Source organism: Canis aureus, chromosome 32 (genome assembly GCF_053574225.1).
Source record: "Canis aureus isolate CA01 chromosome 32, VMU_Caureus_v.1.0, whole genome shotgun sequence".
NCBI lineage: Eukaryota > Metazoa > Chordata > Mammalia > Carnivora > Canidae > Canis > Canis aureus.
The window spans coordinates 42612455-42681715 of record NC_135642.1 but is presented as its reverse complement, the minus strand read 5'-3'; the positions used below and the strand labels follow the sequence as shown (position 1 = coordinate 42681715).

The 69261-nt window shown below is 48.2% G+C and overlaps 4 protein-coding genes and 1 pseudogene across 6 annotated transcripts in view; 1 reads left to right on the top strand and 4 right to left on the bottom strand.

Annotated features, from left to right (window-relative positions):
* Nucleotides 1-2392, bottom strand: part of LOC144303543 (cytochrome P450 1A2-like) — a 5747-nt gene extending 3355 nt beyond the window's left edge. Inside the window, exons 1-3 of one of the 2 annotated variants that reach the window (XM_077881913.1) lie at nt 2348-2392; nt 675-1502; nt 30-150 (exon numbers count right to left, since the gene is read on the bottom strand). In XM_077881913.1, the coding sequence (XP_077738039.1) occupies nt 30-150; nt 675-1493 (940 nt within the window). In that variant the 5' untranslated portion in view covers nt 1494-1502; nt 2348-2392. Of the gene's footprint in view, nt 1-29; nt 166-674; nt 1533-2347 lie in introns of those variants that run through there. The other variant, XM_077881912.1, reaches the window with a different exon arrangement.
* A 13521-nt stretch (nt 2393-15913) lies between these two features.
* On the bottom strand, nt 15914-21644 carry LOC144303542 (cytochrome P450 1A2-like). Of its 2 annotated transcripts, XM_077881911.1 has the most exons (7): nt 21600-21644; nt 19927-20754; nt 19282-19402; nt 18776-18865; nt 18395-18518; nt 17413-17499; nt 15914-16315 (listed from the first exon to the last, which is right to left on the bottom strand). In XM_077881911.1, exons 2-7 carry the CDS (start codon nt 20743-20745, stop codon nt 16018-16020), a joined length of 1539 nt encoding a protein of 512 aa, XP_077738037.1. In that variant the 5' UTR covers nt 20746-20754; nt 21600-21644; the 3' UTR covers nt 15914-16017. The 2 variants fall into 2 exon arrangements, with proteins under 2 accessions (XP_077738037.1, XP_077738036.1); XM_077881910.1 differs by lacking the exon at nt 21600-21644 and having other exon boundaries at nt 19282-19417; nt 19927-20784.
* Nucleotides 21645-35143: 13499 nt separating this feature from the next.
* On the bottom strand, nt 35144-40890 carry LOC144303551 (cytochrome P450 1A2-like). The gene is made up of 7 exons (XM_077881938.1): nt 40846-40890; nt 39173-40000; nt 38528-38648; nt 38022-38111; nt 37641-37764; nt 36659-36745; nt 35144-35558 (listed from the first exon to the last, which is right to left on the bottom strand). Exons 2-7 carry the CDS (start codon nt 39989-39991, stop codon nt 35261-35263), a joined length of 1539 nt encoding a protein of 512 aa, XP_077738064.1. The 5' UTR covers nt 39992-40000; nt 40846-40890; the 3' UTR covers nt 35144-35260.
* Nucleotides 40891-54380: 13490 nt separating this feature from the next.
* Nucleotides 54381-60365, bottom strand: LOC144303545 (cytochrome P450 1A2). The gene is made up of 7 exons (XM_077881919.1): nt 60276-60365; nt 58603-59430; nt 57957-58077; nt 57434-57523; nt 57053-57176; nt 56071-56157; nt 54381-54791 (listed from the first exon to the last, which is right to left on the bottom strand). The coding sequence occupies exons 2-7, from the start codon at nt 59419-59421 to the stop codon at nt 54494-54496; spliced, it is 1539 nt and encodes a 512-aa protein (XP_077738045.1). The 5' UTR covers nt 59422-59430; nt 60276-60365; the 3' UTR covers nt 54381-54493.
* Nucleotides 60366-61097: 732 nt separating this feature from the next.
* LOC144303552 (protein lyl-1-like) lies at nt 61098-62278 on the top strand (annotated as a pseudogene).
* The last annotated feature ends 6983 nt before the right edge of the window (nt 62279-69261 follow it).

Genomic DNA, 69261 nt, shown 5'->3' with positions numbered 1-69261 from the left:
GATGGAAGGGACGTGGGTCTGGTTCCTACCGGCCCCAAAAATGTCGTTGATAATGTTGACTATCTTCTCATGGGAGATGTGGCCATCACTAGTCCTGGAGCTCTTCTCACTGTGCTTCAAGAGGGCGCCTGTGATGTCCTGGACACTGTGCTGTGGGGACACAAGCTTAGGGGCACCATGGCGCTTCCAGGTTGGACCTTGCCGTACCCTATATGGCACTGCCACCTGGATTCCAGGCAGTAGGTTGGGCTTACAGGAGGAACTGGTAGCAGCCTGGATACCTTCCCTCCCAATAACCTCAGGGGACCAATTTCAAAGGAAGAGCTTGTGGAGAGTACTGGCAGCCAAGTGCTACCTAGGTGTGGATAAGCCCCCGTCAGGGTTCGGGTTCCTGAAGAACAAAAGCCTTCTCATGGTAACATCCCCCCACATTGTGGAACTTTGCCAGGGCCCCATTCACAGCCAAATATCTCTGGGACTTTGAGCAACCCCAAGACGGAGGCAATTGGATGAGGAATATGAGCCCCAAGAGGGAGAAAGATCGGTCCCAGATGTTCCAGAGGCTTCCTAGGCCTTGGCAGCACATCAGCCGTGTGTGTACCTCAAAGCTGGGTGAGAGGGGCCACACCCATGCTCTGCAGGGTACCCCCTCACCACCAGCACCCTGGGCTCACCTCATCAAAGTCTTGATAGTGTTCCTGGACAATTTTCTGCAGGGACTGCACAAACGTCTGGTTGAAGTTCTTGAATCTCTGCAGGGCTGAGTTGGGCATATATTGGAGAATGGAGAAGAAGTCCACCGGGTTCCCGGAGGAGGCGGTCTCCACAAAATCATTGGAGCTCATTAGGAGGGGGAGCATTTCCTCACTTCTCTGAGAGAAGTGGTGCCCAAAGCACATTGCACCAATGACATTGGCCACTGACAGCAGCACTTGGTTGTAGGGATCAAAGCGCCCAACCTCTGCCATCTGCTCCTGCAGCCTGCTGAGAAGGGCCTCGGCCTCCTTGCTCACATGCTCTTCCAGGTAGCAAGAGCACGAGGAAGCCGGGTCGGAGGCAATGGAGAAGGTGTTGAGCGCGTTCTGAGCCAGGCGCCTGCGCGCAGCCCACACTGGTCCGGAGTCTGGGCTGAAGGTCAGGCTTTGGCCGTCGGTCACCAGAGAGAAGCTGTAGAGGTCGGGCCGGCCCTTGAAATCATCCCCCTGGCGCACCAGGGCCTGCCGGATGGTGTCCAGGCCACTGAGCACCAGCACGGGGGTGGAGCCGATGCGGATCTGCAGCACGTCCCCATAACGCTGGCTCAGCCTGGACAGCGCCAGGTGGGGGCTCTTGCCCAAGGTCAGCACGTTCCCGAGCAGGGGCCAGCCCCAGGGCCCCGGTGGACTCTTCAGGCCTTTGGGAAGCCGAGGCTGCCAGACCTTGACCACCCAGAGTACCAAGCAGAAGATGGTGGAGGCCAGGAGAAGTTCTGTGGCCATCTGGGACAATGCCATCTGTATCAACTACGGGGGAAGAAGAAGGAGGAGCCAAGCCAAGTGTCAAGTTGCAGCCAATCATTCATTCACTCACTCAGTCAATCCACACTGGCACCTGTTCAGTGCTTGGCTCCCCGCTGGACGCCAGAAAGACTAAGATACATCCGCCCTGGGTCCCGTGTGCCCAGAGCTCATCGTTAGAGCATCACAGAATCTCAGGCCTGGAAAGGAGCCTCAAAATTCCCAACCTGAGGGAATCACCTCCCCTGTGCCTCCCCTGTGCCATCACCTCAGTTTCCAATTCTGAGGCTGGAGTGGAGGCAACTGACACTTGAAAACAGGGAAGCCCCCTTACCAGGCCCCAGCTCAAGGTCATGCTGGACATCATGCCAAGCAGTCCCTGTCCATACTGGCTTCCTGCCAATACCTCCTTCTACCCAGGGTACAGGGAGCTGCTCCCCCCCAGCAACACGGAGGGGGCCAACATCCCAGGCTGATGCAAATGACTGGTGATGCCCCTTGCCCGAGGCATTCTTTACGACACCCCAGAAGACACCTCCTCTGAGGATGAGTCCCCATCCCCTCATAATCTCAGAGCCTGAGGTTGGGCTGCAGCCAGAGCCTCGGCTGCCCTCGTCCAGGTGGGGATCCCTCCCCATTTCTCCTTTTGAATCACTCCAAGGGCCCTTAAGATGGTCCAGTCCAAGCCGCTAATTTCAAAATGGAGAAACGGAGGTTTGGAGCTGGGCAGGGAGGCCTTGAACTCAGGCCTCCTACACCTAACCTCAGGTCCTTTCATTCCTCCATCTCCACTGTTCCCAGGATATATGGTAGAGTTTCCAGGGACTGGAAAATGAGCTCAAGAAACATACCTGAAGAGGCAGGAGCTTGAGATCAGTAGGATTGTGGAGGCTGGTACAGAGCTTCTGGCCCCTGGGGGAGGAGGCCTTTTATAAATACCACCCTCTCTCAGATTGGCCCAGCCATCCTGGCCACCTGATATCAGTTACCAAATGAAGCTGGAAGGCTCAGCCCTTGGCCTTGGGCCATGTTCTCTTGGCTCCATCTACTACCCAGGGCAGGTCTTCAGGGAGAGATGCCATGTCGCTAGGGAGGAACATCCAGCTCTTCTCAGGATCCAGGATCAGCCTACTTATTTCTCTCAAGGGCAGGACAAGGTGCTGAAAACAAGTCTCCTGGGTTGTCCCAGGTTCCTTTCTCACTGCACCCATGAGGAGGGACCCTCCTCTGTCCAGGCGGATGTGTTCCTCTTGGGAAGCGTGCTCTGTAGCACCCCTCCAACACCCTGCACAACCAGGTAGGGAATGGGCATGTTCTGGCCATCTCTGAATTTCAGTCCAAGTCCTTAATCTAAAACAAGAGACAGGGACTCCTGGGTGGCTCAGCGGTTGAGCGTCTTCCTCCGGCTCGGGGCCTCATCCTGGGGTCCCTAGATGGAGCCCACATATGGCCTCTTGCGGGGAGCCTGCTTCTACCTCTCCCTGTGTCTCTGCCTCTGGGTGTGTGTGTGTGTCTCTCATGAATAAATACATACAATCTTTTTTAAAAAATAAATAAAAACAAGAGACAATAAAGACCCTGCATTCTAAAGGGCAACTCCTTTGCCCTCCTCTATCCTTGTAAGAGATGATAAAAAACTTAAAATCAAGTGAAGAATATCCATGCTATGGGCTGTTCCTCATGGAAACGGGCTTAAATTCTTCAAAACAGTCAATATAATTTTTTTTTAAAAGGTCCTTTTCAAAAAAAAAAAAAGAAAGAAAAGGTCCTTTTCAACGGCAGCCCTGGTGGCGCAGCAGTTTGGTGCCGCCTTTAGCCTTGGGTGTGATCTTGGAGACCTGGGATTGAGTCCCACATCGGGCTCCCTGCATGGAGCCTACTTCGCCCTCTCCCTCTGTCTGTGTCTCTGCCTCTCTCTCTGTGTCTATGAATAAATAAATAAAATCTTTAAAAAAATAAAATAAAAAATTTAAAAAAAGGTCTTTTTCTAGGTTGAAGAGTGAAGAAACAAAACAACCAAATATTATATGTACAATTTCATGGGACCCTGGACCTAAAAACTGTTTAAAGTTACAAAAGACATTTTTGGGACAATTGGGGGTACATAAGCATGGACAGGAGATTAGAAAATATTATGGAATTAATGTGAGGTTTCTTTTTTTTTAAGATTTTATTTATTTGAGAGCAAGCTCGCAAGGTCATAAGTGGGGGGAGGGGCGGATGGAGAGGGAGAAGCAGACTCCTGCTGACTGTGGGGGGCAAGTGGGGGCGGAAGGCAGACTGGGCCTCCAGGTGCCCCTAATGTGAATTTTCTTAGTCATGAACATAGCACTGCAATTATGTGGGAGGATATTGTAGGAAATCCTAGGCGACTAAGATTGAGCATTCAGGGGTGAGGTGCCACGATTTCTGCAACTTACTGCTAAATGATTCTATTTAGTGATGGAATTAGAGGGACACTTGGGTGGCTTGGCAGGTGAGCACCTGCTTTCAGCTCAGGGCATGATCCTGGAGCCCCAGGTTCAAGTCCCACGTCGGGCTCCCTGCATGGAGCCTGCTTCTCCCTTGGCCTGAGTCTCTGCCTCTCTCTTTGTGTGTCTGTCATGAATAAATAAATAAGATCTTGAAGAAGAGGAAGAAGAAGAAGAAGAAGAAGAAGGAGAAGGAGAAGGAGAAGGAGAAGGAGAAGGAGAAGGAGAAGGAGAAGGAGAAGAAGGAGAAGGAGAAGGAGAAGGAGAAGGAGAAGAAGAAGGCTGTCCCCTGGACCAGCACACTGTGTACCTGCTTGAAATGTATCCCTGGATTGGGGGGGGAGCAGCTGTGATGGTGGGGGCAGCAGAGGGCAGCCTGCATGACAGAGTGGGGTGCAATACGAGGATATGAGTCTCCCGAGAGCCAGGTAGGCATCCTGAAGGCGCTGGACTCAAGCTGCATGCATGGGGGCTCACTGCAGAGGAGACCCTAGAAGCCACAGGGTGGGGGTGAGCTGGGGGGGCAGGAGGTCAGCCAGAGTCCAGGAGCCACTTAGGAACTCTGTGATGTGCAGGACAGCGGGGACCCTAAGGCACTTGATGAAAAGCCCGCAGGGGAACACCTGCTCCATAAGGGCACCCTTCACCCAGGGAGAAGATACACAGCACCAGCCGGATAGAGATTGGTGTCTCCTCCAGCACCCTCCCCCTGCACCCATCCAGGTGGAGAGGCCTGCAAGGTGGGGGGCCGGGGGAGGAAGGAGCACAGAAACAGAGCAGACTTCTCCCCTCCCCGTGGGGTCTCGTCGGGTCCGCAGAAGGCTGAGAACACGCCCCAGACTGGATGTGAGGAGCAAATTTAGATTTAGTCGGGACTGGGCTCTCTCATTCCTGGAAACGAGAAAGCTGTGTGCTCAATCTGGGCCGCAGTCACGGCCACGGCTGGGGAGTCTGGAGGAGCCGCCGAGCAGGTGTGAGGACCGCGGCTGAGAGAAAGGACGACAGTCTTCAGTCTGTGTCTCTACTAGGTTCCGCTCACGCAATAAAAAGATCAGGGTCTGAGCCGAGGCTGAGTTTTAGGGAACACCGCTCTCGGTCTGCCTGCGTCTCCCTCCCCACCTCCCTCCCTGCCTCCCTCCCTCCCTCACCCCGTCTCCCTCTCCCTCTCCCCCTCTCTGGCGCTCACTCCTTAATGAACTAAAGTCGTGCTTTATTCAATCTCCTTAGTTTTAGCCTGATGTCCTCTCCTGTTCCAGGATCCCATCGAGGAAGACACCACATTATACTGAGTGACCATGTGTCGTTAAGCTCCCCTTGGCTGTGACGTTTCTGACTATCTTTGTTTTTGATGACCTTGAGAGTTTTCAGGAATACTGGCCTGGTATTCCACAGGAGGCCCAGTACTGGAAACTGTCTGCTTCTCTCACGTTGAGGCTGGGGTTATGGGTTATTGGCAGGAGGACCATAGAAGTAAAGTGCCATCTTACTCACATCATGTCAAGGCTAGATATTGTCAGCCTGACTCAGGATGGTTGATGTTGGCCTTAATCAACCTGTTGAAGTAGTGTTTGTCAAGTTTCTTCGTGGTGAGTCATTCTTTCCACTCCTTACCATACTGATCTCCTTGGAAGAAGTCACTGTGAATGGCCCACACCTATGGAGAGGGGACTCCTGCTCCTCTTCCTTGAGGACGGAGTATCTACGTAAAGTATTTGAACTTCTACTTATCTTTTTATTTTTAATAAAAATCTTAAAACGTTTATTCAATGCTAAGGACCATGCAGAAAAGCACAGCTGTCATGTACAACTTGAATTTTTACAGATTTAACAAAGCCACATAACCAGCCCTCAGATCAAGAGAAAGAACATGACCAGCACCCCAGAACCCCCTTGGGTAACCCCTAGTTACCCAAGGGTAACTACAACCCCAAGTTCTAATAGTGTACATTACTTGGGTCTGTTTTTGTTCTTTCTATAAATGAAATCATGCTGTGTGTACTCTTTTTTTGGTCACGGAATATTTTGTTAATTAACAGATTTTATTTTTTATTTATTACTTAAAAGATTGTATTTATTTGAGATAGAAAGAGAGAGGAAGAGCAGACCAGCAGGGGGAGAGGCAGAGGGGAGGGAGAAGCAGGCTCCCCGCTGAGCAGAGAGTCCAGAGCCTGGCTGCATCTAGGACCCTGGGATCATGACCTGAGCTGAAGGCAGATGCCTAACCGACTGAGCCACCAAGGGACCCCCAGATTTGATTTGATTTGATTTTTAAAAAATATTTTATTTATTTATTCATGAGAGAGAGAGAGAGAGGCAGAGACACAGGCGGAAGGAGAAGCAGGCTCCACGCAGGGAGCCCGATGTGGGACTCGATCCCTAGTCTCCAGATCACGCCCTGGGCTGAAGGCGGAGCCAAACCGCTGCGCCACCAGGGCTGCCCCAGGTTTTATTTTTAACAATAGTCTTAGCTTTATAGAAAAATCAAGTGGAAAAAAGAAAAATAAAAAGAAAAATTGAGTGGAAAGTACAGAAAACTGCGACATATTCCCTACACCCATGCACACTTTCATGGGGTTGATACTCACATTTGTATCACTTGATGCAACTGGTGTATGAATATTGAAACATTAGTAATAACTAAAGTCTGCAGTTTACATTAAAGTACACACTAAATCAAAGTACACCCTATATTGCAGGGCTCTCTGAATTTTTTTAAATTTTATTTATTTTTTCATGAGAGACACACTGAGAGAGGCAGAAACATTGGCAGAGGGAAAAGCAGGCTCCGCGCAGGGAGCCCGATGTGGGACTCGATCCCGGGACCACAGGATCACACCCTGGGCCAAAGGCAGGCACTTAACCGCCAAGTCACCGAGGCGATCCCAGGCTCTATAATTTGTTTTCACTTTCTTATGAGTCAACTATAAAAGATAAATTTAACATTTCAGCCACTTTTTAAAAAAAAATTTTTTTAATTTATTTATGATTGGCACACAGTGAGAGAGAGAGAGGCAGAGACACAGGCAGAGGGAGAAGCAGGCTCCATGCACCAGGAGCCCGACGTGGGATTCAATCCCGCGTCTCCAGGATCGTGCCCTGGGCCAAAGGCAGGCGCCAAACCACTGCGCCACCCAGGGATCCCCCATTTCAGCCACTTTTAAAAAGATTTTATTTATTCATGAAACACAGAGGGAGACAGAGAGAGAGAGAGACAGAGAGAGAGAGATGCAGAGAAGCAGGCTCCATGCAAGGAGCCGGATGTGGGACTCCATCCCAGGAATCTGGGTCAAGCCTGGGACTGAAGGCGAAGGCGGTGCTAAACCGCTGGGCCACCAGGGCTGCCCTTGTTTTGCTTTCTTTAAGAGAAAGCTTTTCTTTCCTTTTTTTTTTTTTGTTTTGTTTTTGTTTTGTTTTAAAGATTTCATTTGTTTGAGAGAGAGAAAGAGAACACACACAAGAGAGGGGAGGGGCAGAGGGAGAAGTAGATTCCCCGCTGAGCAGGGAGCCCATCTTAGAGCTCCATTCCTGGACCCTAGGTCACAACTTGAGCTAAAGTCAGGTGCTTAACCGGCTAAACCACCCAGGCCCCCCTTGCACATGTTTTTGTATGTATTTCTGTCACGTATAGACCCATGAGTAGACATGCTAGGTCATAGACTAGACATATGTCCGATGCTAGTAGATTCTACAGAAACAGAACAATTTTTCAGAGTACTTGCGCCAATAGGCATGCCCACCAGCTTGCTCACTACCATGGAATATTTTTAATATTTTTCATTTTATCCATTCTGGAGTGCATATTGACCGCTTCACTTTTTAAAATCCCTCAGTGCTTCCCAGAGATTTCAAGCTAAAAACCAAACTCCTTCGCTTAGTACCCAAAGGCTTCAGCAGGCGCTCTTGCTCACCTCTCTGGATCTGTTTGCCCCCATGACCCCTCCAGCCCCACCACCATCGTCTTTCTCCTTAGGTTTATCCCTTTTCTTGAAACTCATGCCTCACCCTGCATTCTCTGGCCAGCTCCTGCTCATCGTTCTATACCCTGCTCAGCTGTCACCACACTGCTCCGCTCTGAGTTCCCACAGGCCCCATACTGCCCTCCTCTAAGGCACCCTTCATGCTGCCTCCCCTTTGGACTGTGAGCTTCAAGGTCGAGGTAGCCTCTGCTTCTCTTCTTATCTCTAGTTCCTAGCACGGGGACGGGCACGCATGTATTCAGAACAAGATTTGCTGAATCAGTTAGTGTTCACAAGTAAGAATGCTAACCGGCACGGAGCTTTGTGAAGACTCTGCTTTGGGCCTTTCCTGCATTGCTTTTATGGAACTTGCAAGTAATAATCCTTACGGTTAAAATTTATGGAGCACCTGCTATGCCTTAACCTCTGTGCTGCATGTTGAGGTCGGCCGTCTCTGTTTTAGCTTCATAGCAATCCTATCCTGAGGAGAGGATCTCAGGGAAACACAGGACGTGGCTAAGGTTAAGGTGAGGGGAAGGTTAAGAGCACCCCTGGGTCACTCGACAAATTTATTCTGTGCATTCATCAGGATGGCTGGGGGTCAGGACTCAGGAATTGACAGCTCCTGTCTTGCTCGTTGTTTTTGCCTCTTACTTCCATTCTCACTATGCCACGGCTCTGGCCACAGGAAGCCGTGGCTTCTGGCTGGTCCATGGTCTAAGCCAAATTCCAGCCAACTGTGGGCCTCTGAAGGCAGGGGCTGAGCCCCATTTGTCTCTGTTTCCAGACCTGGCAGAGAAGGAGAACCCTGGTGGACACAGGTGAGTCATAAATGCAGGTGGACTGGAATCTATGAGATATGGACCCGGAGCTTCCATCCTGGACGCCCAGTCACCCGCTGTGAGTGTGCACCCAGAGGCCCCCTCCCACAGCACCCGCATATGCCCAAATGAGGCCTGTCATTCCCTGTGCACACGCTGCCCCTCTGATCTCACCCCAGCCAGAAGCCGGGAATCCTGGAGGTCTCTCTCTGTCATTCCCCACCAGCCGGGTTCTCAGGATTCTACATATATTAGTTTCAGTGCACAACGTGATTCAATGTTTGTATATGTTGCAAAATGGTCACCACAATAAGTCTAGTTAACACCCATCACCAAACACAGTCACATTTTTTCTCTGATGAGAACTTTTAGGTTTCCTCTTTTAGCAACTTTCAAATATATGATACAGTATATAATTATGGTCACCATGCTGTACATTATATCCCAGTAATTTATCTATTCTAATAGATGGAACTTTGTACTTTTTAAAAAAAGAGTTTTATTTATTTGAGAGAGAGAGAGAGAGCATGAGAGTGAGTGGGGGGAGGAGCAGATGTAACAGGGGAGAGAGAAAGAGAGAGAGAGAGAGACAGAGAGAGAGAGAGAGAGAGAGAATCTCCAGCAGACTTCTCGCTGAGCCCAGAGCCCGTGACCTCAAGATCATGACCTGAGGTGAAGTCAAGAGTCAGATACTTCATTGACTGAGTCATCCAGATGCCCCAGAAGTTTGAGCTTTTAACCCTCTTCTTCCATTTTATTCTCCCTCTACCCTCTCCCTCTGGAAACCATCAATCTGGTCTCCGTATCTATGAGCTCAGTTTGTTTGTTGTTTGTTTTTTAGATTTCACATATAGAAGCGATCTGACTTATTTTACTTAGCATATGACCTCAAGATTCATCCATATTGTCACAAATGGCAAGATTTCCTTCTTTTTCATGGCTGAATGATATTCCTGTGTGTGTATGTACCACATTTTCTTTTTTTTGTACATTTTTTTTAAAGATTTTATTTATTTATTCATGATAGTCACACAGAGAGAGAGAGAGAGAGAGGCAGAGACACAGGCAGAGGGAGAAGCAGGCCCCATGCAGGGAACCCGACGTGGGACTCGATCCCGGGTCCCCAGGATCGCGCCCTGGGCCAAAGGCAGGCGCCAAACCAATGCGCCACCCAGGGATCCCCTTTAAAATATTTTATTGATTTATTCATGAGAGAGAGAGGCCAAGACATAGACAGAGGGAGAAGTAGGGTCCCTGCGAGGAGTCTGATGCAGGACTCAAACCCTGGACCCCAGGATCACGACCTGAGCCAAAGGCAGACGCTCAACTCCTGAGCTCACCAGGCGTCCCTGAATCATATTTTCTTTATCCATCCTTTGTTGACAGACACTTAAGTTGCTACATATCTTGGATGCTGTAAATAATGTTGCAATGACTATGAGAGTACATACCTCTTTTCAGGTTAGTGGGTTGTTGTTGTTGTTGTTGTTGTTGTTGTTGTTTTGTTTTGTTTTAGTGTCTTTGTTGGAAAAATACCTGGAAGTGGAATTGCTGGATTATATAGTAGTTCTATTTTTGAGTTTTTGAGGAACCCCTTACTGTTTTCCATAGTGGCCTTACCACGTTACATATGCACCAACTGGACACAAGAGTTCCCTTTTCTCCACATCCTCATGGACATTTGTTATTTCCTGTCCTTTTGACAATAGCCATTCTGACAGGTGCAAGGTGGCTCATTGTGGTTTGATTTGCATTTCCCTGATGATCATGTTGCTCAGCACCTTTTCATGTGCTTTTTGGCCATTTGTATGTCTTCTTTGGAAAAAAGGAGGAGGGGCTGAGGGAGAAGCAGGCTCCCCACTGAGCAGGGAGCCTGATATGGAGCTCGATCCCAGGACCCAAGGATCATGATCTGAGCTGAAGACAGATGCTTAACTGACTGAGACACCTAGGTGCCTCAGGTCTTTTTCAAATTTTTTTTTTTTTATCAATGTCTTACAGTTTCCAGTGGATGTGTCTTTCATCTTCTTGATTAAATTTATTCCTAGGTATTTTATTGTTTTTGTTTATTTACGTAAGCTCTACACCCAACATGGTGCTCAAACTCAACAACCCCGAGATCAAAGGTCACTTGCTCTACAAACTGAGCCAGCCAAGAACACTCCCATTATTGTTTTTGAAGCAATGGTAAATGAGATTGAGTTCTTAATTTCTCACTCTTTTTAAAATTTTTTAAAGATTTTATTTATTTATTAATGAGACAGAGAGAGAGAGAGAGAGAGAGAAGGGGCAGAGACACAGGCAGAGGGAGAAGCAGGCCCCATGCAGGAAGCCGGATATAGAACTTGATCCCAGGTCTCCAGGATCAGGCCCTGAGCTGAAGGTGATGCTAAACCGCTTAGCCACCTGGGCCGCCCTCTCTTTTTTTTTGAGAGAGAGAAAGAGAGCACATGCATGTGGGTGGGTGGGAGAGGGGCAGAGGGAAAGGGAGAGAGAGAATCTTAAGCAGGCTCCATGTCTAGTGTGGAGCCCAATAAGGCTTCACCTCACAACCCCATGATCATGATCTGAACTGAAATCAAGAGCCAGATGCTTAACCAACTGAGCCACCCAGGCACCCCTTAATTTCTCTTTCTCCTACTTCATTATTAGTATATAGAAATGCAACAGATTTCTGTATATTAATTTTATATTCTGCAACTTTATCAAATTATTGATCAGTTTTAATAAGTTTTTGTTTTTTGGTGGAGTCTTTAGGGTTTTATGTATTTAATATCACATCATCTGCAAATAGTGACAGTATTACTATGCCCTTTTCTTTCCTTCTTTTTTAAGATTTTATTTCTTTATTCATGAGAGACACAGAAAGAGAGGCAGAGACACAGGCAGAGGGAGAAGCAGGCTCCATGCAGGGAGCCCGATGTGGGACTCGATCTCGGGACTCCGGGATCACGCCCTGAGCCAAAGGCAGATACTCAACCACTGAGCCACCCGGGTGTCCCTACGGAGAAGTTTTTGATTACTGATTTAATCTGTAATCAGCCTCTTCAGACTTTTTTATTTCTTCATGATTAAGTCTTAGTAGGTTACATGTTTCTAGGAACCTATTCATTTCTTCCAGGTTGTCTGATTTGTTGGCATATTTTTGTCCATAGTCATCTCATGATCCTTTGTATTTCTGTGGTATCAGTTGTAAGTCTCCTCTTTCATTTTTTTTAAAGATTTTATTTATTTACTCATGAGACAGACAGAGAGAGAGAGAGGGAGAGAGAGGCAGAGACACAGGCAGAGGGAGGAGCAGGCTCCATGCAGGGAGCATGACTCGGGACTCGATCCCGGGTCTCCAGGATCAGGCCCTGGGCCAAAGGTGGCACTAAACTGCTGAACCACATGGGCTGCCCTCCTCTTTCATTTATGATTCTATTGATTTGAGTCTCTTATTTTCTCGTGAGTTTTTTCGTGAGTCTAGCTAAAGGCATGTCAGTTTTGTTCATCTTTACACTGATCTTTTCCATTGTCTTTTTACTCCCTATTTCATTTATTTCCACTCTTACCTTCATTATTTCCTTTCTTCTACTAACATAGGGCTCCATTTGTTCTTATTTTTCTAGTTCCTTGTGGTGTAAAGTTAGATTGTTTATTTGATATTTTCTTGTTTCTTGAGGTATGCCTTTATTGCTATGAACTTCCCTCTTAGAACTGTTTCTGCTACAGTTTTGGTATATTATGTTTCCATTTTTATTTCTCTCAAGGTATTTTTAAAAAGGATTTATTTATTTGAGAGAGAGAAAAGATATATGGGGAGAGGGCGGAGGGAGAGGGAGAGGGAGAGAGAAATCCAAGCAGACACTGTGCTAAGCATGGAGCCCCACGCAGGGCTGGATCATGACCCTGAGATCACAATCTGAGCCAAAACCAAGAGTCAGATGCTTAACCAACTGTGTCACTCAGAAACCCTTCAAAGTAATTTTTTCTTTCTCTGTTGATTTCTTCTTTGACTCATTGGTTGTTCGGTAGCGTGCTGTTGAACCTCCGTGTGTTTGTTGATTTCTAGATTCATACCATTGTGAAAACACGCTTCATAGGAGTTCAGTCTTTTCAAGTTTATTAAGACTCGTTTGTGCCAACCATGTGGTCTATCATAGAGTGCTCTGGGGTACCTGGGTGGTTCAGATGGTTAAGCATATGACCTCAGCTCAGGTTATGATCTTAGGGTTCTGGGAGTGCGCCCCAAGTCAGCCTCCTTGCTCAGTAGGGACTCTGCATGTCCCTCTCCCTCTACCCTTCCCCCTACTCATGCTCTCTCTCTCTCTTAAATAAATAAAATCTTTTTTAAAAAAGAATATTCTGGGCAGCCCAGGTGGCTCAGCTGTTTAGCGCTGCCTTCATCTCAGGGCGTGATTCTGGAGACATGGGATCGAGTCCCACGTCGGGCTCCCTGCATGGAGCCTACTTCTCCCTCTGCCTGTGTCATTGCCTCTTTGTGTGTGTGTCTCATGAGTAAATAAATAAAATATTTTAAAAAAATAAATAAAATCTTTTAAAGTATATATTCTATGTATAGTTGAGAAGAATGTACAATCTCTTGCTTTTAGATGGAATGTTCTTTATATATCTGTTAACTCCACCTAGTCTAAATGTCATTAAAAGCCAATGCTTCCTTATTGATTTTCTATCTGGATGATCTGTCCTTAATGAAAGTGGGGTATTGGGCAGCCCGGGTGGCTCAGAGGTTTAGCACCGCCTTCAGCCCAGGGCGCGATCCGAGAGACCCAGGATCGAGTCCCACGTTGGGCTCCCGGCATGGAGTCTGCTTCTCCCTCTGCCTGTATCTCTGCCTCTCTCTCTGTGTCTCTTATGAATAAATAATAAAATCTTTAAATTATATATATATATATATACGTATATATATAACAAGTTATATTTATAGCCATCTAGATTTTAAATTATTATTATAACCATTCTAGCATGTATGAAGTGGTATCTCACTGTGGTTTTGACTTGCATTTCCCTAATAACTAATGATGTTTGGCAACTTTTCATGTACTTGTTGTCCTCTTGCATATCTTCTTTAGAGAAGTCTATTCAAGTCTTTGACTCATTTTTTTTTTTTTTTTAATTTAGATAGTCACACAGAGAGAGAGAGAGAGGCAGAGGGAGAAGCAGGCTCCATGCACCGGGAGCCCGACGTGGGACTCGATCCCGGGTCTCCAGGATCGCGCCCTAGGCCAAAGGCAGGCGCCAAACCGCTGCGCCACCCAGGGATCCGCCTCTTTGACCCATTTTTTAATTGAGTTGTTTGTTTTCTTATTGTCACTTTGTAGGATTTCTTTGTATATTCTGGATATTAATCCCTTATCAGATATATGATTTGCAAATATTTTCTCCTATTCTGTGGCTTATGTTTTCATTCTTTTGATAATGCCTTTTGGTGAGACCTGGGCCTTTTTCAGGTAACCCAAGTGCTTCTGGGGAGCTTATCCTCCCTTCACTGTGCATGAAGAAATCAAGGCCTTGTGAGAAGTCAGATGTTTTGAAGATGGGACATGACGGACTCTCTATTTAGCCATCGGGGTTTGGCCCACAAGGGTTGGTCCCTTCCTTCATGTTCCCCTCAAGTGTTCAAAGACTTGGGTCAAACAGGAAAGGAGAGAAAAGAGAGCAGTGAATAATGTGCCCACCAATGATTGAGGAAACAAACCTGGACCTACTCTTACAACTCAAGAAACCAGGGCTTCCTGATGTACACTGCAACATAGATGAAGCTTGAAAACATTACACTAAGTGAAGAAGCTGGTAACAAAAGACCACTAGTTATATAATTGCATGTTTGAAATGTCCACAGTAGGCAAATCTATAGAGACAAAAAGTAGATTAGTAGTTGCCTAGAACCGGAGGGACATGGAGGTGAGTTAGGGGAAATGGGGAGGGACTGCTAACAGGAATGGGATTGCTTTTCCAGTTGATGAGAAGGTTCTTCTTTTTTTATGAGAAGGTTCTAAAATTGATTACGGTGTGGTAGTACAACTCTATTGTGATATTGTGATTTATAAGAAATGTAGGGTTGAAAAAAAAAAAAAAGGAAATGTAGGGTTGGTCACTCAGATGACCAAAATATATTTCTTATATATATTTGGTCTTTGTCCACAGATCCTGGCTCAGAGCTCCCCAAACCCTTGGAATTCCCTAAGTGTTGAGATTAATGAAGGTGCCTTTTGTTATATTCACATGGATAACTTTTTTTTTTAATTTAATTTATTTATGATAGTCACACACAGAGAGATAGGCAGAGACACAGGCAGAGGGAGAAGCAGGCTCCATGCACTGGGAGCCAGACGTGGGATTCGATCCTGGGTCTCAAGGATCACGCCCTGGGCCAAAGGCAGGCGCCAAACCGCTGCGCCACCCAGGGATCCCTCACATAGATAACTTTTGAACTGCACTCAAGGGTGGGAACTGGTTGCCAGGAGATCCAACCATGTGATTAGAACGTTAGATCAGTCCTACTCCCTGACTTCCAAGGAGGGGTAAAGGTCTGGAGGATCAATCAGCCAATGGCCAAAGACAGTCCTGAGTATGCAATGAAGCCTCCATAAAATCCCAAAAGGGTTGGGGTTGAGAGCTTCCAGGTTGGTGAACACGCGGAGAATGGCAAGAGTGATGTGCTTGGAGAGGGCACGGAAGCTCTGTGCCTTCTTCCCCATGTCTCGCCCTGTGTATCTCTTTATCTGGCTGTTGACTCATATCATTTGTCATATCCTTTAATAAACTGGTAAACAAAAGTGTTTCCTTGAGTTCTGTGAGCCACTCTAGCAAATTAAAGAATGTAAGAAGGAGTCCGTTGGAACCTCCAATCTGAAGTTGATTGGTCAGAAGCGCAGCTGATAACAGCCTGGGGCTTGTGACTGGCAACTGAAGTCAGGGGTGGGGGGTAGTCTTGTAGGTTTGAGCCCTTAACCTGTGAAGTGTAAGCTTGCTATCTCTGGGTAGATAGTGTCAGAATCGAGTTGAATTCTTGGACACCCTGTTGGTGTCTGAGAATTGTTTGGTGGTGTGGGGAAGAGGGACCCACATGTTGAAACTGGGGCCAGGAACCCCCAAAGATCTGTGAACAGACTAAAAGCCATTGGACTGTATACATTAAGAAGATGAGGTGTATGGTGTGTGTATTATACCTCAATGAAACTTTTATTTAAGAAGAAGGAAAAAAAAACAAGGGTTGAGGCCCCATGGGTGATCCTTCCCCTCCCTCTGCTTTGGCATGCTGGTGCCTTCACTTGATGGAGAAGCGTGGCCGTGCCTGGACATGCTCACAGCGGGTGTGCTTCATGGTCAGCCCATAGATGGGGGTTAGGTCTACTTTCACACCTGCTGGCACGCTGAACTCCAGCCGCTGCAGCAAGATGGCTAGGAAGAGGAAGATCTCCCACTTGGCCAGGACCTCTCCTATGCACCGGCGCTTGCCCATGCCAAAGAGCATCACCTTCTCACTCAAGGTCTTGTTGATGGCGGTGCCATCTGCAGTGAGGAATCGCTCTGGCCGGAATGCAAATGGATCCCCCCACACCTGTCTGCAAGAGGAACAGAGGAGTCGGGATTTCTGGGCTAGGGAGACCCTAGGAAGAAAAGCCTGAGCAAGACTTCTGTTGATAGCACAAGGGTTAGAATAGATCAAGAGTAATGAGAAGAGAGTGGAGAGAGGAACCGAGATATACTTTCAAACTTATTTCTTTTACAAAGCTGTCTCTAAAACGACCCTGTTAATGGTGCTTTATCATAGTGTTATTTTAAAGAAATAATGGTTCAACTATAAGAAATTAAAAGAAGGAAAACATGGGATGCCTGGTGGCTCAGCGGTTGGGTGTCTGCCTTTGGCTCGGGGCATGACCACAGGATCTGGGATCGAGTCCCACATCAGGCTCCCTGTGGGGAGCCTGCTTCTCCCTCTGCTTATGTCTCTGCCCCTTCTGTGTGTCTCTCATGAATAAATAAATAAGTAAATAAATAAATAAATAAAAATCTTAAAAAAAAAAAAAGAAGGAAAACATTATCTCCATCCTACTGAACACAAGGAGTATCAGCTGTACCTCCTGGTTTATGCTTTATTGTTTTGGAATAACTGTTGACAGCATCCCTTTTCCTCAGAAGTACCTCAATTTGGATGGTAAATTATATGGTCCCCCTACCTGTAGGCTAGAGTGGGATTTTCCAAAGAGAGGTCGGTAGACCATTGACATACAATCACCTGAGATGTTCCACTTTACTTACCGAAGTGGAATCTTAGGGGATAGGCACCCTAACCTAACCAACCTCTGGTCATTTCCTATGTACACTAGTGTTTGAGAAATATGGACCTCAATTTTGTTACTTAGAACACATTACATAGGGCACCTGCCTGCAGCTCAGGTCATGATCCCAGGGTCCTGAGATTGAGCCCGCATCAGCGAGCAGTCTGCTTCTCTCTCTACCTCTCCTTGCTTGTGATCTCTCTCTCTCATGCTTTGTCTCAAATAAATAAACAAAATCTTTTTTTTTTTTAAAAAAAAGAACATACTATATATATAACCATTGAGGCCCCATTCCTGTATTATACCCAGTTCCCAGGGGGACAAATAGCCTTCCTGACTGCTGAGCCTCATATATTTTTCAATGGGGGAGGTATACTCACTGGTCATGATTGACCTGCCACTGGTTTATGAAGACACAGCATTCCTTGGGGATGTAGAAGCCCTTTAACGTTGTGTCCTTTGTTGTGCTGAGGAGGGAAGAGGGCTCTGTCAGGCTCAGGGCAGGAACACTGGGGTGTGTCTCTGGGATCTACTTACTCCTTCTTCCACCCCAATAGCTTGTCCCCCACAGTCTCTATGTCCTACACTGGGAGGGACTATCAGGAGCACAGAAGGGGTGAAACTATCCTTCCTCTTCCTCAGCTTCTGTTCTTCAACTTCAGCAAGTGTTCACTAAACCTTTGTTTGTGTCCAGCTGTGCACTTGGCCATCCTCTGAAGCCAAGAAACTGGCAGTCTGGAGTATCCCTGGGTAGTTCCCAGCCTGACTGAGGAGTCAGACCTTCTACTCTGGGAATAAATAGACCAACATATGGGTAAGAGTAAATGTTCACTAAGTCTCTTGATGTTGTTAAAATCCCAGGACATAATCAAGGACAAATGGCTGAAAGTCCTACAATATATCAGAGAATGAAGCTGTGCCAGCTGGAAGAGTCAAGAAAGCCTGATAGTGAAGGGGAAATTTGTGTCAGGATTGACCTTGGGCAAGGGTAAGATCAGGTGGTGGGAGAAGAGGTTAAAAGGCATTCCAGGCAGAAGGTCCAGCATAAGCAAAATTGGAGGTTGACCGCATCATGCTGGGGAGGTACAGCGAGTCCAGCCCGGGTGGATTGAGAGTACTTGCAGGAAAGGAATGTGAGCAGAGGTGAATGAGAGCTGAGATCAGCAGTGTGACTTTCTCCTGAAAGCTGGGTAGTTTGATCATGGTTGGATTGGTTGTCGGCAGCCAAGAGGCTGAGGGGAACTTGGTGACGTGGCCAGAAGTGAGAGGCCGAGGTCTGAGCCAGATCCAGGGCTGAGAAGATGGGAGGAAGAAACATGGTGAAGGCTACAAAGGTGGCAAGGCAGAAGAAGCAGGCCTTACCTGTGGGGGATGGTGAAGGGGACAAAGGAGGTGTGTCGGAAGATCTCCAGGATGAAGGCCTCCATTAAGGGCAGCTGGGGCCTGTCAGAGAGGCGAGGCTGCCGTGCCCTGCCAATCACCGTGTCTGCAGAACACAGAAGACCAAACCGGGCTTAGGGCTGCCCCGACTGCTTCATGGTATCTAAGTCCCCTATTACATAGTACTGTCTGTTATATATCTAAGGCCCAGTAACCACCCTACCCCCAGCATGTTCTAGGCAAGGGTGGGCACCAGTGTATGCCCAGGGCTTACACATGGTAGGCACACAACAGCTATATGTCATTGAACAAAGAACCTGGGGATCTCAAGCTTCTCTTAGCTTGTGCATCTCTACCGCATACCCAACTCCTTCTGGATCTTTCTCTGTATCTCAGGGTTTGCCACAAGGTACATAAGACTCCAGGAAATGGCCGTTGTGACAGTGTCAAATCCTAGGCAGCATGATGCAAGGTGAGGAAGGGGGAAGACAAGAACAAGAAACCAACATTTACTAAGCATCCAACACTTACGTACCAAGCATTGCTTTCTCTGTCTCCACCCCCCATGATTTTCCGGAGAGTAGAGACTGGGTCTCCTAGTTTTATAATTAGCTGCTAGAATTACATGAGCACCCATTATTGTTCACGTGGGGAAACTGAGGCCCAGAAACAGACAGGGACTTAGTTGAATTTCCACTGGGAATTGTTGGCATGACCTGGACTCAGAACCCTGAACATGGGCCAGATGTCTGTGTCCTGCACTATCTGGTGTATAGTTGGCAAATTATCTGATGGACTCAGGGGCTGGACAAGTCTGTGGTCGAACAACAGGCATGGATGGATGGAAGGGACGTGGGTCTGGTTCCTACCGGCCCCAAAAATGTCGTTGATAATGTTGACTATCTTCTCATGGGAGATGTGGCCATCACTAGTCCTGGAGCTCTTCTCACTGTGCTTCAAGAGGGCGCCTGTGATGTCCTGGACACTGTGCTGTGGGGACACAAGCTTAGGGGCACCATGGCGCTTCCAGGTTGGACCTTGCCGTACCCTATATGGCACTGCCACCTGGATTCCAGGCAGTAGGTTGGGCTTACAGGAGGAGCTGGTAGCAGCCTGGATACCTTCCCTCCCAATAACCTCAGGGGACCAATTTCAAAGGAAGAGCTTGTGGAGAGTACTGGCAGCCAAGTGCTACCTAGGTGTGGATAAGCCCCCGTCAGGGTTCGGGTTCCTGAAGAACAAAAGCCTTCTCATGGTAACATCCCCCCACATTGTGGAACTTTGCCAGGGCCCCATTCACAGCCAAATATCTCTGGGACTTTGAGCAACCCCAAGACGGAGGCAATTGGATGAGGAATATGAGCCCCAAGAGGGAGAAAGATCGGTCCCAGATGTTCCAGAGGCTTCCTAGGCCTTGGCAGCACATCAGCCGTGTGTGTACCTCAAAGCTGGGTGAGAGGGGCCACACCCATGCTCTGCAGGGTACCCCCTCACCACCAGCACCCTGGGCTCACCTCATCAAAGTCTTGATAGTGTTCCTGGACAATTTTCTGCAGGGACTGCACAAACGTCTGGTTGAAGTTCTTGAATCTCTGCAGGGCTGAGTTGGGCATATATTGGAGAATGGAGAAGAAGTCCACCGGGTTCCCGGAGGAGGCGGTCTCCACAAAATCATTGGAGCTCATTAGGAGGGGGAGCATTTCCTCACTTCTCTGAGAGAAGTGGTGCCCAAAGCACATTGCACCAATGACATTGGCCACTGACAGCAGCACTTGGTTGTAGGGATCAAAGCGCCCAACCTCTGCCATCTGCTCCTGCAGCCTGCTGAGAAGGGCCTCGGCCTCCTTGCTCACATGCTCTTCCAGGTAGCAAGAGCACGAGGAAGCCGGGTCGGAGGCAATGGAGAAGGTGTTGAGCGCGTTCTGAGCCAGGCGCCTGCGCGCAGCCCACACTGGTCCGGAGTCTGGGCTGAAGGTCAGGCTTTGGCCGTCGGTCACCAGAGAGAAGCTGTAGAGGTCGGGCCGGCCCTTGAAATCATCCCCCTGGCGCACCAGGGCCTGCCGGATGGTGTCCAGGCCACTGAGCACCAGCACGGGGGTGGAGCCGATGCGGATCTGCAGCACGTCCCCATAACGCTGGCTCAGCCTGGACAGCGCCAGGTGGGGGCTCTTGCCCAAGGTCAGCACGTTCCCGAGCAGGGGCCAGCCCCAGGGCCCCGGTGGACTCTTCAGGCCTTTGGGAAGCCGAGGCTGCCAGACCTTGACCACCCAGAGTACCAAGCAGAAGATGGTGGAGGCCAGGAGAAGTTCTGTGGCCATCTGGGACAATGCCATCTGTATCAACTACGGGGGAAGAAGAAGGAGGAGCCAAGCCAAGTGTCAAGTTGCAGCCAATCATTCATTCACTCACTCAGTCAATCCACACTGGCACCTGTTCAGTGCTTGGCTCCCCGCTGGACGCCAGAAAGACTAAGATACATCCGCCCTGGGTCCCGTGTGCCCAGAGCTCATCGTTAGAGCATCACAGAATCTCAGGCCTGGAAAGGAGCCTCAAAATTCCCAACCTGAGGGAATCACCTCCCCTGTGCCTCCCCTGTGCCATCACCTCAGTTTCCAATTCTGAGGCTGGAGTGGAGGCAACTGACACTTGAAAACAGGGAAGCCCCCTTACCAGGCCCCAGCTCAAGGTCATGCTGGACATCATGCCAAGCAGTCCCTGTCCATACTGGCTTCCTGCCAATACCTCCTTCTACCCAGGGTACAGGGAGCTGCTCCCCCCCAGCAACACGGAGGGGGCCAACATCCCAGGCTGATGCAAATGACTGGTGATGCCCCTTGCCCGAGGCATTCTTTACGACACCCCAGAAGACACCTCCTCTGAGGATGAGTCCCCATCCCCTCATAATCTCAGAGCCTGAGGTTGGGCTGCAGCCAGAGCCTCGGCTGCCCTCGTCCAGGTGGGGATCCCTCCCCATTTCTCCTTTTGAATCACTCCAAGGGCCCTTAAGATGGTCCAGTCCAAGCCGCTAATTTCAAAATGGAGAAACGGAGGTTTGGAGCTGGGCAGGGAGGCCTTGAACTCAGGCCTCCTACACCTAACCTCAGGTCCTTTCATTCCTCCATCTCCACTGTTCCCAGGATATATGGTAGAGTTTCCAGGGACTGGAAAATGAGCTCAAGAAACATACCTGAAGAGGCAGGAGCTTGAGATCAGTAGGATTGTGGAGGCTGGTACAGAGCTTCTGGCCCCTGGGGGAGGAGGCCTTTTATAAATACCACCCTCTCTCAGATTGGCCCAGCCATCCTGGCCACCTGATATCAGTTACCAAATGAAGCTGGAAGGCTCAGCCCTTGGCCTTGGGCCATGTTCTCTTGGCTCCATCTACTACCCAGGGCAGGTCTTCAGGGAGAGATGCCATGTCGCTAGGGAGGAACATCCAGCTCTTCTCAGGATCCAGGATCAGCCTACTTATTTCTCTCAAGGGCAGGACAAGGTGCTGAAAACAAGTCTCCTGGGTTGTCCCAGGTTCCTTTCTCACTGCACCCATGAGGAGGGACCCTCCTCTGTCCAGGCGGATGTGTTCCTCTTGGGAAGCGTGCTCTGTAGCACCCCTCCAACACCCTGCACAACCAGGTAGGGAATGGGCATGTTCTGGCCATCTCTGAATTTCAGTCCAAGTCCTTAATCTAAAACAAGAGACAGGGACTCCTGGGTGGCTCAGCGGTTGAGCGTCTTCCTCCGGCTCGGGGCCTCATCCTGGGGTCCCTAGATGGAGCCCACATATGGCCTCTTGCGGGGAGCCTGCTTCTACCTCTCCCTGTGTCTCTGCCTCTGGGTGTGTGTGTGTGTCTCTCATGAATAAATACATACAATCTTTTTTAAAAAATAAATAAAAACAAGAGACAATAAAGACCCTGCATTCTAAAGGGCAACTCCTTTGCCCTCCTCTATCCTTGTAAGAGATGATAAAAAACTTAAAATCAAGTGAAGAATATCCATGCTATGGGCTGTTCCTCATGGAAACGGGCTTAAATTCTTCAAAACAGTCAATATAATTTTTTTTTAAAAGGTCCTTTTCAAAAAAAAAAAAAGAAAGAAAAGGTCCTTTTCAACGGCAGCCCTGGTGGCGCAGCAGTTTGGTGCCGCCTTTAGCCTTGGGTGTGATCTTGGAGACCTGGGATTGAGTCCCACATCGGGCTCCCTGCATGGAGCCTACTTCGCCCTCTCCCTCTGTCTGTGTCTCTGCCTCTCTCTCTGTGTCTATGAATAAATAAATAAAATCTTTAAAAAAATAAAATAAAAAATTTAAAAAAAGGTCTTTTTCTAGGTTGAAGAGTGAAGAAACAAAACAACCAAATATTATATGTACAATTTCATGGGACCCTGGACCTAAAAACTGTTTAAAGTTACAAAAGACATTTTTGGGACAATTGGGGGTACATAAGCATGGACAGGAGATTAGAAAATATTATGGAATTAATGTGAGGTTTCTTTTTTTTTAAGATTTTATTTATTTGAGAGCAAGCTCGCAAGGTCATAAGTGGGGGGAGGGGCGGATGGAGAGGGAGAAGCAGACTCCTGCTGACTGTGGGGGGCAAGTGGGGGCGGAAGGCAGACTGGGCCTCCAGGTGCCCCTAATGTGAATTTTCTTAGTCATGAACATAGCACTGCAATTATGTGGGAGGATATTGTAGGAAATCCTAGGCGACTAAGATTGAGCATTCAGGGGTGAGGTGCCACGATTTCTGCAACTTACTGCTAAATGATTCTATTTAGTGATGGAATTAGAGGGACACTTGGGTGGCTTGGCAGGTGAGCACCTGCTTTCAGCTCAGGGCATGATCCTGGAGCCCCAGGTTCAAGTCCCACGTCGGGCTCCCTGCATGGAGCCTGCTTCTCCCTTGGCCTGAGTCTCTGCCTCTCTCTTTGTGTGTCTGTCATGAATAAATAAATAAGATCTTGAAGAAGAGGAAGAAGAAGAAGAAGAAGAAGAAGGAGAAGGAGAAGGAGAAGGAGAAGGAGAAGGAGAAGGAGAAGGAGAAGAAGGAGAAGGAGAAGGAGAAGGAGAAGGAGAAGAAGAAGGCTGTCCCCTGGACCAGCACACTGTGTACCTGCTTGAAATGTATCCCTGGATTGGGGGGGGAGCAGCTGTGATGGTGGGGGCAGCAGAGGGCAGCCTGCATGACAGAGTGGGGTGCAATACGAGGATATGAGTCTCCCGAGAGCCAGGTAGGCATCCTGAAGGCGCTGGACTCAAGCTGCATGCATGGGGGCTCACTGCAGAGGAGACCCTAGAAGCCACAGGGTGGGGGTGAGCTGGGGGGGCAGGAGGTCAGCCAGAGTCCAGGAGCCACTTAGGAACTCTGTGATGTGCAGGACAGCGGGGACCCTAAGGCACTTGATGAAAAGCCCGCAGGGGAACACCTGCTCCATAAGGGCACCCTTCACCCAGGGAGAAGATACACAGCACCAGCCGGATAGAGATTGGTGTCTCCTCCAGCACCCTCCCCCTGCACCCATCCAGGTGGAGAGGCCTGCAAGGTGGGGGGCCGGGGGAGGAAGGAGCACAGAAACAGAGCAGACTTCTCCCCTCCCCGTGGGGTCTCGTCGGGTCCGCAGAAGGCTGAGAACACGCCCCAGACTGGATGTGAGGAGCAAATTTAGATTTAGTCGGGACTGGGCTCTCTCATTCCTGGAAACGAGAAAGCTGTGTGCTCAATCTGGGCCGCAGTCACGGCCACGGCTGGGGAGTCTGGAGGAGCCGCCGAGCAGGTGTGAGGACCGCGGCTGAGAGAAAGGACGACAGTCTTCAGTCTGTGTCTCTACTAGGTTCCGCTCACGCAATAAAAAGATCAGGGTCTGAGCCGAGGCTGAGTTTTAGGGAACACCGCTCTCGGTCTGCCTGCGTCTCCCTCCCCACCTCCCTCCCTGCCTCCCTCCCTCCCTCACCCCGTCTCCCTCTCCCTCTCCCCCTCTCTGGCGCTCACTCCTTAATGAACTAAAGTCGTGCTTTATTCAATCTCCTTAGTTTTAGCCTGATGTCCTCTCCTGTTCCAGGATCCCATCGAGGAAGACACCACATTATACTGAGTGACCATGTGTCGTTAAGCTCCCCTTGGCTGTGACGTTTCTGACTATCTTTGTTTTTGATGACCTTGAGAGTTTTCAGGAATACTGGCCTGGTATTCCACAGGAGGCCCAGTACTGGAAACTGTCTGCTTCTCTCACGTTGAGGCTGGGGTTATGGGTTATTGGCAGGAGGACCATAGAAGTAAAGTGCCATCTTACTCACATCATGTCAAGGCTAGATATTGTCAGCCTGACTCAGGATGGTTGATGTTGGCCTTAATCAACCTGTTGAAGTAGTGTTTGTCAAGTTTCTTCGTGGTGAGTCATTCTTTCCACTCCTTACCATACTGATCTCCTTGGAAGAAGTCACTGTGAATGGCCCACACCTATGGAGAGGGGACTCCTGCTCCTCTTCCTTGAGGACGGAGTATCTACGTAAAGTATTTGAACTTCTACTTATCTTTTTATTTTTAATAAAAATCTTAAAACGTTTATTCAATGCTAAGGACCATGCAGAAAAGCACAGCTGTCATGTACAACTTGAATTTTTACAGATTTAACAAAGCCACATAACCAGCCCTCAGATCAAGAGAAAGAACATGACCAGCACCCCAGAACCCCCTTGGGTAACCCCTAGTTACCCAAGGGTAACTACAACCCCAAGTTCTAATAGTGTACATTACTTGGGTCTGTTTTTGTTCTTTCTATAAATGAAATCATGCTGTGTGTACTCTTTTTTTGGTCACGGAATATTTTGTTAATTAACAGATTTTATTTTTTATTTATTACTTAAAAGATTGTATTTATTTGAGATAGAAAGAGAGAGGAAGAGCAGACCAGCAGGGGGAGAGGCAGAGGGGAGGGAGAAGCAGGCTCCCCGCTGAGCAGAGAGTCCAGAGCCTGGCTGCATCTAGGACCCTGGGATCATGACCTGAGCTGAAGGCAGATGCCTAACCGACTGAGCCACCAAGGGACCCCCAGATTTGATTTGATTTGATTTTTAAAAAATATTTTATTTATTTATTCATGAGAGAGAGAGAGAGAGGCAGAGACACAGGCGGAAGGAGAAGCAGGCTCCACGCAGGGAGCCCGATGTGGGACTCGATCCCTAGTCTCCAGATCACGCCCTGGGCTGAAGGCGGAGCCAAACCGCTGCGCCACCAGGGCTGCCCCAGGTTTTATTTTTAACAATAGTCTTAGCTTTATAGAAAAATCAAGTGGAAAAAAGAAAAATAAAAAGAAAAATTGAGTGGAAAGTACAGAAAACTGCGACATATTCCCTACACCCATGCACACTTTCATGGGGTTGATACTCACATTTGTATCACTTGATGCAACTGGTGTATGAATATTGAAACATTAGTAATAACTAAAGTCTGCAGTTTACATTAAAGTACACACTAAATCAAAGTACACCCTATATTGCAGGGCTCTCTGAATTTTTTTAAATTTTATTTATTTTTTCATGAGAGACACACTGAGAGAGGCAGAAACATTGGCAGAGGGAAAAGCAGGCTCCGCGCAGGGAGCCCGATGTGGGACTCGATCCCGGGACCACAGGATCACACCCTGGGCCAAAGGCAGGCACTTAACCGCCAAGTCACCGAGGCGATCCCAGGCTCTATAATTTGTTTTCACTTTCTTATGAGTCAACTATAAAAGATAAATTTAACATTTCAGCCACTTTTTAAAAAAAATTTTTTTTAATTTATTTATGATTGGCACACAGTGAGAGAGAGAGAGGCAGAGACACAGGCAGAGGGAGAAGCAGGCTCCATGCACCAGGAGCCCGACGTGGGATTCAATCCCGCGTCTCCAGGATCGTGCCCTGGGCCAAAGGCAGGCGCCAAACCACTGCGCCACCCAGGGATCCCCCATTTCAGCCACTTTTAAAAAGATTTTATTTATTCATGAAACACAGAGGGAGACAGAGAGAGAGAGAGACAGAGAGAGAGAGATGCAGAGAAGCAGGCTCCATGCAAGGAGCCGGATGTGGGACTCCATCCCAGGAATCTGGGTCAAGCCTGGGACTGAAGGCGAAGGCGGTGCTAAACCGCTGGGCCACCAGGGCTGCCCTTGTTTTGCTTTCTTTAAGAGAAAGCTTTTCTTTCCTTTTTTTTTTTTTGTTTTGTTTTTGTTTTGTTTTAAAGATTTCATTTGTTTGAGAGAGAGAAAGAGAACACACACAAGAGAGGGGAGGGGCAGAGGGAGAAGTAGATTCCCCGCTGAGCAGGGAGCCCATCTTAGAGCTCCATTCCTGGACCCTAGGTCACAACTTGAGCTAAAGTCAGGTGCTTAACCGGCTAAACCACCCAGGCCCCCCTTGCACATGTTTTTGTATGTATTTCTGTCACGTATAGACCCATGAGTAGACATGCTAGGTCATAGACTAGACATATGTCCGATGCTAGTAGATTCTACAGAAACAGAACAATTTTTCAGAGTACTTGCGCCAATAGGCATGCCCACCAGCTTGCTCACTACCATGGAATATTTTTAATATTTTTCATTTTATCCATTCTGGAGTGCATATTGACCGCTTCACTTTTTAAAATCCCTCAGTGCTTCCCAGAGATTTCAAGCTAAAAACCAAACTCCTTCGCTTAGTACCCAAAGGCTTCAGCAGGCGCTCTTGCTCACCTCTCTGGATCTGTTTGCCCCCATGACCCCTCCAGCCCCACCACCATCGTCTTTCTCCTTAGGTTTATCCCTTTTCTTGAAACTCATGCCTCACCCTGCATTCTCTGGCCAGCTCCTGCTCATCGTTCTATACCCTGCTCAGCTGTCACCACACTGCTCCGCTCTGAGTTCCCACAGGCCCCATACTGCCCTCCTCTAAGGCACCCTTCATGCTGCCTCCCCTTTGGACTGTGAGCTTCAAGGTCGAGGTAGCCTCTGCTTCTCTTCTTATCTCTAGTTCCTAGCACGGGGACGGGCACGCATGTATTCAGAACAAGATTTGCTGAATCAGTTAGTGTTCACAAGTAAGAATGCTAACTGGCACGGAGCTTTGTGAAGACTCTGCTTTGGGCCTTTCCTGCATTGCTTTTATGGAACTTGCAAGTAATAATCCTTACGGTTAAAATTTATGGAGCACCTGCTATGCCTTAACCTCTGTGCTGCATGTTGAGGTCGGCCGTCTCTGTTTTAGCTTCATAGCAATCCTATCCTGAGGAGAGGATCTCAGGGAAACACAGGACGTGGCTAAGGTTAAGGTGAGGGGAAGGTTAAGAGCACCCCTGGGTCACTCGACAAATTTATTCTGTGCATTCATCAGGATGGCTGGGGGTCAGGACTCAGGAATTGACAGCTCCTGTCTTGCTCGTTGTTTTTGCCTCTTACTTCCATTCTCACTATGCCACGGCTCTGGCCACAGGAAGCCGTGGCTTCTGGCTGGTCCATGGTCTAAGCCAAATTCCAGCCAACTGTGGGCCTCTGAAGGCAGGGGCTGAGCCCCATTTGTCTCTGTTTCCAGACCTGGCAGAGAAGGAGAACCCTGGTGGACACAGGTGAGTCATAAATGCAGGTGGACTGGAATCTATGAGATATGGACCCGGAGCTTCCATCCTGGACGCCCAGTCACCCGCTGTGAGTGTGCACCCAGAGGCCCCCTCCCACAGCACCCGCATATGCCCAAATGAGGCCTGTCATTCCCTGTGCACACGCTGCCCCTCTGATCTCACCCCAGCCAGAAGCCGGGAATCCTGGAGGTCTCTCTCTGTCATTCCCCACCAGCCGGGTTCTCAGGATTCTACATATATTAGTTTCAGTGCACAACGTGATTCAATGTTTGTATATGTTGCAAAATGGTCACCACAATAAGTCTAGTTAACACCCATCACCAAACACAGTCACATTTTTTCTCTGATGAGAACTTTTAGGTTTCCTCTTTTAGCAACTTTCAAATATATGATACAGTATATAATTATGGTCACCATGCTGTACATTATATCCCAGTAATTTATCTATTCTAATAGATGGAACTTTGTACTTTTTAAAAAAAGAGTTTTATTTATTTGAGAGAGAGAGAGAGAGCATGAGAGTGAGTGGGGGGAGGAGCAGATGTAACAGGGGAGAGAGAAAGAGAGAGAGAGAGAGACAGAGAGAGAGAGAGAGAGAGAGAATCTCCAGCAGACTTCTCGCTGAGCCCAGAGCCCGTGACCTCAAGATCATGACCTGAGGTGAAGTCAAGAGTCAGATACTTCATTGACTGAGTCATCCAGATGCCCCAGAAGTTTGAGCTTTTAACCCTCTTCTTCCATTTTATTCTCCCTCTACCCTCTCCCTCTGGAAACCATCAATCTGGTCTCCGTATCTATGAGCTCAGTTTGTTTGTTGTTTGTTTTTTAGATTTCACATATAGAAGCGATCTGACTTATTTTACTTAGCATATGACCTCAAGATTCATCCATATTGTCACAAATGGCAAGATTTCCTTCTTTTTCATGGCTGAATGATATTCCTGTGTGTGTATGTACCACATTTTCTTTTTTTTGTACATTTTTTTTAAAGATTTTATTTATTTATTCATGATAGTCACACAGAGAGAGAGAGAGAGAGAGGCAGAGACACAGGCAGAGGGAGAAGCAGGCCCCATGCAGGGAACCCGACGTGGGACTCGATCCCGGGTCCCCAGGATCGCGCCCTGGGCCAAAGGCAGGCGCCAAACCAATGCGCCACCCAGGGATCCCCTTTAAAATATTTTATTGATTTATTCATGAGAGAGAGAGGCCAAGACATAGACAGAGGGAGAAGTAGGGTCCCTGCGAGGAGTCTGATGCAGGACTCAAACCCTGGACCCCAGGATCACGACCTGAGCCAAAGGCAGACGCTCAACTCCTGAGCTCACCAGGCGTCCCTGAATCATATTTTCTTTATCCATCCTTTGTTGACAGACACTTAAGTTGCTACATATCTTGGATGCTGTAAATAATGTTGCAATGACTATGAGAGTACATACCTCTTTTCAGGTTAGTGGGTTGTTGTTGTTGTTGTTGTTGTTGTTGTTTTGTTTTGTTTTAGTGTCTTTGTTGGAAAAATACCTGGAAGTGGAATTGCTGGATTATATAGTAGTTCTATTTTTGAGTTTTTGAGGAACCCCTTACTGTTTTCCATAGTGGCCTTACCACGTTACATATGCACCAACTGGACACAAGAGTTCCCTTTTCTCCACATCCTCATGGACATTTGTTATTTCCTGTCCTTTTGACAATAGCCATTCTGACAGGTGCAAGGTGGCTCATTGTGGTTTGATTTGCATTTCCCTGATGATCATGTTGCTCAGCACCTTTTCATGTGCTTTTTGGCCATTTGTATGTCTTCTTTGGAAAAAAGGAGGAGGGGCTGAGGGAGAAGCAGGCTCCCCACTGAGCAGGGAGCCTGATATGGAGCTCGATCCCAGGACCCAAGGATCATGATCTGAGCTGAAGACAGATGCTTAACTGACTGAGACACCTAGGTGCCTCAGGTCTTTTTCAAATTTTTTTTTTTTTATCAATGTCTTACAGTTTCCAGTGGATGTGTCTTTCATCTTCTTGATTAAATTTATTCCTAGGTATTTTATTGTTTTTGTTTATTTACGTAAGCTCTACACCCAACATGGTGCTCAAACTCAACAACCCCGAGATCAAAGGTCACTTGCTCTACAAACTGAGCCAGCCAAGAACACTCCCATTATTGTTTTTGAAGCAATGGTAAATGAGATTGAGTTCTTAATTTCTCACTCTTTTTAAAATTTTTTAAAGATTTTATTTATTTATTAATGAGACAGAGAGAGAGAGAGAGAGAGAGAAGGGGCAGAGACACAGGCAGAGGGAGAAGCAGGCCCCATGCAGGAAGCCGGATATAGAACTTGATCCCAGGTCTCCAGGATCAGGCCCTGAGCTGAAGGTGATGCTAAACCGCTTAGCCACCTGGGCCGCCCTCTCTTTTTTTTTGAGAGAGAGAAAGAGAGCACATGCATGTGGGTGGGTGGGAGAGGGGCAGAGGGAAAGGGAGAGAGAGAATCTTAAGCAGGCTCCATGTCTAGTGTGGAGCCCAATAAGGCTTCACCTCACAACCCCATGATCATGATCTGAACTGAAATCAAGAGCCAGATGCTTAACCAACTGAGCCACCCAGGCACCCCTTAATTTCTCTTTCTCCTACTTCATTATTAGTATATAGAAATGCAACAGATTTCTGTATATTAATTTTATATTCTGCAACTTTATCAAATTATTGATCAGTTTTAATAAGTTTTTGTTTTTTGGTGGAGTCTTTAGGGTTTTATGTATTTAATATCACATCATCTGCAAATAGTGACAGTATTACTATGCCCTTTTCTTTCCTTCTTTTTTAAGATTTTATTTCTTTATTCATGAGAGACACAGAAAGAGAGGCAGAGACACAGGCAGAGGGAGAAGCAGGCTCCATGCAGGGAGCCCGATGTGGGACTCGATCTCGGGACTCCGGGATCACGCCCTGAGCCAAAGGCAGATACTCAACCACTGAGCCACCCGGGTGTCCCTACGGAGAAGTTTTTGATTACTGATTTAATCTGTAATCAGCCTCTTCAGACTTTTTTATTTCTTCATGATTAAGTCTTAGTAGGTTACATGTTTCTAGGAACCTATTCATTTCTTCCAGGTTGTCTGATTTGTTGGCATATTTTTGTCCATAGTCATCTCATGATCCTTTGTATTTCTGTGGTATCAGTTGTAAGTCTCCTCTTTCATTTTTTTTAAAGATTTTATTTATTTACTCATGAGACAGACAGAGAGAGAGAGAGGGAGAGAGAGGCAGAGACACAGGCAGAGGGAGGAGCAGGCTCCATGCAGGGAGCATGACTCGGGACTCGATCCCGGGTCTCCAGGATCAGGCCCTGGGCCAAAGGTGGCACTAAACTGCTGAACCACATGGGCTGCCCTCCTCTTTCATTTATGATTCTATTGATTTGAGTCTCTTATTTTCTCGTGAGTTTTTTCGTGAGTCTAGCTAAAGGCATGTCAGTTTTGTTCATCTTTACACTGATCTTTTCCATTGTCTTTTTACTCCCTATTTCATTTATTTCCACTCTTACCTTCATTATTTCCTTTCTTCTACTAACATAGGGCTCCATTTGTTCTTATTTTTCTAGTTCCTTGTGGTGTAAAGTTAGATTGTTTATTTGATATTTTCTTGTTTCTTGAGGTATGCCTTTATTGCTATGAACTTCCCTCTTAGAACTGTTTCTGCTACAGTTTTGGTATATTATGTTTCCATTTTTATTTCTCTCAAGGTATTTTTAAAAAGGATTTATTTATTTGAGAGAGAGAAAAGATATATGGGGAGAGGGCGGAGGGAGAGGGAGAGGGAGAGAGAAATCCAAGCAGACACTGTGCTAAGCATGGAGCCCCACGCAGGGCTGGATCATGACCCTGAGATCACAATCTGAGCCAAAACCAAGAGTCAGATGCTTAACCAACTGTGTCACTCAGAAACCCTTCAAAGTAATTTTTTCTTTCTCTGTTGATTTCTTCTTTGACTCATTGGTTGTTCGGTAGCGTGCTGTTGAACCTCCGTGTGTTTGTTGATTTCTAGATTCATACCATTGTGAAAACACGCTTCATAGGAGTTCAGTCTTTTCAAGTTTATTAAGACTCGTTTGTGCCAACCATGTGGTCTATCATAGAGTGCTCTGGGGTACCTGGGTGGTTCAGATGGTTAAGCATATGACCTCAGCTCAGGTTATGATCTTAGGGTTCTGGGAGTGCGCCCCAAGTCAGCCTCCTTGCTCAGTAGGGACTCTGCATGTCCCTCTCCCTCTACCCTTCCCCCTACTCATGCTCTCTCTCTCTCTTAAATAAATAAAATCTTTTTTAAAAAAGAATATTCTGGGCAGCCCAGGTGGCTCAGCTGTTTAGCGCTGCCTTCATCTCAGGGCGTGATTCTGGAGACATGGGATCGAGTCCCACGTCGGGCTCCCTGCATGGAGCCTACTTCTCCCTCTGCCTGTGTCATTGCCTCTTTGTGTGTGTGTCTCATGAGTAAATAAATAAAATATTTTAAAAAAATAAATAAAATCTTTTAAAGTATATATTCTATGTATAGTTGAGAAGAATGTACAATCTCTTGCTTTTAGATGGAATGTTCTTTATATATCTGTTAACTCCACCTAGTCTAAATGTCATTAAAAGCCAATGCTTCCTTATTGATTTTCTATCTGGATGATCTGTCCTTAATGAAAGTGGGGTATTGGGCAGCCCGGGTGGCTCAGAGGTTTAGCACCGCCTTCAGCCCAGGGCGCGATCCGAGAGACCCAGGATCGAGTCCCACGTTGGGCTCCCGGCATGGAGTCTGCTTCTCCCTCTGCCTGTATCTCTGCCTCTCTCTCTGTGTCTCTTATGAATAAATAATAAAATCTTTAAATTATATATATATATATATACGTATATATATAACAAGTTATATTTATAGCCATCTAGATTTTAAATTATTATTATAACCATTCTAGCATGTATGAAGTGGTATCTCACTGTGGTTTTGACTTGCATTTCCCTAATAACTAATGATGTTTGGCAACTTTTCATGTACTTGTTGTCCTCTTGCATATCTTCTTTAGAGAAGTCTATTCAAGTCTTTGACTCATTTTTTTTTTTTTTTTAATTTAGATAGTCACACAGAGAGAGAGAGAGAGGCAGAGGGAGAAGCAGGCTCCATGCACCGGGAGCCCGACGTGGGACTCGATCCCGGGTCTCCAGGATCGCGCCCTAGGCCAAAGGCAGGCGCCAAACCGCTGCGCCACCCAGGGATCCGCCTCTTTGACCCATTTTTTAATTGAGTTGTTTGTTTTCTTATTGTCACTTTGTAGGATTTCTTTGTATATTCTGGATATTAATCCCTTATCAGATATATGATTTGCAAATATTTTCTCCTATTCTGTGGCTTATGTTTTCATTCTTTTGATAATGCCTTTTGGTGAGACCTGGGCCTTTTTCAGGTAACCCAAGTGCTTCTGGGGAGCTTATCCTCCCTTCACTGTGCATGAAGAAATCAAGGCCTTGTGAGAAGTCAGATGTTTTGAAGATGGGACATGACGGACTCTCTATTTAGCCATCGGGGTTTGGCCCACAAGGGTTGGTCCCTTCCTTCATGTTCCCCTCAAGTGTTCAAAGACTTGGGTCAAACAGGAAAGGAGAGAAAAGAGAGCAGTGAATAATGTGCCCACCAATGATTGAGGAAACAAACCTGGACCTACTCTTACAACTCAAGAAACCAGGGCTTCCTGATGTACACTGCAACATAGATGAAGCTTGAAAACATTACACTAAGTGAAGAAGCTGGTAACAAAAGACCACTAGTTATATAATTGCATGTTTGAAATGTCCACAGTAGGCAAATCTATAGAGACAAAAAGTAGATTAGTAGTTGCCTAGAACCGGAGGGACATGGAGGTGAGTTAGGGGAAATGGGGAGGGACTGCTAACAGGAATGGGATTGCTTTTCCAGTTGATGAGAAGGTTCTTCTTTTTTTATGAGAAGGTTCTAAAATTGATTACGGTGTGGTAGTACAACTCTATTGTGATATTGTGATTTATAAGAAATGTAGGGTTGAAAAAAAAAAAAAAGGAAATGTAGGGTTGGTCACTCAGATGACCAAAATATATTTCTTATATATATTTGGTCTTTGTCCACAGATCCTGGCTCAGAGCTCCCCAAACCCTTGGAATTCCCTAAGTGTTGAGATTAATGAAGGTGCCTTTTGTTATATTCACATGGATAACTTTTTTTTTTAATTTAATTTATTTATGATAGTCACACACAGAGAGATAGGCAGAGACACAGGCAGAGGGAGAAGCAGGCTCCATGCACTGGGAGCCAGACGTGGGATTCGATCCTGGGTCTCAAGGATCACGCCCTGGGCCAAAGGCAGGCGCCAAACCGCTGCGCCACCCAGGGATCCCTCACATAGATAACTTTTGAACTGCACTCAAGGGTGGGAACTGGTTGCCAGGAGATCCAACCATGTGATTAGAACGTTAGATCAGTCCTACTCCCTGACTTCCAAGGAGGGGTAAAGGTCTGGAGGATCAATCAGCCAATGGCCAAAGACAGTCCTGAGTATGCAATGAAGCCTCCATAAAATCCCAAAAGGGTTGGGGTTGAGAGCTTCCAGGTTGGTGAACACGCGGAGAATGGCAAGAGTGATGTGCTTGGAGAGGGCACGGAAGCTCTGTGCCTTCTTCCCCATGTCTCGCCCTGTGTATCTCTTTATCTGGCTGTTGACTCATATCATTTGTCATATCCTTTAATAAACTGGTAAACAAAAGTGTTTCCTTGAGTTCTGTGAGCCACTCTAGCAAATTAAAGAATGTAAGAAGGAGTCCGTTGGAACCTCCAATCTGAAGTTGATTGGTCAGAAGCGCAGCTGATAACAGCCTGGGGCTTGTGACTGGCAACTGAAGTCAGGGGTGGGGGGTAGTCTTGTAGGTTTGAGCCCTTAACCTGTGAAGTGTAAGCTTGCTATCTCTGGGTAGATAGTGTCAGAATCGAGTTGAATTCTTGGACACCCTGTTGGTGTCTGAGAATTGTTTGGTGGTGTGGGGAAGAGGGACCCACATGTTGAAACTGGGGCCAGGAACCCCCAAAGATCTGTGAACAGACTAAAAGCCATTGGACTGTATACATTAAGAAGATGAGGTGTATGGTGTGTGTATTATACCTCAATGAAACTTTTATTTAAGAAGAAGGAAAAAAAAACAAGGGTTGAGGCCCCATGGGTGATCCTTCCCCTCCCTCTGCTTTGGCATGCTGGTGCCTTCACTTGATGGAGAAGCGTGGCCGTGCCTGGACATGCTCACAGCGGGTGTGCTTCATGGTCAGCCCATAGATGGGGGTTAGGTCTACTTTCACACCTGCTGGCACGCTGAACTCCAGCCGCTGCAGCAAGATGGCTAGGAAGAGGAAGATCTCCCACTTGGCCAGGACCTCTCCTATGCACCGGCGCTTGCCCATGCCAAAGAGCATCACCTTCTCACTCAAGGTCTTGTTGATGGCGGTGCCATCTGCAGTGAGGAATCGCTCTGGCCGGAATGCAAATGGATCCCCCCACACCTGTCTGCAAGAGGAACAGAGGAGTCGGGATTTCTGGGCTAGGGAGACCCTAGGAAGAAAAGCCTGAGCAAGACTTCTGTTGATAGCACAAGGGTTAGAATAGATCAAGAGTAATGAGAAGAGAGTGGAGAGAGGAACCGAGATATACTTTCAAACTTATTTCTTTTACAAAGCTGTCTCTAAAACGACCCTGTTAATGGTGCTTTATCATAGTGTTATTTTAAAGAAATAATGGTTCAACTATAAGAAATTAAAAGAAGGAAAACATGGGATGCCTGGTGGCTCAGCGGTTGGGTGTCTGCCTTTGGCTCGGGGCATGACCACAGGATCTGGGATCGAGTCCCACATCAGACTCCCTGTGGGGAGCCTGCTTCTCCCTCTGCTTATGTCTCTGCCCCTTCTGTGTGTCTCTCATGAATAAATAAATAAGTAAATAAATAAATAAATAAATAAATCTTAAAAAAAAAAAAAGAAGGAAAACATTATCTCCATCCTACTGAACACAAGGAGTATCAGCTGTACCTCCTGGTTTATGCTTTATTGTTTTGGAATAACTGTTGACAGCATCCCTTTTCCTCAGAAGTACCTCAATTTGGATGGTAAATTATATGGTCCCCCTACCTGTAGGCTAGAGTGGGATTTTCCAAAGAGAGGTCGGTAGACCATTGACATACAATCACCTGAGATGTTCCACTTTACTTACCGAAGTGGAATCTTAGGGGATAGGCACCCTAACCTAACCAACCTCTGGTCATTTCCTATGTACACTAGTGTTTGAGAAATATGGACCTCAATTTTGTTACTTAGAACACATTACATAGGGCACCTGCCTGCAGCTCAGGTCATGATCCCAGGGTCCTGAGATTGAGCCCGCATCAGCGAGCAGTCTGCTTCTCTCTCTACCTCTCCTTGCTTGTGATCTCTCTCTCTCATGCTTTGTCTCAAATAAATAAACAAAATCTTTTTTTTTTTTTTAAAAAAAGAACATACTATATATATAACCATTGAGGCCCCATTCCTGTATTATACCCAGTTCCCAGGGGGACAAATAGCCTTCCTGACTGCTGAGCCTCATATATTTTTCAATGGGGGAGGTATACTCACTGGTCATGATTGACCTGCCACTGGTTTATGAAGACACAGCATTCCTTGGGAATGTAGAAGCCCTTTAACGTTGTGTCCTTTGTTGTGCTGAGGAGGGAAGAGGGCTCTGTCAGGCTCAGGGCAGGAACACTGGGGTGTGTCTCTGGGATCTACTTACTCCTTCTTCCACCCCAATAGCTTGTCCCCCACAGTCTCTATGTCCTACACTGGGAGGGACTATCAGGAGCACAGAAGGGGTGAAACTATCCTTCCTCTTCCTCAGCTTCTGTTCTTCAACTTCAGCAAGTGTTCACTAAACCTTTGTTTGTGTCCAGCTGTGCACTTGGCCATCCTCTGAAGCCAAGAAACTGGCAGTCTGGAGTATCCCTGGGTAGTTCCCAGCCTGACTGAGGAGTCAGACCTTCTACTCTGGGAATAAATAGACCAACATATGGGTAAGAGTAAATGTTCACTAAGTCTCTTGATGTTGTTAAAATCCCAGGACATAATCAAGGACAAATGGCTGAAAGTCCTACAATATATCAGAGAATGAAGCTGTGCCAGCTGGAAGAGTCAAGAAAGCCTGATAGTGAAGGGGAAATTTGTGTCAGGATTGACCTTGGGCAAGGGTAAGATCAGGTGGTGGGAGAAGAGGTTAAAAGGCATTCCAGGCAGAAGGTCCAGCATAAGCAAAATTGGAGGTTGACCGCATCATGCTGGGGAGGTACAGCGAGTCCAGCCCGGGTGGATTGAGAGTACTTGCAGGAAAGGAATGTGAGCAGAGGTGAATGAGAGCTGAGATCAGCAGTGTGACTTTCTCCTGAAAGCTGGGTAGTTTGATCATGGTTGGATTGGTTGTCGGCAGCCAAGAGGCTGAGGGGAACTTGGTGACGTGGCCAGAAGTGAGAGGCCGAGGTCTGAGCCAGATCCAGGGCTGAGAAGATGGGAGGAAGAAACATGGTGAAGGCTACAAAGGTGGCAAGGCAGAAGAAGCAGGCCTTACCTGTGGGGGATGGTGAAGGGGACAAAGGAGGTGTGTCGGAAGATCTCCAGGATGAAGGCCTCCATTAAGGGCAGCTGGGGCCTGTCAGAGAGGCGAGGCTGCCGTGCCCTGCCAATCACCGTGTCTGCAGAACACAGAAGACCAAACCGGGCTTAGGGCTGCCCCGACTGCTTCATGGTATCTAAGTCCCCTATTACATAGTACTGTCTGTTATATATCTAAGGCCCAGTAACCACCCTACCCCCAGCATGTTCTAGGCAAGGGTGGGCACCAGTGTATGCCCAGGGCTTACACATGGTAGGCACACAACAGCTATATGTCATTGAACAAAGAACCTGGGGATCTCAAGCTTCTCTTAGCTTGTGCATCTCTACCGCATACCCAACTCCTTCTGGATCTTTCTCTGTATCTCAGGGTTTGCCACAAGGTACATAAGACTCCAGGAAATGGCCGTTGTGACAGTGTCAAATCCTAGGCAGCATGATGCAAGGTGAGGAAGGGGGAAGACAAGAACAAGAAACCAACATTTACTAAGCATCCAACACTTACGTACCAAGCATTGCTTTCTCTGTCTCCACCCCCCATGATTTTCCGGAGAGTAGAGACTGGGTCTCCTAGTTTTATAATTAGCTGCTAGAATTACATGAGCACCCATTATTGTTCACGTGGGGAAACTGAGGCCCAGAAACAGACAGGGACTTAGTTGAATTTCCACTGGGAATTGTTGGCATGACCTGGACTCAGAACCCTGAACATGGGCCAGATGTCTGTGTCCTGCACTATCTGGTGTATAGTTGGCAAATTATCTGATGGACTCAGGGGCTGGACAAGTCTGTGGTCGAACAACAGGCATGGATGGATGGAAGGGACGTGGGTCTGGTTCCTACCGGCCCCAAAAATGTCGTTGATAATGTTGACTATCTTCTCATGGGAGATGTGGCCATCACTAGTCCTGGAGCTCTTCTCACTGTGCTTCAAGAGGGCGCCTGTGATGTCCTGGACACTGTGCTGTGGGGACACAAGCTTAGGGGCACCATGGCGCTTCCAGGTTGGACCTTGCCGTACCCTATATGGCACTGCCACCTGGATTCCAGGCAGTAGGTTGGGCTTACAGGAGGAGCTGGTAGCAGCCTGGATACCTTCCCTCCCAATAACCTCAGGGGACCAATTTCAAAGGAAGAGCTTGTGGAGAGTACTGGCAGCCAAGTGCTACCTAGGTGTGGATAAGCCCCCGTCAGGGTTCGGGTTCCTGAAGAACAAAAGCCTTCTCATGGTAACATCCCCCCACATTGTGGAACTTTGCCAGGGCCCCATTCACAGCCAAATATCTCTGGGACTTTGAGCAACCCCAAGACGGAGGCAATTGGATGAGGAATATGAGCCCCAAGAGGGAGAAAGATCGGTCCCAGATGTTCCAGAGGCTTCCTAGGCCTTGGCAGCACATCAGCCGTGTGTGTACCTCAAAGCTGGGTGAGAGGGGCCACACCCATGCTCTGCAGGGTACCCCCTCACCACCAGCACCCTGGGCTCACCTCATCAAAGTCTTGATAGTGTTCCTGGACAATTTTCTGCAGGGACTGCACAAACGTCTGGTTGAAGTTCTTGAATCTCTGCAGGGCTGAGTTGGGCATATATTGGAGAATGGAGAAGAAGTCCACCGGGTTCCCGGAGGAGGCGGTCTCCACAAAATCATTGGAGCTCATTAGGAGGGGGAGCATTTCCTCACTTCTCTGAGAGAAGTGGTGCCCAAAGCACATTGCACCAATGACATTGGCCACTGACAGCAGCACTTGGTTGTAGGGATCAAAGCGCCCAACCTCTGCCATCTGCTCCTGCAGCCTGCTGAGAAGGGCCTCGGCCTCCTTGCTCACATGCTCTTCCAGGTAGCAAGAGCACGAGGAAGCCGGGTCGGAGGCAATGGAGAAGGTGTTGAGCGCGTTCTGAGCCAGGCGCCTGCGCGCAGCCCACACTGGTCCGGAGTCTGGGCTGAAGGTCAGGCTTTGGCCGTCGGTCACCAGAGAGAAGCTGTAGAGGTCGGGCCGGCCCTTGAAATCATCCCCCTGGCGCACCAGGGCCTGCCGGATGGTGTCCAGGCCACTGAGCACCAGCACGGGGGTGGAGCCGATGCGGATCTGCAGCACGTCCCCATAACGCTGGCTCAGCCTGGACAGCGCCAGGTGGGGGCTCTTGCCCAAGGTCAGCACGTTCCCGAGCAGGGGCCAGCCCCAGGGCCCCGGTGGACTCTTCAGGCCTTTGGGAAGCCGAGGCTGCCAGACCTTGACCACCCAGAGTACCAAGCAGAAGATGGTGGAGGCCAGGAGAAGTTCTGTGGCCATCTGGGACAATGCCATCTGTATCAACTACGGGGGAAGAAGAAGGAGGAGCCAAGCCAAGTGTCAAGTTGCAGCCAATCATTCATTCACTCACTCAGTCAATCCACACTGGCACCTGTTCAGTGCTTGGCTCCCCGCTGGACGCCAGAAAGACTAAGATACATCCGCCCTGGGTCCCGTGTGCCCAGAGCTCATCGTTAGAGCATCACAGAATCTCAGGCCTGGAAAGGAGCCTCAAAATTCCCAACCTGAGGGAATCACCTCCCCTGTGCCTCCCCTGTGCCATCACCTCAGTTTCCAATTCTGAGGCTGGAGTGGAGGCAACTGACACTTGAAAACAGGGAAGCCCCCTTACCAGGCCCCAGCTCAAGGTCATGCTGGACATCATGCCAAGCAGTCCCTGTCCATACTGGCTTCCTGCCAATACCTCCTTCTACCCAGGGTACAGGGAGCTGCTCCCCCCCAGCAACACGGAGGGGGCCAACATCCCAGGCTGATGCAAATGACTGGTGATGCCCCTTGCCCGAGGCATTCTTTACGACACCCCAGAAGACACCTCCTCTGAGGATGAGTCCCCATCCCCTCATAATCTCAGAGCCTGAGGTTGGGCTGCAGCCAGAGCCTCGGCTGCCCTCGTCCAGGTGGGGATCCCTCCCCATTTCTCCTTTTGAATCACTCCAAGGGCCCTTAAGATGGTCCAGTCCAAGCCGCTAATTTCAAAATGGAGAAACGGAGGTTTGGAGCTGGGCAGGGAGGCCTTGAACTCAGGCCTCCTACACCTAACCTCAGGTCCTTTCATTCCTCCATCTCCACTGTTCCCAGGATATATGGTAGAGTTTCCAGGGACTGGAAAATGAGCTCAAGAAACATACCTGAAGAGGCAGGAGCTTGAGATCAGTAGGATTGTGGAGGCTGGTACAGAGCTTCTGGCCCCTGGGGGAGGAGGCCTTTTATAAATACCACCCTCTCTCAGATTGGCCCAGCCATCCTGGCCACCTGATATCAGTTACCAAATGAAGCTGGAAGGCTCAGCCCTTGGCCTTGGGCCATGTTCTCTTGGCTCCATCTACTACCCAGGGCAGGTCTTCAGGGAGAGATGCCATGTCGCTAGGGAGGAACATCCAGCTCTTCTCAGGATCCAGGATCAGCCTACTTATTTCTCTCAAGGGCAGGACAAGGTGCTGAAAACAAGTCTCCTGGGTTGTCCCAGGTTCCTTTCTCACTGCACCCATGAGGAGGGACCCTCCTCTGTCCAGGCGGATGTGTTCCTCTTGGGAAGCGTGCTCTGTAGCACCCCTCCAACACCCTGCACAACCAGGTAGGGAATGGGCATGTTCTGGCCATCTCTGAATTTCAGTCCAAGTCCTTAATCTAAAACAAGAGACAGGGACTCCTGGGTGGCTCAGCGGTTGAGCGTCTTCCTCCGGCTCGGGGCCTCATCCTGGGGTCCCTAGATGGAGCCCACATATGGCCTCTTGCGGGGAGCCTGCTTCTACCTCTCCCTGTGTCTCTGCCTCTGGGTGTGTGTGTGTGTCTCTCATGAATAAATACATACAATCTTTTTTAAAAAATAAATAAAAACAAGAGACAATAAAGACCCTGCATTCTAAAGGGCAACTCCTTTGCCCTCCTCTATCCTTGTAAGAGATGATAAAAAACTTAAAATCAAGTGAAGAATATCCATGCTATGGGCTGTTCCTCATGGAAACGGGCTTAAATTCTTCAAAACAGTCAATATAATTTTTTTTTAAAAGGTCCTTTTCAAAAAAAAAAAAAGAAAGAAAAGGTCCTTTTCAACGGCAGCCCTGGTGGCGCAGCAGTTTGGTGCCGCCTTTAGCCTTGGGTGTGATCTTGGAGACCTGGGATTGAGTCCCACATCGGGCTCCCTGCATGGAGCCTACTTCGCCCTCTCCCTCTGTCTGTGTCTCTGCCTCTCTCTCTGTGTCTATGAATAAATAAATAAAATCTTTAAAAAAATAAAATAAAAAATTTAAAAAAAGGTCTTTTTCTAGGTTGAAGAGTGAAGAAACAAAACAACCAAATATTATATGTACAATTTCATGGGACCCTGGACCTAAAAACTGTTTAAAGTTACAAAAGACATTTTTGGGACAATTGGGGGTACATAAGCATGGACAGGAGATTAGAAAATATTATGGAATTAATGTGAGGTTTCTTTTTTTTTAAGATTTTATTTATTTGAGAGCAAGCTCGCAAGGTCATAAGTGGGGGGAGGGGCGGATGGAGAGGGAGAAGCAGACTCCTGCTGACTGTGGGGGGCAAGTGGGGGCGGAAGGCAGACTGGGCCTCCAGGTGCCCCTAATGTGAATTTTCTTAGTCATGAACATAGCACTGCAATTATGTGGGAGGATATTGTAGGAAATCCTAGGCGACTAAGATTGAGCATTCAGGGGTGAGGTGCCACGATTTCTGCAACTTACTGCTAAATGATTCTATTTAGTGATGGAATTAGAGGGACACTTGGGTGGCTTGGCAGGTGAGCACCTGCTTTCAGCTCAGGGCATGATCCTGGAGCCCCAGGTTCAAGTCCCACGTCGGGCTCCCTGCATGGAGCCTGCTTCTCCCTTGGCCTGAGTCTCTGCCTCTCTCTTTGTGTGTCTGTCATGAATAAATAAATAAGATCTTGAAGAAGAGGAAGAAGAAGAAGAAGAAGAAGAAGGAGAAGGAGAAGGAGAAGGAGAAGGAGAAGGAGAAGGAGAAGGAGAAGGAGAAGAAGGAGAAGGAGAAGGAGAAGGAGAAGGAGAAGAAGAAGGCTGTCCCCTGGACCAGCACACTGTGTACCTGCTTGAAATGTATCCCTGGATTGGGGGGGGAGCAGCTGTGATGGTGGGGGCAGCAGAGGGCAGCCTGCATGACAGAGTGGGGTGCAATACGAGGATATGAGTCTCCCGAGAGCCAGGTAGGCATCCTGAAGGCGCTGGACTCAAGCTGCATGCATGGGGGCTCACTGCAGAGGAGACCCTAGAAGCCACAGGGTGGGGGTGAGCTGGGGGGGCAGGAGGTCAGCCAGAGTCCAGGAGCCACTTAGGAACTCTGTGATGTGCAGGACAGCGGGGACCCTAAGGCACTTGATGAAAAGCCCGCAGGGGAACACCTGCTCCATAAGGGCACCCTTCACCCAGGGAGAAGATACACAGCACCAGCCGGATAGAGATTGGTGTCTCCTCCAGCACCCTCCCCCTGCACCCATCCAGGTGGAGAGGCCTGCAAGGTGGGGGGCCGGGGGAGGAAGGAGCACAGAAACAGAGCAGACTTCTCCCCTCCCCGTGGGGTCTCGTCGGGTCCGCAGAAGGCTGAGAACACGCCCCAGACTGGATGTGAGGAGCAAATTTAGATTTAGTCGGGACTGGGCTCTCTCATTCCTGGAAACGAGAAAGCTGTGTGCTCAATCTGGGCCGCAGTCACGGCCACGGCTGGGGAGTCTGGAGGAGCCGCCGAGCAGGTGTGAGGACCGCGGCTGAGAGAAAGGACGACAGTCTTCAGTCTGTGTCTCTACTAGGTTCCGCTCACGCAATAAAAAGATCAGGGTCTGAGCCGAGGCTGAGTTTTAGGGAACACCGCTCTCGGTCTGCCTGCGTCTCCCTCCCCACCTCCCTCCCTGCCTCCCTCCCTCCCTCACCCCGTCTCCCTCTCCCTCTCCCCCTCTCTGGCGCTCACTCCTTAATGAACTAAAGTCGTGCTTTATTCAATCTCCTTAGTTTTAGCCTGATGTCCTCTCCTGTTCCAGGATCCCATCGAGGAAGACACCACATTATACTGAGTGACCATGTGTCGTTAAGCTCCCCTTGGCTGTGACGTTTCTGACTATCTTTGTTTTTGATGACCTTGAGAGTTTTCAGGAATACTGGCCTGGTATTCCACAGGAGGCCCAGTACTGGAAACTGTCTGCTTCTCTCACGTTGAGGCTGGGGTTATGGGTTATTGGCAGGAGGACCATAGAAGTAAAGTGCCATCTTACTCACATCATGTCAAGGCTAGATATTGTCAGCCTGACTCAGGATGGTTGATGTTGGCCTTAATCAACCTGTTGAAGTAGTGTTTGTCAAGTTTCTTCGTGGTGAGTCATTCTTTCCACTCCTTACCATACTGATCTCCTTGGAAGAAGTCACTGTGAATGGCCCACACCTATGGAGAGGGGACTCCTGCTCCTCTTCCTTGAGGACGGAGTATCTACGTAAAGTATTTGAACTTCTACTTATCTTTTTATTTTTAATAAAAATCTTAAAACGTTTATTCAATGCTAAGGACCATGCAGAAAAGCACAGCTGTCATGTACAACTTGAATTTTTACAGATTTAACAAAGCCACATAACCAGCCCTCAGATCAAGAGAAAGAACATGACCAGCACCCCAGAACCCCCTTGGGTAACCCCTAGTTACCCAAGGGTAACTACAACCCCAAGTTCTAATAGTGTACATTACTTGGGTCTGTTTTTGTTCTTTCTATAAATGAAATCATGCTGTGTGTACTCTTTTTTTGGTCACGGAATATTTTGTTAATTAACAGATTTTATTTTTTATTTATTACTTAAAAGATTGTATTTATTTGAGATAGAAAGAGAGAGGAAGAGCAGACCAGCAGGGGGAGAGGCAGAGGGGAGGGAGAAGCAGGCTGCCCGCTGAGCAGAGAGTCCAGAGCCTGGCTGCATCTAGGACCCTGGGATCATGACCTGAGCTGAAGGCAGATGCCTAACCGACTGAGCCACCAAGGGACCCCCAGATTTGATTTGATTTGATTTTTAAAAAATATTTTATTTATTTATTCATGAGAGAGAGAGAGAGAGGCAGAGACACAGGCGGAAGGAGAAGCAGGCTCCACGCAGGGAGCCCGATGTGGGACTCGATCCCTAGTCTCCAGATCACGCCCTGGGCTGAAGGCGGAGCCAAACCGCTGCGCCACCAGGGCTGCCCCAGATTTTATTTTTAACAATAGTCTTAGCTTTATAGAAAAATCAAGTGGAAAAAAGAAAAATAAAAAGAAAAATTGAGTGGAAAGTACAGAAAACTGCGACATATTCCCTACACCCATGCACACTTTCATGGGGTTGATACTCACATTTGTATCACTTGATGCAACTGGTGTATGAATATTGAAACATTAGTAATAACTAAAGTCTGCAGTTTACATTAAAGTACACACTAAATCAAAGTACACCCTATATTGCAGGGCTCTCTGAATTTTTTTAAATTTTATTTATTTTTTCATGAGAGACACACTGAGAGAGGCAGAAACATTGGCAGAGGGAAAAGCAGGCTCCGCGCAGGGAGCCCGATGTGGGACTCGATCCCGGGACCACAGGATCACACCCTGGGCCAAAGGCAGGCACTTAACCGCCAAGTCACCGAGGCGATCCCAGGCTCTATAATTTGTTTTCACTTTCTTATGAGTCAACTATAAAAGATAAATTTAACATTTCAGCCACTTTAAAAAAAAATTTTTTTTTTAATTTATTTATGATTGGCACACAGTGAGAGAGAGAGAGGCAGAGACACAGGCAGAGGGAGAAGCAGGCTCCATGCACCAGGAGCCCGACGTGGGATTCAATCCCGCGTCTCCAGGATCGTGCCCTGGGCCAAAGGCAGGAGCCAAACCACTGTGCCACCCAGGGATCCCCCATTTCAGCCACTTTTAAAAAGATTTTATTTATTCATGAAACACAGAGGGAGACAGAGAGAGAGAGAGACAGAGAGAGAGAGATGCAGAGAAGCAGGCTCCATGCAAGGAGCCGGATGTGGGACTCCATCCCAGGAATCTGGGTCAAGCCTGGGACTGAAGGCGAAGGCGGTGCTAAACCGCTGGGCCACCAGGGCTGCCCTTGTTTTGCTTTCTTTAAGAGAAAGCTTTTCTTTCCTTTTTTTTTTTTTTTTTTGGTTTTGTTTTTGTTTTGTTTTAAAGATTTCATTTGTTTGAGAGAGAGAAAGAGAACACACACAAGAGAGGGGAGGGGCAGAGGGAGAAGTAGATTCCCCGCTGAGCAGGGAGCCCATCTTGGAGCTCCATTCCTGGACCCTGAGGTCACAACTTGAGCTAAAGTCAGGTGCTTAACCGGCTAAACCACCCAGGCCCCCCTTGCACATGTTTTTGTATGTATTTCTGTCACGTATAGACCCATGAGTAGACATGCTAGGTCATAGACTAGACATATGTCCGATGCTAGTAGATTCTACAGAAACAGAACAATTTTTCAGAGTACTTGAACCAATAGGCATGCCCACCAGCTTGCTCACTACCATGGAATATTTTTAATATTTTTCATTTTATCCATTCTGGAGTGCATATTGACCGCTTCACTTTTTAAAATCCCTCAGTGCTTCCCAGAGATTTCAAGCTAAAAACCAAACTCCTTCGCTTAGTACCCAAAGGCTTCAGCAGGAGCTCTTGCTCACCTCTCTGGATCTGTTTGCCCCCATGACCCCTCCAGCCCCACCACCATCGTCCTTCTCCTTAGGTTTATCCCTTTTCTTGAAACTCATGCCTCACCCTGCATTCTCTGGCCAGCTCCTGCTCATCATTCTATACCCTGCTCAGCTTCACCACACTGCTCCGCTCTGAGTTCCCACAGGCCCCATACTGCCCTCCTCTAAGGCACCCTTCATGCTGCCTCCCCTTTGGACTGTGAGCTTCAAGGTCGAGGTAGCCTCTGCTTCTCTTCTTATCTCTAGTTCCTAGCACGGGGACGGGCACGCATGTATTCAGAACAAGATTTGCTGAATCAGTTAGTGTTCACAAGTAAGAATGCTAACCGGCACGGAGCTTTGTGAAGACTCTGCTTTGGGCCTTTCCTGCATTGCTTTTATGGAACTTGCAAGTAATAATCCTTACGGTTAAAATTTATGGAGCACCTGCTATGCCTTAACCTCTGTGCTGCATGTTGAGGTCGGCCGTCTCTGTTTTAGCTTCATAGCAATCCTATCCTGAGGAGAGGATCTCAGGGAAACACAGGACGTGGCTAAGGTTAAGGTGAGGGGAAGGTTAAGAGCACCCCTGGGTCACTCGACAAATTTATTCTGTGCATTCATCAGGATGGCTGGGGGTCAGGACTCAGGAATTGACAGCTCCTGTCTTGCTCGTTGTTTTTGCCTCTTACTTCCATTCTCACTATGCCACGGCTCTGGCCACAGGAAGCCGTGGCTTCTGGCTGGTCCATGGCCTAAGCCAAATTCCAGCCAACTGTGGGCCTCTGAAGGCAGGGGCTGAGCCCCATTTGTCTCTGTTTCCAGACCTGGCAGAGAAGGAGAACCCTGGTGGACACAGGTGAGTCATAAATGCAGGTGGACTGGAATCTATGAGATATGGACCCGGAGCTTCCATCCTGGACGCCCAGTCACCCGCTGTGAGTGTGCACCCAGAGGCCCCCTCCCACAGCACCCGCATATGCCCAAATGAGGCCTGTCATTCCCTGTGCACACGCTGCCCCTCTGATCTCACCCCAGCCAGAAGCCGGGAATCCTGGAGGTCTCTCTCTGTCATTCCCCACCAGCCGGGTTCTCAGGATTCTACATATATTAGTTTCAGTGCACAACGTGATTCAATGTTTGTATATGTTGCAAAATGGTCACCACAATAAGTCTAGTTAACACCCATCACCAAACACAGTCACATTTTTTCTCTGATGAGAACTTTTAGGTTTCCTCTTTTAGCAACTTTCAAATATATGATACAGTATATAATTATGGTCACCATGCTGTACATTATATCCCAGTAATTTATCTATTCTAATAGATGGAACTTTGTACTTTTTAAAAAAAGAGTTTTATTTATTTGAGAGAGAGAGAGAGAGAGCATGAGAGTGAGTGGGGGGAGGAGCAGATGCAACAGGGGAGAGAGAAAGAGAGAGAGAGAGACAGAGAGAGAGAGAGAGAGAGAGAGAATCTCCAGCAGACTTCTCGCTGAGCCCAGAGCCCGTGACCTCAAGATCATGACCTGAGGTGAAGTCAAGAGTCAGATACTTCATTGACTGAGTCATCCAGATGCCCCAGAAGTTTGAGCTTTTAACCCTCTTCTTCCATTTTATTCTCCCTCTACCCTCTCCCTCTGGAAACCATCAATCTGGTCTCCGTATCTATGAGCTCAGTTTGTTTGTTGTTTGTTTTTTAGATTTCACATATAGAAGCGATCTGACTTATTTTACTTAGCATATGACCTCAAGATTCATCCATATTGTCACAAATGGCAAGATTTCCTTCTTTTTCATGGCTGAATGATATTCCTGTGTGTGTATGTACCACATTTTCTTTTTTTTGTACATTTTTTTTAAAGATTTTATTTATTTATTCATGATAGTCACACAGAGAGAGAGAGAGAGAGAGGCAGAGACACAGGCAGAGGGAGAAGCAGGCCCCATGCAGGGAACCCGACGTGGGACTCGATCCCGGGTCCCCAGGATCGCGCCCTGGGCCAAAGGCAGGCGCCAAACCAATGCGCCACCCAGGGATCCCCTTTAAAATATTTTATTAATTTATTCATGAGAGAGAGAGGCCAAGACATAGACAGAGGGAGAAGTAGGGTCCCTGCGAGGAGTCTGATGCAGGACTCAAACCCTGGACCCCAGGATCACGACCTGAGCCAAAGGCAGACGCTCAACTCCTGAGCTCACCAGGCGTCCCTGAATCATATTTTCTTTATCCATCCTTTGTTGACAGACACTTAAGTTGCTACATATCTTGGATGCTGTAAATAATGTTGCAATGACTATGAGAGTACATACCTCTTTTCAGGTTAGTGGGTTGTTGTTGTTGTTGTTGTTTTGTTTTGTTTTAGTGTCTTTGTTGGAAAAATACCTGGAAGTGGAATTGCTGGATTATATAGTAGTTCTATTTTTGAGTTTTTGAGGAACCCCTTACTGTTTTCCATAGTGGCCTTACCACGTTACATATGCACCAACTGGACACAAGAGTTCCCTTTTCTCCACATCCTCATGGACATTTGTTATTTCCTGTCCTTTTGACAATAGCCATTCTGACAGGTGCAAGGTGGCTCATTGTGGTTTGATTTGCATTTCCCTGATGATCATGTTGCTCAGCACCTTTTCATGTGCTTTTTGGCCATTTGTATGTCTTCTTTGGAAAAAAGGAGGAGGGGCTGAGGGAGAAGCAGGCTCCCCACTGAGCAGGGAGCCTGATATGGAGCTCGATCCCAGGACCCAAGGATCATGATCTGAGCTGAAGACAGATGCTTAACTGACTGAGACACCTAGGTGCCTCAGGTCTTTTTCAATTATTTTTTTTTTAATCGAAGTCTTACAGTTTCCAGGGGACGTGTCTTTCATCTTCTTGATTAAATTTATTCCTAGGTATTTTATTGTTTTTGTTTATTTACGTAAGCTCTACACCCAACATGGTGCTCAAACTCAACAACCCCGAGATCAAAGGTCACTTGCTCTACAAACTGAGCCAGCCAAGAACACTCCCATTATTGTTTTTGAAGCAATGGTAAATGAGATTGAGTTCTTAATTTCTCACTCTTTTTAAAATTTTTTAAAGATTTTATTTATTTATTAATGAGACAGAGAGAGAGAGAGAGAGAGAAGGGGCAGAGACACAGGCAGAGGGAGAAGCAGGCCCCATGCAGGGAGCCGGATATAGAACTTGATCCCAGGTCTCCAGGATCAGGCCCTGGGCTGAAGGTGGTGCTAAACCGCTTAGCCACCTGGGCCGCCCTCTCTTTTTTTGAGAGAGAGAGAAAGAGAGCACATGCATGTGGGTGGGTGGGAGAGGGGCAGAGGGAAAGGGAGAGAGAGAATCTTAAGCAGGCTCCATGTCTAGTGTGGAGCCCAATAAGGCTTCACCTCACAACCCCATGATCATGATCTGAACTGAAATCAAGAGCCAGATGCTTAACCAACTGAGCCACCCAGGCACCCCTTAATTTCTCTTTCTCCTACTTCATTATTAGTATATAGAAATGCAACAGATTTCTGTATATTAATTTTATATTCTGCAACTTTATCAAATTATTGATCAGTTTTAATAAGTTTTTGTTTTTTGGTGGAGTCTTTAGGGTTTTATGTATTTAATATCACATCATCTGCAAATAGTGACAGTATTACTATGCCCTTTTCTTTCCTTCTTTTTTAAGATTTTATTTCTTTATTCATGAGAGACACAGAAAGAGAGGCAGAGACACAGGCAGAGGGAGAAGCAGGCTCCATGCAGGGAGCCCGATGTGGGACTCGATCTCGGGACTCCGGGATCACGCCCTGAGCCAAAGGCAGATGCTCAACCACTGAGCCACCCGGGTGTCCCTACGGAGAAGTTTTTGATTACTGATTTAATCTGTAATCAGCCTCTTCAGACTTTTTTATTTCTTCATGATTCAGTCTTAGTAGGTTACATGTTTCTAGGAACCTATTCATTTCTTCCAGGTTGTCTGATTTGTTGGCATATATTTGTCCATAGTCATCTCATGATCCTTTGTATTTCTGTGGTATCAGTTGTAAGACTCCTCTTTCATTTTTTTTTAAAGATTTTATTTACTTACTCATGAGACACAGAGAGAGAGAGAGGCAGAGACACAGACAGAGGGAGGAGCAGGCTCCATGCAGGGAGCATGACTCGGGACTCGATCCCGGGTCTCCAGGATCAGGCCCTGGGCCAAAGGTGGCACTAAACTGCTGAACCACATGGGCTGCCCTCCTCTTTCATTTATGATTCTATTGATTTGAGTCTCTTATTTTCTCGTGAGTTTTTTCGTGAGTCTAGCTAAAGGCATGTCAGTTTTGTTCATCTATACACTGATCTTTTCCATTGTCTTTTTACTCCCTATTTCATTTATTTCCACTCTTACCTTCATTATTTCCTTTCTTCTACTAACATAGGGCTCCATTTGTTCTTATTTTTCTAGTTCCTTGTGGTGTAAAGTTAGATTGTTTATTTGATATTTTCTTGTTTCTTGAGGTATGCCTTTATTGCTATGAACTTCCCTCTTAGAACTGTTTCTGCTACAGTTTTGGTATATTATGTTTCCATTTTTATTTCTCTCAAGGTATTTTTAAAAAGGATTTATTTATTTGAGAGAGAGAAAAGATATATGGGGGGAGGGCGGAGGGAGAGGGAGAGAGAAATCCAAGCAGATACTGTGCTAAGCATGGAGCCCCACGCAGGGCTGGATCATGACCCTGAGATCACAATCTGAGCCAAAACCAAGAGTCAGATGCTTAACCAACTGTGTCACTCAGAAACCCTTCAAAGTAATTTTTTCTTTCTCTGTTGATTTCTTCTTTGACTCATTGGTTGTTCGGTAGCGTGCTGTTGAACCTCCGTGTGTTTGTTGATTTCTAGATTCATACCATTGTGAAAACACGCTTCATAGGAGTTCAGTCTTTTCAAGTTTATTAAGACTCGTTTGTGCCAACCATGTGGTCTATCATAGAGTGCTCTGGGGTACCTGGGTGGTTCAGATGGTTAAGCATATGACCTCAGCTCAGGTTATGATCTTAGGGTTCTGGGAGTGCGCCCCAAGTCAGCCTCCTTGCTCAGTAGGGACTCTGCATGTCCCTCTCCCTCTACCCTTCCCCCTACTCATGCTCTCTCTCTCTCTTAAATAAATAAAATCTTTTTTAAAAAAGAATATTCTGGGCAGCCCAGGTGGCTCAGCTGTTTAGCGCTGCCTTCATCTCAGGGCGTGATTCTGGAGACATGGGATCGAGTCCCACGTCGGGCTCCCTGCATGGAGCCTACTTCTCCCTCTGCCTGTGTCATTGCCTCTTTGTGTGTGTGTCTCATGAGTAAATAAATAAAATATTTTAAAAAAATAAATAAAATCTTTTAAAGTATATATTCTATGTATAGTTGAGAAGAATGTACAATCTCTTGCTTTTAGATGGAATGTTCTTTATATATCTGTTAACTCCACCTAGTCTAAATGTCATTAAAAGCCAATGCTTCCTTATTGATTTTCTATCTGGATGATCTGTCCTTAATGAAAGTGGGGTATTGGGCAGCCCGGGTGGCTCAGAGGTTTAGCACCGCCTTCAGCCCAGGGCGCGATCCGAGAGACCCAGGATCGAGTCCCACGTTGGGCTCCCGGCATGGAGTCTGCTTCTCCCTCTGCCTGTATCTCTGCCTCTCTCTCTGTGTCTCTTATGAATAAATAATAAAATCTTTAAATTATATATATATATATATATACGTATATATATAACAAGTTATATTTATAGCCATCTAGATTTTAAATTATTATTATAACCATTCTAGCATGTATGAAGTGGTATCTCACTGTGGTTTTGACTTGCATTTCCCTAATAACTAATGATGTTTGGCAACTTTTCATGTACTTGTTGTCCTCTTGCATATCTTCTTTAGAGAAGTCTATTCAAGTCTTTGACTCATTTTTTTTTTTTTTTTAATTTAGATAGTCACACAGAGAGAGAGAGAGAGGCAGAGGGAGAAGCAGGCTCCATGCACCGGGAGCCCGACGTGGGACTCGATCCCGGGTCTCCAGGATCGCGCCCTAGGCCAAAGGCAGGCGCCAAACCGCTGCGCCACCCAGGGATCCGCCTCTTTGACCCATTTTTTAATTGAGTTGTTTGTTTTCTTATTGTCACTTTGTAGGATTTCTTTGTATATTCTGGATATTAATCCCTTATCAGATATATGATTTGCAAATATTTTCTCCTATTCTGTGGCTTATGTTTTCATTCTTTTGATAATGCCTTTTGGTGAGACCTGGGCCTTTTTCAGGTAACCCAAGTGCTTCTGGGGAGCTTATCCTCCCTTCACTGTGCATGAAGAAATCAAGGCCTTGTGAGAAGTCAGATGTTTTGAAGATGGGACATGACGGACTCTCTATTTAGCCATCGGGGTTTGGCCCACAAGGGTTGGTCCCTTCCTTCATGTTCCCCTCAAGTGTTCAAAGACTTGGGTCAAACAGGAAAGGAGAGAAAAGAGAGCAGTGAATAATGTGCCCACCAATGATTGAGGAAACAAACCTGGACCTACTCTTACAACTCAAGAAACCAGGGCTTCCTGATGTACACTGCAACATAGATGAAGCTTGAAAACATTACACTAAGTGAAGAAGCTGGTAACAAAAGACCACTAGTTATATAATTGCATGTTTGAAATGTCCACAGTAGGCAAATCTATAGAGACAAAAAGTAGATTAGTAGTTGCCTAGAACCGGAGGGACATGGAGGTGAGTTAGGGGAAATGGGGAGGGACTGCTAACAGGAATGGGATTGCTTTTCCAGTTGATGAGAAGGTTCTTCTTTTTTTATGAGAAGGTTCTAAAATTGATTACGGTGTGGTAGTACAACTCTATTGTGATATTGTGATTTATAAGAAATGTAGGGTTGAAAAAAAAAAAAAAGGAAATGTAGGGTTGGTCACTCAGATGACCAAAATATATTTCTTATATATATTTGGTCTTTGTCCACAGATCCTGGCTCAGAGCTCCCCAAACCCTTGGAATTCCCTAAGTGTTGAGATTAATGAAGGTGCCTTTTGTTATATTCACATGGATAACTTTTTTTTTTAATTTAATTTATTTATGATAGTCACACACAGAGAGATAGGCAGAGACACAGGCAGAGGGAGAAGCAGGCTCCATGCACTGGGAGCCAGACGTGGGATTCGATCCTGGGTCTCAAGGATCACGCCCTGGGCCAAAGGCAGGCGCCAAACCGCTGCGCCACCCAGGGATCCCTCACATAGATAACTTTTGAACTGCACTCAAGGGTGGGAACTGGTTGCCAGGAGATCCAACCATGTGATTAGAACGTTAGATCAGTCCTACTCCCTGACTTCCAAGGAGGGGTAAAGGTCTGGAGGATCAATCAGCCAATGGCCAAAGACAGTCCTGAGTATGCAATGAAGCCTCCATAAAATCCCAAAAGGGTTGGGGTTGAGAGCTTCCAGGTTGGTGAACACGCGGAGAATGGCAAGAGTGATGTGCTTGGAGAGGGCACGGAAGCTCTGTGCCTTCTTCCCCATGTCTCGCCCTGTGTATCTCTTTATCTGGCTGTTGACTCATATCATTTGTCATATCCTTTAATAAACTGGTAAACAAAAGTGTTTCCTTGAGTTCTGTGAGCCACTCTAGCAAATTAAAGAATGTAAGAAGGAGTCCGTTGGAACCTCCAATCTGAAGTTGATTGGTCAGAAGCGCAGCTGATAACAGCCTGGGGCTTGTGACTGGCAACTGAAGTCAGGGGTGGGGGGTAGTCTTGTAGGTTTGAGCCCTTAACCTGTGAAGTGTAAGCTTGCTATCTCTGGGTAGATAGTGTCAGAATCGAGTTGAATTCTTGGACACCCTGTTGGTGTCTGAGAATTGTTTGGTATTGTGGGGAAGAGGGACCCCCATGTTGAAACTGGGGCCAGGAACCCCCAAAGATCTGTGAATAGACTAAAAGCCATTGGATTGTATACATTAAGAAGACGAGGTGTATGGTGTGTGTATTATACCTTAATGAAACTTTATTGAAGAAGAAGGAAAAAAAACAAGGGCTGAGGCTCCATGGGTGATCCTTCTCCTCCCTCTGCCTTGGCATGCTGGTGCCTTCACTTGATGGAGAAGCGTGGCCGTGCCTGGACATGCTCACAGCGGGTGTGCTTCATGGTCAGCCCATAGATGGGGGTTAGGTCTACTTTCACACCTGCTGGCACGCTGAACTCCAGCCGCTGCAGCAAGATGGCTAGGAAGAGGAAGATCTCCCACTTGGCCAGGACCTCTCCTATGCACCGGCGCTTGCCCATGCCAAAGAGCATCACCTTCTCACTCAAGGTCTTGTTGATGGCGGTGCCATCTGCAGTGAGGAATCGCTCTGGCCGGAATGCAAATGGATCCCCCCACACCTGTCTGCAAGAGGAACAGAGGAGTCGGGATTTCTGGGCTAGGGAGACCCTAGGAGGAAAAGCCTGGGCAAGACTTCTGTTGATAGCACAAGGGTTAGAATAGATCAAGAGTAATGAGAAGAGAGTGGAGAGAGGAACCGAGATATACTTTCAAACTTATTTCTTTTACAAAGCTGTCTCTAAAACGACCCTGTTAATGGTGCTTTATCATAGTGTTATTTTAAAGAAATAATGGTTCAACTAAAAGAAATTAAAAGGAGGAAAACATGGGATGCCTGGGTGGCTCAGCGGTTGGGTGTCTGCCTTTGGCTCGGGGCATGATCACAGGATCTGGGATCGAGTCCCACATCAGACTCCCTGTGGGGAGCCTGCTTCTCCCTCTGCTTATGTCTCTGCCTCTCTCTGTGTGTCTCTCATGAATAAATAAATAAATCTTTTTTTTTTTTTTTAAAGATTTTATTTATTTATTCATGATAGTCACACAGAGAGAGAGAGGCAAAGACACAGGCAGAGGGAGAAGCAGGCTCCATGCACCGGGAGCCCGACGTGGGATTCGATCCCGGGTCTCCAGGATCGCGCCCTGGGCCAAAGGCAGGCGCGAAACCGCTGCGCCACCCAGGGATCCCAATAAATAAATCTTTAAAAAAAAAAAAGAAGGAAAACATTATCTCCATCCTACTGAACACAAGGAGTATCAGCTGTACCTCCTGGTTTATGCTTTATTGTTTTGGAATAACTGTTGACAGCATCCCTTTTCCTCAGAAGTACCTCAATTTGGATGGTAAATTATATGGTCCCCCTACCTGTAGGCTAGAGTGGGATTTTCCAAAGAGAGGTCGGTAGACCATTGACATCACAATCACCTGAGATGTTCCACTTTACTTACCGAAGTGGAATCTTAGGGGATAGGCACCCTAACCTAACCAACCTCTGGTCATTTCTTATGTACACTAATGTTTGAGAAATATGGACCTCAATTTTGTTACTTAGAACACATTACATAGGGCACCTGCCTGCAGCTCAGGTCATGATCCCAGGGTCCTGAGATTGAGCCCGCATCAGCGAGCAGTCTGCTTCTCTCTCTACCTCTCCTTGCTTGTGATCTCTCTCTCTCTCATGCTTTGTCTCAAATAAATAAACAAAATCTTTTTTTTTTAAAAAGAACATACTATATATATAACCATTGAGGCCCCATTCCTGAATTATACCCAGTTCCCAGGGGGACAAATAGCCTTCCTGACTGCTGAGCCTCATATATTTTTCAATGGGGGAGGTATACTCACTGGTCATGATTGACCTGCCACTGGTTTATGAAGACACAGCATTCCTTGGGGATGTAGAAGCCCTTTAACGTTGTGTCCTTTGTTGTGCTGAGGAGGGAAGAGGGCTCTGTCAGGCTCAGGGCAGGAACACTGGGGTGTGTCTCTGGGATCTACTTGCTCCTTCTTCCACCCCAATAGCTTGTCCCCCACAGTCTCTATGTCCTACACTGGGAGGGACTATCAGGAGCACTGAAGGGGTGAAACTATCCTTCCTCTTCCTCAGCTTCTGTTCTTCAACTTCAGCAAGTGTTCACTAAACCTTTGTTTGTGTCCAGCTGTGCACTTGGCCATCCTCTGAAGCCAAGAAACTGGCAGTCTGGAGTATCCCTGGGTAGTTCCCAGCCTGACTGAGGAGTCAGACCTTCTACTCTGGGAATAAATAGACCAACATATGGGTAAGAGTAAATGTTCACTAAGTCTCTTGATGTTGTTAAAATCCCAGGACATAATCAAGGACAAATGGCTGAAAGTCCTACAATATATCAGAGAATGAAGCTGTGCCAGCTGGATGAGTCAAGAAAGCCTGATAGTGAAGGGGAAATTTGTGTCAGGATTGACCTTGGGCAAGGGTAAGATCAGGTGGTGGGAGAAGAGGTTAAAAGGCATTCCAGGCAGAAGGTCCAGCATAAGCAAAATTGGAGGTTGACCGCATCATGCTGGGGAGGTACAGCGAGGCCTGCCCGGGTGGATTGAGAGTACTTGCAGGAAAGGAATGTGAGCAGAGGTGAATGAGAGCTGAGATCAGCAGTGTGACTTTCTCCTGAAAGCTGGGTAGTTTGATCATGGTTGGATTGGTTGTCGGCAGCCAAGAGGCTGAGGGGAACTTGGTGACGTGGCCAGAAGTGAGAGGCCGAGGTCTGAGCCAGATCCAGGGCTGAGAAGATGGGAGGAAGAAACATGGTGAAGGCTACAAAGGTGGCAAGGCAGAAGAAGCAGGCCTTACCTGTGGGGGATGGTGAAGGGGACAAAGGAGGTGTGTCGGAAGATCTCCAGGATGAAGGCCTCCATTAAGGGCAGCTGGGGCCTGTCAGAGAGGCGAGGCTGCCGTGCCCTGCCAATCACCGTGTCTGCAGAACACAGAAGACCAAACCGGGCTTAGGGCTGCCCCGACTGCTCCATGGTATCTAAGTCCCCTATTACATAGTACTGTCTGTTATATATCTAAGGCCCAGTAACCACCCTACCCCCAGCATGTTCTAGGCAAGGGTGGGCACCAGTGTATGCCCAGAGCTTACACATGGTAGGCACACAACAGCTATATGTCATTGAACAAAGAACCTGGGGATCTCAAGCTTCTCTTAGCTTGTGCATCTCTACCGCATACCCAACTCCTTCTGGATCTTTCTCTGTATCTCAGGGTTTGCCACAAGGTACATAAGACTCCAGGAAATGGCCGTTGTGACAGTGTCAAATCCTAGGCAGCATGATGCAAGGTGAGGAAGGAGGAAGACAAGAACAAGAAACCAACATTTACTAAGCATCCAGCACTTACGTACCAAGCATTGCTTTCTCTGTCTCCTTCCAAGTACATCCTCCACCACCCATGATTTTCCGGAGAGTAGAGACTGGGTCTCCTAGTTTTATAATTAGCTGCTAGAATTACATGAGAACCCCTTATTGTTCACGTGGGGAAACTGAGGCCCAGAAACAGACAGGGACTTAGTTGAATTTCCACTGGGAATTGTTGGCATGACCTGGACTCAGAACCCTGAACATGGGCCAGATGTCTATGTCCTGCACTATCTGGTGTATAGTTGGCAAATTATCTGATGGACTCAGGGGCTGGACAAGTCTGTGGTCGAACAACAGGCATGGATGGATGGAAGGGACGTGGGTCTGGTACCTACCGGCCCCAAAAATGTCGTTGATAAGGTTGACAATCTTCTCTTGGGGGATGTGGCCATCACTAGCCCTGGAGCTCTTCTCATTGTGCTTCAAGAGGGCGCCTGTGATGTCCTGGACACTGCGCTGTGGGGACACAAGCTTAGGGGCACCATGGCGCTTCCAGGTTGGACCTTGCCGTACCCTATATGGCACTGCCACCTGGATTCCAGGCAGTAGGTTGGGCTTACAGGAGGAGCTGGTAGCAGCCTGGATACCTTCCCTCCCAATAACCCCAGGGGTCCAATTTCAAAGGAAGAGCTTGTGGAGAGTACTGGCAGCCAAGTGCCACCTGAGCTGTGGATTAGCCCCTGTCAGGGTTCGGGTTCCTGAAGAACAAAAGCCTTCTCATGGTAACAGCCCCCCACATTGTGAGACTTTGCCAGGGCCCCATTCACAGCCAAATATCTCTGGGACTTTGAGCAACCCCAAGACGGAGGCAATTGGATGAGGAATCTGAGCCCCAAGAGGGAGAATGATCTGTCCCAGATGTTCCAGAGGCTTCCTATGCCTTGGCAGCACATCAGCCGTGTGTGTACCTCAAAGCTGGGTGAGAGGGGCCACACCCATGCTCTGCAGGGTACCCCCTCACCACCAGCACCCTGGGCTCACCTCATCAAAGTCTTGATAGTGTTCCTGGACAATTTTCTGCAGGGACTGCACGAACGTCTGGTTGAAGTTCTTGAATCTCTGCAGGGCTGAGTTGGGCATATATTGGAGAATGGGGAAAAAGTCCACCGGGTTCCCGGAGGAGACGGTCTCCACAAAATCATTGGAGTTCATTAGGAGGGGGAGCATTTCCTCACTTCTCTGAGAGAAGTGGTGCCCAAAGCACATTGCACCAATGACATTGGCCACTGACAGCAGCACATGGTTGTAGGGATCAAAGCGCCCAACCTCTGCCATCTGCTCCTGCAGCCTGCTGAGAAGGGCCTCGGCCTCCTTGCTCACATGCTCTTCCAGGTAGCAAGAGCACGAGGAAGCCGGGTCGGAGGCAATGGAGAAGGTGTTGAGCGCGTTCTGAGCCAGGCGCCTGCGCGCAGCCCACACTGGTCCGGAGTCTGGGCTGAAGGTCAGGCTTTGGCCGTCGGTCACCAGAGAGAAGCTGTAGAGGTCGGGCCGGCCCTTGAAATCATCCCCCTGGCGCACCAGGGCCTGCCGGATGGTGTCCAGGCCACTGAGCACCAGCACGGGGGTGGAGCCGATGCGGATCTGCAGCACGTCCCCATAACGCTGGCTCAGCCTGGACAGCGCCAGGTGGGGGCTCTTGCCCAAGGTCAGCACGTTCCCGAGCAGGGGCCAGCCCCAGGGCCCCGGTGGACTCTTCAGGCCTTTGGGAAGCCGGGGCTGCCAGACCTTGACCACCCAGAGTACCAAGCAGAAGATGGTGGAGGCCAGGAGAAGCTCTGTGGCCATCTGGGACAATGCCATCTGTATCAACTACGGGGGAAGAAGAAGGAGGAGCCAAGCCAAGTGTCAAGTTGCAGCCAATCATTCATTCACTCACTCAGTCAATCCACACTGGCACCTGTTCAGTGCTTGGCTCCCCGCTGGACGCCAAAAAGACTAAGATACATCCGCCCTGGGTCCTGTGTGCCCAGAGCTCATCGTTAGAGCATCACAGAATCTCAGGCCTGGAAAGGAGCCTCAAAATTCCCAACCTGAGGGAATCACCTCCCCTGTGCCTCCCCTGTGCCATCACCTTAGTTTCCAATTCTGAGGCTGGAGTGGAGGCAACTGACACTTGAAAACAGGGAAGCTCCCTTACCAGGCCCCAGCTCAAGGTCATGCTGGACATCATGCCAAGCAGTCCCTGTCCATACTGGCTTCCTGCCAATACCTCCTTCTACCCAGGGTACAGGGAGCTGCTCCCCCCCAGCAACACGGAGGGGGCCAACATCCCAGGCTGATGCAAATGACTGGTGATGCCCCTTGCCCGAGGCATTCTTTACGACACCCCAGAAGACACCTCCTCTGAGGATGAGTCCCCATCCCCTCATAATCTCAGAGCCTGAGGTTGGGCTGCAGCCAGAGCCTCGGCTGCCCTCGTCCAGGTGGGGATCCCTCCCCATTTCTCCTTTTGAATCACTCCAAGGGCCCTTAAGATGGTCCAGTCCAAGCCGCTAATTTCAAAATGGAGAAACTGAGGTTTGGAGCTGGGCAGGGAGGCCTTGAACTCAGGCCTCCTACACCTAACCTCAGGTCCTTTCATTCCTCCAACTCCACTGTTCCCAGGATATATGGTAGAGTTTCCAGGGACTGGAAAATGAGCTCAAGAAACGTACCTGTAGAGGCAGGAGCTTGAGATCAGTAGGATTGTGGAGGCTGGTACAGAGCTTCTGGCCCCTGGGGGAGGAGGCCTTTTATAAATACCACCCTCTCTCAGATTGGCCCAGCCATCCTGGCCACCTGATATCAGTTACCAAATGAAGCTGGAAGGCTCAGCCCTTGGCCTTGGGCCATGTTCTCTTGGCTCCATCTACTACCCAGGGCAGGTCTTCAGGGAGAGATGCCATGTCGCTAGGGAGGAACATCCAGCTCTTCTCAGGATCCAGGATCAGCCTACTTATTTCTCTCAAGGGCAGGACAAGGTGCTGAAAACAAGTCTCCTGGGTTGTTCCAGGTTCCTTTCTCACTGCACCCATGAGGAGGGACCCTCCTCTGCCCAGGCGGATGTGCTCCTCTTGGGAAGCGTGCTCTGTAGCACCCCTCCAACACCCTGCACAACCAGGTAGGGAATGGGCATGTTCTGGCCATCTCTGAATTTCAGTCCAAGTCCTTAATCTAAAAACAAGAGACAGGGACTCCTGGGTGGCTCAGCAGTTGAGCGTCTGCCTCAGGCTCAGGGCGTGAATCCATGGTCCTGAGATCAAGTCCCGCGTTGGGCTGCCTGTGGGGAGCCTGCTTCTTCTTCTGCCTGTGTCTCTGCCACTCTCTCTGTGTGTGTCTCTCATGAATAAATACATAAAATCTTTTTTAAAAATAGCCCTTATCTGTGCCAGTCCAGCATCCTCCGGCGCGGCCGGGGGTGAGAGGGAGGAAACTGGGCTGCCAGGGCCAGGGAGAGGGCGGGCCGGCCAGGAGCAGCTCACTTTCCCTCGAGGGATCCAAGCGGCCCTCTGCGGCCTTTGGGAGCCTGGGAGAGGTGCGGCCCTGACCGCTGCCCAGGCTGCATCCGACTGGGGCCACGGAGCCCGGCCTGGAGCCGTGAAGGACAGAGCCAGGGCACTCACCAGACAGCAGGACCAGCGCCGGGGTGAGCACCCCCTTGGGGTCCATGTGCCTGCCCCAGGCCCAGGCAGAGATGGATCCCACCATGACTGAGAAGGCCGAAACGGTGTGTGCCCCCAGCCCAGTGCCTGCTCTGCCCCCCACGCCCGCCTCACCTGGGCCCCCGAAAGTGAAGGAGGTTGGCCACCAAAGCTCCTCACCTCCCAGGCTGCACCCTGGCGTGCCAGTGATCAGCCTGGGCCACGCCAGGCCCCCAGGGGCAGCCGTGGCCACCACGGAGCTGAGTGCCCTGCGGCCCCGCTGCTGCAGCTCTCTACCCTGGGAACCGCCCCAGGCCCCTGGCCCTGCATTACCACCCTCACCCTTTCCTCCATGTCAGTGGGGAGCTGGGGCCTGGGGGGAATACGGGGCCGGGTCCTTGCCCACAGGGCGTTAGTGACCCACGACCCATTACAGCCTCTACATTGGGCCAGCAGGACCTTTTGGCATCTTCCCTAGCAGCCGGCTGAAGCGGAGGCCGAGCCATGTGAGCTGGAGCTGGCCGTGGGGCACCAGCCCCAGAAGGTGGCCCCGCGTGTGTTCACCGACAGCCGGGAGCGCCGGCGGCAGCAGAACGTGAATGGGGCCTTCGCAGAGCTCAGGAAGCTGCTGCCAATGCACCTGCCCGACCCCAACCCCGACCCAGCTGAGCAGGAACGAGGCTCCGCTTGGCCATGAAATACATTGGCTTCCTGGTGCGCAGCCCGGGCCGCAAACGGCGGGCGCACCGAGCCCCACACCAGGGCTCCCGCTGCGGTCCTTGTCGCAGGCCCCTGCTTCTCCCTCCTCCTGTGTCTCTGCCTCTCTCTCTGCGTCTCTCGTGAATAAATAAATAAAATCTTTAAAAAAAAAAAAGTCCTTTTCTAGAGTGAAGAGCTCAGAGACAAAACAACCAAATACTATATGTAAAATTTCATGGCACCCTGGACTTAAAAACTTTTTAAAGTTACAGAAGACATTTTTGGGACAATTGGAGGTACATGAGCATGGACAGGAGATTAGAAAATATTATGGAATTAATGTGAATTTTCTTTTTTTTAAGATTTTATTTATTTGAGAACAAGCTCGCAAGTTCATAAGTGGGGGGAGGGGCGGAGGGAGAGGGAGAAGCAGACTCCCTGCTGACTATGGGGGGGCGGTGCAGAAGGCCAACTAGGCCACCCAGGGTGACCCTAATGTGAATTTTCTTAGGCGTGAACATAGCACCACAGTTATGTGGGAGGATATTGTAGGAAATCCTAGGAGACTAATGTTGGGCATTCAGGGGTGAGGTGCCATGATTTCTGCAACTTACTGCTAAATGATTCTGTTTAGTGATGGAATTAGAGGGACGCTTGGGTGGCTTGGCGGGAGAGCACCTGCTTTAGGCTCAGTCCCACATCGGGCTCCCTGCATGGAGCCTGCTTCTCCCTCGGCCTGTGTCTCTGCCTCTCTCTCTGTGTCTCTCATGAATAAATAAAATCTAAAAAAAAAAAAAAAGATGAGATCAGAGAGGGAGACAAACCATGGGAGACACTTAATCATAAAAAACAAACTGAGAAAAATAAAAAATAAAAAAATAAAAAAATAAAAATAATTTATAAAAGGAAACAAACTGAGGGTCGCTGAGGGAAGGTGGGTGGGGGGATGGGACAACTGGGTGGTGGAACATTAAGGAAAGTATGTGATGTCATGAGCACTGGGTGTCCTACAAGACCGACAAATCACTGACCTCTACCTCTGAAACTAATAATACACTGTATGTTAATCAATGAATTTAAATTAAAAAAAAGATTCCATTTAAAAATGGATGTCTCTGTGTGTTTGTACATAGAGAGGAGAGAGAGGGAGTAGAAGTGGCAGATGGCTGCGACGCAGGGCCCTGGGGAAGGTGTGTGGGCCTTCAGCGAATGTCCGGAGCCTTAGGGTGGTGGCAGACGGTTGCTTGGCGAGGAGTTGTCCTCGGTGATCCTGTGTCTCCTCCCGGGACGGCGGCCTGGAGGCCGGCGCTGAGATGGGGATGCCTGCAAGAGGGGAGAATGGCCTCGGCCTCCCGCTGAGCATCCTGTGGGTAGGAGAACCATGCTGGGCCTGTGCCACTGGCACACGTATCACACACTTTATAGAGCTTGATGCTTATGGGCTCAGTTGTCCTAAGAGCTACGTATGAAGGAAACACGTTCTCAGGGATCCTGTGGGAATGAAATTAATACTTTTCTCACGTGACAACAGGGTAATAGAAACACAGAGAAGTTGTGTCATTTGTTCTGGGTCCCAGAGCAGTGTGTTAGAGCTGAGACCAGACCTTCAGAAGACTGTCCTCGGGCTCCTGGTGGCTCAGCGGTTGAGCATCTGCCTTCGGCCCAGGCCGTGATCCTGGAGACCCAGGATCGAGTCCCAGGTCAGGCTCCCAGCATGGAGCCTGCTTCTCCCTCGGCCTGTGTCTCTGCTTTTCTCTCTGTGTGTCTCTCATAATAAATAAATAAGATCTTTAAAAGAAGAAGAAGGCTGTCCCCTGGACCAGCATGCTGTGTACCTGCTTGAAATGTATCCCTGGATTGTGGGGGGAGCAGCTGTGATGGTGGGGGCAGCAGAGGGCAGCCTGCGTGACACAGTGGGGTGCAATACGAGGATATGAGTCTCCCGAGAGCCAGGTAGGCATCCTGAAGGCGCTGGACTCAAGCTGCATGCATGGGGGCTCACTGCAGAGGAGACCCTAGAAGCCACAGGGTGGGGGTGAGCTGGGGGGGCAGGAGGTCAGCCAGAGTCCAGGAGCCACCTAGGAACTCTGTGATGTGCAGGACAGCGGGGACCCTAAGGCACTTGATGAAAAGCCCGCAGGGGAACACCTGCTCCATAAGGGCACCCTTCACCCAGGGAGAAGATACACAGCACCAGCCGGATAGAGATTGGTGTCTCCTCCAGCACCCTCCCCCTGCACCCATCCAGGTGGAGAGGCCTGCAAGGTGGGGGGCCGGGGGAGGAAGGAGCACAGAAACAGAGCAGACTTCTCCCCTCCCCGTGGGGTCTCGTCGGGTCCGCAGAAGGCTGAGAACACGCCCCAGACTGGATGTGAGGAGCAAATTTAGATTTAGACGGGACTGGGCTCTCTCATTCCTGGAAACGAGAAAGCTGTGTGCTCAATCTGGGCCGCAGTCACGGCCACGGCTGGGGAGTCTGGAGGAGCCGCCGAGCAGGTGTGAGGACCGCGGCTGAGAGAAAGGACGAGTCTTCAGTCTGTGTCTCTACTAGGTTCCGCTCACGCAATAAAAAGATCAGGGTCTGAGCCGAGGCTGAGTTTTAGGGAACACCGCTCTCGGTCTGCCTGCGTCTCCCTCCCCACCTCCCTCCCTGCCTCCCTCCCTCCCTCACCCCGTCTCCCTCTCCCCCTCTCTGGCGCTCACTCCTTAATGAACTAAAGTCGTGCTTTATTCAATCTCCTTAGTTTTAGCCTGATGTCCTCTCCTGTTCCAGGATCCCATCGAGGAAGACACCACATTATATTGAGTGACCATGTGCCGTTAAGCTCCCCTTGGCTGGGACGTTTCTCAGACTATCTTTGTTTTTGTTTTTTTTAAGGTTTTTTTTTATTGATTTTATTTATATATTCACAAGATACACAGAGAGAGAGGCAGAGAGACATAGGTAGAGGGAGGAGAAGCAGGATCCATGCAGGGAGCCTGATGTGGGACTCAATCCTGGGACTCTGGGATCATGCCCTGGGCCGAAGGCAGACGCTCAACCACTGAGCCACCCAGGCATCCTGGTTTATTTATTTATTTATTTATTTATTTATTTATTTATTTATTTATTTATGAGAGAGAGAGAATGAGAGAGAGGCAGAGACACAGGAGGAGGGAGAAGCAGGCTCCATGCTGGGAGCCCAATGTGGGACTCAGCCTGGGCCAAAAGCAGGCACTAAACTGCTGAGCCACCCAGGGATCCCCACTATCTTTGTTTTTGATGACCTTGACAGTTTTCAGGAATACTGGCCTGGTATTCCACAGGAGGCCTAGTACTGGAAACTGTCTGCTTCTCTCACGTTGAGGCTGGGGTTATGGGTTATTGGCAGGAGGACCATAGAAGTAAAGTGCCATCTTACTCACATCATGTCAAGGCTAGATATTGTCAGCCTGACTCAGGATGGTTGATGTTGGCCTTAATCAACCTGTTGAAGTAGTGTTTGTCAAGTTTCTTCGTGGTGAGTCATTCTTTCCACTCCTTACCATACTGATCTCCTTGGAAGAAGTCACTGTGAATGGCCCACACCTATGGAGAGGGGACTTCTTCTCCCTCTCCTTGAGGATGGAGTATCTACATAAAGTATTTGAACTTCTACTTATCTTTTTATTTTTAATAAAAATCTTAAAACGGGGATCCCTGGGTGGCGCAGCGGTTTGGCGCCTGCCTTTGGCCCAGGGCGCGATCCTGGAGACCCGGGATCGAATCCCACATCGGGCTCCCGGTGCATGGAGCCTGCTTCTCCCTCTGCCTGTGTCTCTGCCTCTCTCTCTCTCTCTCTGTGACTATCATGAATAAATAAATAAAATCTTTAAAAAAAAAAAAAAATCTTAAAACGTTTATTCAATGCTAAGGACCATGCAGAAAAGCACAGCTGTCATGTACAACTTGAATTTTTACAGATTTAACAAAGCCACATAACCAGCCCTCAGATCAAAAGAAAGAACATGACCAGCACCCTAGAACCCCCTTTGTGCTCCCTCCCCAAGGGTAACTACAACCCCAACTTCTAAAAGTGTACATTACTTGGGTCTGTTTTTGTTCTTTCTATAAATGAAATCATGCTGTGTGTACTCTTTTTTTGGTCATGGAATATTTTGTTAATTAACAGATTTTATTTTTTATTTATTATTTAAAATATTTTATTTATTTATTTGAGACAGAACGAGAGAGGAAGAGCAGACCAGCAGGGGGAGAGGTAGAGGGGAGGAAGAAGCAGGCTCCCCGCTGAGCAGAGAGTCCAGAGCCTGGCTGCATCTAGGACCCTGGGATCATGACCTGAGCTGAAGGCAGATGCCTAACCGACTGAGCCACCAAGGGACCCCCAGATTTGATTTGATTTTTTAAAGATTTTATTTATTTATTCATGAGAGAGAGAGAGAGGCAGAGACACAAGCAGAGGAAGAAGTAAGCTCCATGCAGGGAGCCTGACATGGGACTCGATCCCAGGAATCACGCCCTGGGCTGAAGGCGGTGCTAAACCGCTGGGCCACCAGGGCTGCCCTTGTTTTGTTTTCTTTAAGAGAAAGCTTTTCTCTCCTTTTTTTTTTTTTTTTTAAAGATTTCATTTATTTGAGAGAGAGAAAGAGAACACACACAAGAGAGGGGAGGGGCAGAGGGAGAAGTAGATTCCCCGCTGAGCAGGGAGCCCATCTTGGAGCTCCATTCCTGGACCCTGAGGTCACAACTTGAGCTAAAGTCAGGTGCTTAACCGGCTAAACCACCCAGGCCCCCCTTGCACATGTTTTTGTATGTATTTCTGTCGTGTATAGACCCATGAGTAGACATGCTAGGTCATAGACTAGACATATGTCCGATGCTAGTAGATTCTACAGAACAATTTTTCAGAGTACTTGAACCAATAGGCATGCCCACCAGCTTGCTCACTACCATGGAATTTTTTTTTAATTTTTTTTTTCAATTTTTATTTATTTATGATAGTCATAGAGAGAGAGAGAGAGAGGCAGAGACATAGGCCGAGGGAGAAGCAGGCTCCATGCACCGGGAGCCCGACGTGGGATTCGATCCCGGGTCTCCAGGATCGCGCCCTGGGCCAAAGGCAGGCGCCAAACCGCTGCGCCACCCAGGGATCCCCTACCATGGAATATTTTTAATATTTTTCATTTTATCCATTCTGGAGTGCATATTGACTGCTTCGCTTTTTAAAATCCCTCAGTGGGATCCCTGGGTGGCGCAGGGGTTTGGCGCCTGCCTTTGGCCCAGGGCGCGATCCTGGAGACCCGGGATCGAATCCCACGTCGGGCTCCCAGTGCATGGAGCCTGCTTCTCCCTCTGCCTGTGTCTCTGCCTCTCTCTCTTTCTCTCTCTGTGACTATCATAAATAAATAAATATTTAAAAAAAAATTAAAAAAAAATAAAATAAAAAAAAACATAAAATCCCTCAGTGCTTCCCAGAGATTTCAGGCTAAAAACCAAACTCTTTGGCTTAGTACCCAAAGGCTTCAGCAGGAGCTCTTGCTCACCTCTCTGGATCTCTTTGCCCCCATGACCCCTCCAGCCCCACCACCATCGTCTTTCTCCTTAGGTTTATCCCTTTTCTTGAAACTCATGCCTCACCCTGCATTCTCTGGCCAGCTCCTGCTCATCGTTCTATACCCTGCTCAGCTTCACCACACTGCTCCGCTCTGAGTTCCCACAGGCCCCATACTGCCCTCCTCTAAGGCACCCTTCATGCTGCCTCCCCTTTGGACTGTGAGCTTCAAGGTCGAGGTAGCCTCTGCTTCTCTTCTTATCTCTAGTTCCTAGCACGGGGACGGGCACGCATGTATTCAGAACAAGATTTGCTGAATCAGTTAGTGTTCACAAGTAAGAATGCTAACCGGCACGAGAGCTTTGTGAAGACTCTGCTTTGGGCCTTTCCTGCATTGGTTTTATGGAACTTGCAAGTAATAATCCTTACGGTTAAAATTTATGGAGCACCTGCTATGCCTTAACCTCTGTGCTGCATGTTGAGGTCGGCCGTCTCTGTTTTAGCTTCATAGCAATCCTATCCTGAGGAGAGGATCTCAGGGAAACACAGGACGTGGCTAAGGTTAAGGTGAGGGGAAGGTTAAGAGCACCCCTGGGTCACTCGACAAATTTATTCTGTGCATTCAACAGGATGGCTGGGGGTCAGGACTCAGGAATTGACAGCTCCTGTCTTGCTCGTTGTTTTTGCCTCTTACTTCCATTCTCACTATGCCACGGCTCTGGCCACAGGAAGCCGTGGCTTCTGGCTGGTCCATGGTCTAAGCCAAATTCCAGCCAACTGTGGGCCTCTGAAGGCAGGGGCTGAGCCCCATTTGTCTCTGTTTCCAGACCTGGCAGAGAAGGAGAACCCTGGTGGACACAGGTGAGTCATAAATGCAGGTGGACTGGAATCTATGAGATATGGACCCGGAGCTTCCATCCTGGACGCCCAGTCACCCGCTGTGAGTGTGCACCCAGAGGCCCCCTCCCACAGCACCCGCATATGCCCAAATGAGGCCTGTCATTCCCTGTGCACACGCTGCCCCTCTGATCTCACCCCAGCCAGAAGCCGGGAATCCTGGAGGTCTCTCTCTGTCATTCCCCACCAGCCGGTTCTCAGGATTCTACGGCGTAAATACCTCTTGGGTCTCACTCCTTCTCTCCATTACTGGGGCACTGTCTGCACAACGTTGTCAACACTGCTTCCCGCTGGGGCTTTTGCAGGAACCTCCTGCTGGATCTCACCACGTGTAGGCTGGTGTTGTCCGATAGAGCCTTCTGCTGTGATGGGAATGTTGGAATGTTCTCTGTGCCATCCGATAGGGTAGCCCTGAGCCACATAGAGCTATGGAGCTCTTGTCGGGGTAAGTGCAACTGAGATCCGAAATTTTATTTTATTTTAAAGATTTTATTTATTTATGAGAGACACAGAGAGAGGCAGAGACATAGGCACAGGGAGAAGCAGGCTCCACGCAGGGAGCCCGATGTGGGACTCGATCCTGGGACTCCAGGATCATGCCCTGGGCCAAAGGCGGGCACCAAACCGCTGAGCCACCCAGGGATCTCTAGATCCGAAATTTTAAATCATAGTAGCTGCATGTGATTCGCGGCTGCCACATTGGCTGGAGCTGTTCTTGGCTCCCTCCTCAGCTCATCCCTCCAAGCCGTCACCCACTCGCACTTGCAGAACTGCAAACTGAGCGGGTCCTATCCCTCCTTCAAATCCTTCAGGAGTTTCTTAAAGCAATGGAAACAAAATTCAAACTCAGCCCAGCGCATGAGCCAGTTCCTGCTCCCTCGTCTCCTCATTTC

Coding starts and splice junctions, on each gene's coding strand:
- LOC144303542 (XM_077881910.1), bottom strand. CDS start 20,745: ATGGCATTGTCCCAGATGGCCACAGAACTTCTCCTGGCCTCCACCATC. Junction 19,418..19,926: donor ACTATCAAGACTTTGATGAG/GTGAGCCCAGGG, acceptor GGTGCCCCTAAG/CTTGTGTCCCCACAGCACAG. Junction 18,519..18,775: donor AAAGATCCAGAAGGAGTTGG/GTATGCGGTAGA, acceptor TGTGTTCTGCAG/ACACGGTGATTGGCAGGGCA.
- LOC144303545 (XM_077881919.1), bottom strand. CDS start 59,421: ATGGCATTGTCCCAGATGGCCACAGAGCTTCTCCTGGCCTCCACCATC. Junction 57,177..57,433: donor AAAGATCCAGAAGGAGTTGG/GTATGCGGTAGA, acceptor TGTGTTCTGCAG/ACACGGTGATTGGCAGGGCA. Junction 56,158..57,052: donor CCCTTCACCATCCCCCACAG/GTAAGGCCTGCT, acceptor TTCCCTCCTCAG/CACAACAAAGGACACAACGT.
- LOC144303551 (XM_077881938.1), bottom strand. CDS start 39,991: ATGGCATTGTCCCAGATGGCCACAGAACTTCTCCTGGCCTCCACCATC. Junction 38,112..38,527: donor CAACGACATTTTTGGGGCCG/GTAGGAACCAGA, acceptor CATGCTGCCTAG/GATTTGACACTGTCACAACG. Junction 37,765..38,021: donor AAAGATCCAGAAGGAGTTGG/GTATGCGGTAGA, acceptor TGTGTTCTGCAG/ACACGGTGATTGGCAGGGCA.